The sequence below is a fragment of the Salvia miltiorrhiza genome, chromosome 3, assembly GCF_028751815.1.
Source record: "Salvia miltiorrhiza cultivar Shanhuang (shh) chromosome 3, IMPLAD_Smil_shh, whole genome shotgun sequence".
In the NCBI taxonomy this organism is placed as follows: Eukaryota; Viridiplantae; Streptophyta; class Magnoliopsida; order Lamiales; family Lamiaceae; genus Salvia; species Salvia miltiorrhiza.
In genome coordinates this window covers 3,895,355-3,966,516 of record NC_080389.1, presented here as the reverse complement: position 1 = coordinate 3,966,516, position 71,162 = coordinate 3,895,355, and the positions used below count along the sequence as shown (strand labels likewise).

The following is a 71,162-nucleotide window of genomic DNA, read 5'->3' as shown; positions in this document are numbered from 1 at the left end:
TTAAGATATTTTTTATTAAAAGGCAAGCATAATAATAATAATAACAAACAACATGTTCATAGATTATATATTTGCTATTGCATCAACAGACAACAATCTTAAATATCTATGCCGACTTGAGAAATTTAAATTGGAGATGCATGAAGATTTTTCATTTAGAAAACAGGATTGGGAGATGCATGAATGTTTTTCATTTATAGGTCTAAACTTACCTTCACAGTTGAGAAGGTTAACATTGAGTTGTTGGAGGCTTTCTTGGAGTGATATGACCATCATTGGCTCATTAACTAATCTTCAAGTGCTTAAACTAAGAAACTATGCTTGCAGCGGCAAGCACTGGGAAACAATTGAGGGAGAATTTCGGGAGCTGAGAGTCTTGCTAATTGACCGATCATATTTGTCTGATTGGACGACTAAAGCTAGCCACTTCCCGAGACTCGAGTGCCTAATGCTTCTTCGGTGTGATGGTCTAAATGAGATTCCAAGTAATATTGGAGACATTCCAACACTTAAACTGATTGAGATCGATGACGACGCCAGTGGTGGTCTTTTATTATCGGCAGATGTGATAGAAATGAAACAACGGAAACATAGAAATCATAGCTTTCAAGTTCGTGTGAAGCGTTCCTGATAAGATGCTCTTTTCAGGTTAGAGATTTGTAAAATTTATTTCCGACAGCTGAATGTGGTTGATTAATCAACATTACTTATTGTATGCATGAGTTGTTTCTTTACAAAGATTGAATACATTGTTTCTTTACATTATTAACATGTTGAATGCTTGTTGTTAGACTTAGAGCTGGATCAGAACTCTATCAATGAAGTAGAGACAAAAGGGAAGAGAGTTGATATCTTCTTCGTGAAATTGAGAAGAGAGCAACTGGTGATTCGCCTGGAACAACCCTACACTTTGATGAAGGTGAGGACGGCGGTGGCTGTGGCAATAATGTGCGACGACTAGTATTGCACATTATTGGGCTTTGTTTTTCATTTTTAGACTTGGGCCTTTTGTTTTATACTAGTAGTTGTTTTTATTGGGCTTTAGCCCAGTAAATTTAGTCATCATCGTTTGTGATTTGTGAAAACTATAAAGGGGGTGTTGCGTATAAAATGGCGGATTTTTACAACTGAAGTTTGTTAATAGTTTTAAAAATATTTATAATAAAAGTAGTAACCAACTATGATTCGATGTTATATTAAAACAAAAAATAGAAATAAAAAATATCATTATTAACAGTTAATTTTTGTTAAAAATAATGAAATAAGTAAATTCTACTCGTATTAATGATCAAATAATCGGTCGTTATTGTATTCGTAAGATAAAGTATTAAATCAATTATGTTAGCCAACTAAATTATTAGTTCATTAATTAGTCAATAAAATAGATAAAAATAGTATTTAAAGATCGATATTTCAATTGTTAAATATAGAAACACCGTTTGAAGCGTGGCATGGAAAAAAACATGTTTGGAAGAATATGAATCGGAGAGAGATGGAGGTTTTTCATTAAGAGGTCTACACTATCCTTTCCAGTTGAGAAATCGGCTTTATGGTGAAACCGCCTTCACAATGATACTACTTCAACAATCAGAAGCAGCAAAGATGACGAGGTGGTTGGTTTTCAAGAAGATCTGGTAGCTATCACGAATCAGCTTTGCAAGAAATCATCCAGACTAATGGTCTTTCCAATTGTTGGAACCGGAGGCATTGGTAAGACCACACTTGCTAAACTTGTTTATAATGATTCATTGATTATGAAAACTTTTAGTACTTGTGCTTGGGTTACAATATCACAAGATCATAGTGTAGAACGCATTGTTCTAAATCTTCTAGCTTCCATTAAAGAAATTTCAAATGCTGCGAGCGACATCCCTATGGAAACCTTAATTTGCGAGTACCTAAAAGGTCGAAGGTATCTTATTGTAATGGACGACATGTGGAGTACGAAAGCTTGGGATGATGTAAAGAGTTTGTTTCCTGATGTTGGTAATGGCAGTAGGATCATAGTAACCACAAGGCTGCATGATGTAGCTGCTTATGTCGACTCTTCTAGATCCATTCATACTATGAGTCTGTTGGATGCACATCATAGTTGGAATTTGCTAAAGCAAAAGGTGTTCGGAGATAAAGACATTCCTATTGAATTGGAAGATATTGGGAAGAAAATTGTTCAAAATTGCGGGGGACTCCCCCTTTCAATCGTGGTGGTGGCAGGACTCTTATCTAAGATTCAGATCCATACTCGATCCTCATGGAAACAAATTGCTGCAAACGGCGGGCAGCTTGAAACAATAATTGATTCGAGTTATACCCATTTACCTAATCACTTGAAGCTGTGTCTTTTATATATGGCTGGATTTTCAGAAGATCAGGAGATTCGTGTTACAGAACTTGTTAATCTTTGGATATCTGAAGGTTTTGTAACACTTTCAAATGGATCTAAAAGCTTGGAAGAAGAGGCAGAAGATTGCTTGGAAGATCTTGTCGAAAGAAGTTTAGTTTTGGTCACCAACAGGAAGTCTGATGGGAAAATAAAGAGTTGCAGCCTTCACGATATTGTGCGGGAATTCTGCGTAAGGAAGGCTGCGAAAGAGAAGGTAATTCTTTCTACTATGGATTACTTACCTACTCCTATCCTGCGAAGGCATTTTGTTCCACGTCTCATAAAAGATCATCACAGCATAAGTGCTAGTTCGTATGATCTACATCTCAAAGACTATGTGCATAGCTCACACATCCGTACCATAATATGTATTCCGAAGAAAGGGTATAGATCTGAGGGCGTTGTAGAGAAGTTTAGTTCGCTGAGGGTCCTTCATGTTTTACGTAGAAGCGACCATTGGGATTGGGAGCCAGGTCAAGTGTTCGATCTAATTCATTTAATGCATACACAGGCTTGGCTTATATCTCCTTGTACTAATTTCAAAGTTTCTAAATGTTGATGACGATGACTTGGCTGACATGGATGATGACTATATGCCCGATGCTGAAGACACACGACATAATGAGAACACCTGGTGGTCTTCTTGTGCAAGGTAATGTGCTTACTCAAAATAAATGAGTAAACAAGCACAAAAGCAACGGTTTCCAAGTATCCGCAATATGGATTTATTAAAGAGGCAGAGCGTGGAAGGAATGTTCCCTCTGTGGACAACCTCTTAATTGGAAAATCACGCAAGGAAGCATCGAGGATTGTTTTTTGAAACAATGGTATGGTCCTACTCTTTGAATTAAGCTATTATAATCTTTATATACTCAAAACTCTTTATGGTGCGTTTATTTTGATGGAAAATGAGAGAAAAGGTATATTTACACTCATTTTCCACCATTTTCATATGTTCATTATGATGGAAAATTTTCTCCGGGCAGGGTGGAAAATTTACTCGGAAAATTTTCTCCTGATTCTTGTAAAAGTTGAATGGTAAACAGAATAAAAGAAAACAAAGCATCTTGACTCAGTTTTCTATACATTGCTTCTTGTTTCCTAGAATTTTTCTCAGTTGTTTGACGCTGACTTTGCTGGAATAGGAAACTAGATAAGAAGTTCATTACAACCACACGTGGTTTGCACCACATTAAATAAAGTGTAAATTACACCTTATGATCTGATTTTTTTGCTATATGGCTTGATTTTTCAAAATTTGATTAAAGATTCATGATCTTCCGAAATAATTGCAAAATGGGCCCGAGTTGAAAATTAGGCTCTGGAAACATGACGAGAGTTGCCGGACTCCATGCTGTATTTCTGGATATTGGGCAAAGAAAAGGCCGAAGTTGCCAAAGGATGAGTGCCTCTTCTGTCATGAAAATGGGCACTGGAAGAGAGACTGCTCAAAATTTAAGGCACAAGGTGCATTGGATTTGAGCTCAGGTATGTTTGTCATTGAGATAAACATGTCTATTGATAATTCACAATCTTGGGTATTAGATACAGCTTGTGGCTCACACATTTGCAATAATGTACAGGGCCTAAGTGAAACCAAGAAAGTGATGCCCGGGGAAGTCGATCTACGCGTGGGAAATGTAGCAAGAGTTGCTGCTGAACGCGTGGGGACTTATAGATTAGATCTTCCTTCGGAAAATAGACTTGTTTTAAGTAATTGTTACTTTGTTCCTTCCATTTCTAAGAATATTATTTCCATTCCAATGTTAGACATTGAAGGCTTTTCCTTCCATTTTGGAAACAGTAGATGTTCATTTTCATTTAATGGATTGTTTTATGGAAGTGCCTCTCTTTTGAATGGTTTATATTATCTTGAATGTGAAAGGAGTATTCTCAATGTACAAAACAAACGACCTAAGCTGAGTAATGCGAATAATACTACCTATCTTTGGCATTGCAGACTTGGTCATATCAATGAGAACAGGATAGCAAGATTGAGAAAGTTAGACTATCTCAAATCATTTGACCTTGAGTCATATGGTACTTGTGAATCTTGTCTCAAAGGTATGATGACTAAGAAACCTTTTTCTGGGAATGGGTTATGAGCCAAAGACTTGCTAGAATTGATTCACACAGATGTGTGTGGACCGTTCCCAACAGAAGCAAGAGGTGGATATTCGTACTTCATAACTTTTACGGATGATTTTTCGAGGTATGGATATGTGTATCTCATGAAGCACAAATCTGAGGCCTTTGAGAAATTTAAGGAGTTTAAGTTAGAAGTCGAGAAACAACTTGGGAAAAGTATAAAGGCTCTTCGATCAGATCGAGGAGGAGAATACTTAAGCCATGAGTTTCTTGATTACTTAAAATCACATGGAATTCGGTCAGACTGGACTCCTCCAGGGACACCTCAAATGAATGGGGTATCCGAAAAGAGGAATAGAACTTTATTAGATATGGTTCGATCCATGATGAGTTTTGCAAGTCTCCCTTTATTCATTTGGGGTCATGCCTTACAGACCGCTGTTTATATTATGAATAGAGTTCCTTCTAAATCAGTTGAGAAAATACCATATGAGTTATGGTGTGACAAAAAGGCAAGTCTTAACCATATGCGGACCTGGGGATGTCCTGCTTTTGTTAAGAAAATGATGACTGATAAGTTGGAATCTAAAAGTGAGAAATGTTATTTTGTGGGATATCCTAAGGAAACAATTGGATATTATTTCTACGTTCCCGGTGATCACAAGGTGATTGTTTCCCGGAATGTGACGTTTCTTGAAGACACTTTTGTCTCTAAGGAACAAGGTCACAATACGATAGAACTTGAAGAAATTCAAGAACCGCAAAATAACATAGAGGATGAAAACTTGTCTAATGGCGTGGACAAGAATTCAGTGGGAGTATTTGATGATCTATTGGGAAGGGGAATGTCTCTTAGAGAGACACCTCAAGACAATGAGATGCATCAAAGACACGATGATACAATAGTTGTGTCACCACCACCTCAAGAAAATCTTGAGGATGTCCCTGAAAATTCTGAAACTGTTGAAACGTTCAACACAGAGGAACCTGCTCACATTTAGAATATACAACCCGAACAAACGCAAGAACAACTCCATAGGCCTCGTAGGAATCGTCGAGCACCTGAAAGACTTAATCTATTGGTTGAGAACCAAGATGATGGAGTTGATTCGGATGATAACGAACCTAAGACCTATACCGAAGCGGTGTTGGGCACTGACTCGGAGAAGTGGCTTGAAGCCTTAATTTCCGAAATGGACTCAATGTACTTCAATCTAGTCTGGGAACTAGTTGATTTGCCAGATGGGAAATATCCCATAGGCTGCAAATGGATCTTCAAAAAGAAGAGAGAAGCAGATGGCATAATACGAACCTAAAAGGCTAGGTTGGTGGCAAAGGGTTATTGTCAACGCGAGGGCATTGATTATGACGAAACCTTTTCACCAATTGCAAAGATCAAGTCCATTAGGATTTTACTTGCTATAGCTGCATACTATAACTTTGACATTTGGCAAATGGATGTCAAAACCGCGTTTCTCAATGGAGAACTTGAAGAGGAAGTCTATATGACTCAACCTGAAGGTTTTGTATCTAAAGAAAGACCGAATGCAGTATGTAGGCTAAAGAAGTCCATTTATGGACTTAAGCAAGCTTCTAGGAGTTGGAATATTTGCTTTGACAGAGCTATCAAATCGTTTGATTTTGTCAGAAGCAAAGATGATCCATGCGTTTATAGTAAACGCAAAGATGGGAATATTGTCTACCTTATCATATATGTTGATGACATTTTGATTATGGATAGTGATCGTTCCATGATGCAATCCGTGAAAGATTGGTTTGCTAGCTCCTTCATGATGAAGGACCTGGGTGATGCTTCCTATATCATTGGGATAAAGATCTATCGGGATAGACCTAATAGATTGTTGGGATTATCACAGTCCACCTACATAGACAAATTGCTAAAGCGCTTCTCAATGGAAAATTCTAAGAAATGATTTCTTCCTATGGGACATGGTATAATCTTGTCTAAGAAGGGTTGCCCTTCTAGTGACCAAGAGATTGAATACATGAAAAGGATCCCATATGCTTCTGCTATAGGATCGATAATGTATGCCATGACATCTACTAGACCAGATGTGGCATATGCGCTTAGCATGACAGGCAGATTTCAGCAAAATCCCGGTGAGGTTCATTGGAGAACTGTCAAGACTATTCTAAAGTACCTTAGAAGGACTAAAGAATACTTCTTAGTCTATGGTGGGCAGCCAGAGTTATCAGTTACTGGGTATACTGATGCTAGCTTCCAAACAGACCATGATGACTATAAATCACAGTCTGGCTATGTCTTCATCCTCAATGGTGAAGCAGTTAGTTGGAATAGTTCCAAACAAAGCACTACTGCTGACTCCACCACCGAAGCCGAGTATATTGCTGCATGTGAAGCTGCCAAAGAGGCTGTTGCTCTATTAGAATTCGTGAAAGAATTAGGTGTCGTTCCAAGTGCCAATAGTGCAATACCATTGTATTGTGACAATACTGGTGCAGTTGCACAAGCAAAGGAACCAAGACCACGAATAGAAACAAGCACATTCCCCGAAGATATCATTTGATTATAGAAATAATAGAAAGAGGCAATGTGAAATTAGAAAGAGTACCCACTGATGAAAACTTAGCTGATTCTTTCACCAAGCCATTGTGTATAGCAAAACACAACAAACATTTTGAGAGCTTGGGTGTTAGACATGTTGGAAGTTGGCTTTAATTTAGTGGGAGTTTTGGTTTGAATGTCTTAGAAACAATTTGTATTGAGACATCCTTACTTGATCACATTTATATATATGTTATTTGATTTCATGGGCTTGTGCATTTATTGGAATAATTTGTTTTATTGTTTGACTTTATTCTTTTATATGTTCCCTTGAATTATCAATGTTATTAATGATGTGAGACATTAATGATATAAGTGTAATTCTAAAAGTACCCTAACCAATGGTTATCAAGAATGGGATATTGATAACACGTAATAGGTTGGCATGTGGTTTGCATCATATTCTTAGAGAATGTAGTTGATCTCACAACTACGAGATAATTGATTCTCGTGATGGACACATGGATACTTTGGAGAGTATTGGTATACCCTGCTATTAAATCATTTGTTCTAGTGTCTATGATATAATAGTGTGTGGAGTATGTAATAGTCCTTTGACTTGAGGTCAATACTCATTTTGTTTGTTGAGTGGTGTGCTTTGACCAAGTACAATGCTTGCACTCCATCTAAGGGGTAGATACGACTTGTGTTGGGTACATCATGAGGCAAATGGAAATGGTAGTTGAGCCAAGAATATGATTCATTCCTCGATTTGAATTTCGAGAGAACACTTCAAATTCTCTATATTATTTGACCGTTAGTCATTGGCCAATGCAAAGATATATTCAATTAGAAGTAATTGAATATGATCGAATGAGTCATATAATAAAGATGAGATAAAGTGATTGAGCTATTTTGATAGACACATGGCAGATCATAGGCTTAATCGAGTGGTTCGTGAATGAAAGGATATTACATAAACTTCATATAAAGGTTTGTTTACAGAATCCACGTAAACGTTCTTCATATATCGAGTTCGCTACACAACGCAATCTAGGAGTGTTGTGTAGACTTTAATTTGATTATTGTCGATAATGGAGGCCTAAAGGGTCACACTTTATGTGTATTGTTGATTCGCACAAGAGTGCAAAATAGTGCTTGGTGTTTAATCTAATGCTAGTCCAAGTGGGAGATTGAAAGATATTATGGACTAAATTATGATATATTTGATAAGACAATTCAAGATTGAATTCCTTAGTCAAAATAGTTGACTAAGTAAGACAATTTAAGATTGAATTCCTTAGTCAAAAAAGGTTGACTAAGCAAGACAATTTAAGATTGAATTCAAAATTGAATTGTCTAGTTAGCCAATTCTTATGCTTATATAAGAAGGGTGAGCTAGTCTTACGAGGGGTGATAAGAGAAAACACCTAGAGAGCACTATAGTTTGTATCGGAGATTTCCCAGCTGTCGAAGATCGAATCGTGCACTTGGAATAGTTCATGCATCGAATCGACATACACGTGGATACCTTAGTAGTGGATTCAACCGAAGAAATCAACACACGTCTATCATACAACGGGTAAGTTATTCTTATCGTTGTGGGCTCATGTGTACACATGATGCAATTGTAAATCTAGATCTAATCCTTGATTGTATTTCCGCTGCGTATCATTAGATGATGTCAAGGATATCTAACAGCAACACCTTGTCACCGAGGCACAGGATTATGGTGCTGTGAGCTTTCTGATCAATTTCATCAAGGTTGATCTTAACTCCGCCTTCTTCCTTCGGCTTTTCTTTCATCTTTCCCTCATCAAGAACGATTGCGAGTCCTTGCTGTATTAGAATGGGTCGCATATTTATTTTCCATAGTGTGAAATCGTTCTTTCCATTGAATTTCTCTGCGTCGAATTTGGCTGTCGACATCTCCTCCAAAACACCGCTTCACGACTGAGATGAGCAGTTCTCCGGCGATCAGCAATCAAGAACAGCCGGTGTGGATCCAATCCCAATCTCTTGGTTCTCACAGATGGTGCCAAATGTTGGATTCCAAAATTGAATCCACAAGCTCGCTTGAGATCAGATCTAGGCAATGAAACAGTAGAGTATCGAGCAAGAAAACAAAATGAAAAACAAGAACAAGAAACTCTAGGATTTACGTGGTTCGGATTTGAATATCCTACATCCACGACAGAAGAGATGAAGATTTTATTGATCAAGAACAATCGCATACAACTCACAGATTCAAGATTGAGTGTTACAGCCACACCATGCTGTCAACAATCACTCTCTCGCTCTCTGTAACTAACTACAATCACAGCTCAACAAAGAAGAATCTCACGTGATAATGAACTGACTTCTAACAAATATACTTCACACACATGCACACACCGAGGGTGCAAACTAATACAATAACTAACTCCTCAAAGTTGTAGTTATTTGCTGTCAGACCCCTCTAGCATGAAAAGTTCATAAGTTGAAGCCACATACTTCACAAAGAGGATAGAGAGTTTTGAAGTAAAAAACTCATGTTTTATATTATATATAGATATATAGATTGGAATTTTGAGATATGCTAACGATTTTGATAATTTTTATCTAATTTTACTTTATTCATATACTATTAAAAATGTATGAAAGGTAGGCCGGATTCGAATGTTTTTAATAATAATAATAATAATTAATAATACATTTTATCAATTATGAAAAATAAACATCTTCTAGAATCCAAAATGCAACAAATCGATCCAAATTAAGTAAGTTAAAGAAAGATAATAACAAAGGGTTGGTTTGAAATTTATCGAGCATGTTAGTTGGAATAGATTTAATTATTCCCAATGATCTGAGCTACCAACGGTCTGAACTAGTGTTGTGATTGGATGAGGCAGTTTAGCTTTGAGAAAAGAAAATGAACCTTATCACAACTTAGAAGCAACAAACAGTAATTTTGAGAATTCTTTTTTGTGTAGAATCGAGATGTCTTATGAAGCTCTTGATAACCTGAAACAAACCTTAGATCTGATCCTAGAATACCGTGACGATCTCCTCACTCATTCTGTAAAGCAAGAAATTTTATCCATCCGCATCCAAGCTGCTGTCTTGCAGTTGAATCTCAAACTTTATCCTAACAAAGAAAAAATCAGAGAGGCAGCGAATACAGCATATGAGATTATCGAATATTTCTTTTTTGGAGAATATCTTTCAGATTGCGGATCGACAGAGCCGACGATCATACTTGCAAACAAGCTGCGGGAAGTAGCACAGAGACTGGAGTCAACCGTTGGAGATGTGGTGGATTACATCAAGGGTAAGGGCGTAACTGATTCTCCTGCTGTTAGTTCATCATCAAGATCAGCAATCACAAGCAGCAAAGATGACTTTGTTGTTGGTGTTGATAAAGATGTGAAAGTGATCAAGGATCGGCTTTTGGTGGAATCATCCAGAGATTCCAGACTACGGGTTCTCCCAATTGTTGGAAGGGGAGGCATTGGTAAGACCACACTTGCTAAAATTGTTTATAATGATGCATTGGTTAGGCAAGAATTTAGTATTTGTGGTTGGGTCACAATATCACAAGATTATAATATAGGAACTATTGCTTTACATCTCCTAGCTTCCATTAAAGGGATGTCAGCTGATAGGAATATTCCTATCGATTCCTTAATTCGCGAATACCTCCACAACAACAAATATCTGATTATAGTAGACGACATTTGCAGTAAGAAGGCTTGGGATGAGGTAAAGATGTTATTTCCTGAAAATGACAATGGAAGTCGGATCATAGTAACAACAAGGCTACAAGATGTGGCGGCTTATGTTCGCTATTCTACCTCCATTCACATGATGCGTTTGTTGGATGCGCATGATAGTTGGAGTCTGCTAAAGCAGAAGGTATTTGGAGATGAAGACTTCCCCATTGAATTGGAAGACATTGGGACCAAAATTGCTAAAGGTTGTGGAGGGCTACCCCTTGCAATTTTGCTGGTGGCAGGAATTCTATCTAAGATTCTTAAAACTCGAAACTTGTGGAAGAAAATTGCGGCAAATGACACGCAGCTTGAGACAATTATTTGTTTGAGTTATAACCACTTACCTAATCACTTGAAGCCGTGTTTTTTATATATTGCTGGCTTTCCAGAAGATCAGGAGATTCGTGTTACTGAACTTGTTAATCTTTGGATATCTGAAGGTTTTGTAACAAGTTCAAGTGGATCTAAAAGCTTGGAAGAGGAGGCAGAAGATTATTTGGAGGATCTTGTCGAGAGAAGTCTAGTTTTGATCACCAATAGGAAGTTTGATGGGAAAATAAAAAGTTGCAGCGTTCATGATATCGTCCGGGAATTTTGTGTAAGGCAGGCTGCAAAAGAGAAGGTAATTCTTTCTATTATTGATTACTTACCTACTCCTATCCTGAGAAAGCATTTTGTTCCACATCTCATAAAAGATCATCACAGCATAAGTGCTAGTTCGTATGATCTACATCTCAAGGACTATATGCATAGCTCACATGTCCGTACCATAATATGTATTCCGGAGAAAGGGTATAGATCTGAGGGTGTTGTAGAGAAATTTAGTGCACTGAGGGTCCTTCATGTTTTACGTAGAAACAATCATTGGGATTGGCAGCCAGGTCATGTCTTCGATTTGGTTCATTTAACTTACCTTGCTTCCAACATTCCCAATAGTATTGTTCCTTCAGCCATATCGAAGCTTCAGAATCTTCAGACTTTAATTATTTATAGATCTGAGGTTCGTTTGCCCATGGAGATTTGGAGGTTGCGACAATTAAGACATCTTATTGCCTTCTCATTTCAACCCTTACCCTACCCTGAAGGAGAAAACAATCCCCTTGATAATTTGCAGGAACTTTCACTGGCAACGGACTTGGTGTGCAGTAAAAGAATGGTGGAAATGATTCCTCACATTAAAAAGTTGGGAATATGTTACTCCAAGGAGAAGTTTGATTTGGATGCGCGCTATTGCCTCAACAATCTTAAATATCTGTGTTGGCTTGAGAAATTGAAATTGGAGATGCATGGAGATTTTTCATGTATAGAACCGGAATCGGATATGCGTGCAGATGGAGGTTTTTCATTTAGAGGTCTAAACTTTCCTTTACAGTTGAGAAGGTTAACCTTGAGTGGTTGGATGCTTTCTTGGAGTGATGTGACCATCATTGGTTCATTACCTAATCTTCAAGTGCTTAAACTAAGAAACTATGCTTGCAAAGGCCAACATTGGGAAACAATTGAGGGAGAATTTCGTGAACTGAGATATCTTCTAATCGACGGATCATATTTGGTTGAATGGACAACTGAAAGTAGCCACTTTCCAAAACTCGAGTGCCTAATGCTTCGTGAGTGCCGTGGTCTACATGAGATTCCAAGTAATATTGGAGACATTCCAACACTTAAACTCATTGAGGTTGACGATAAGTCGTCCGAAACTCTTTTGATATCAACAAAAAGCATAGCAGAGAAACGACGGAAGTCCGAAACTCTTTTGAGATTAAGAAAAAGGAGAATGATATTGGAACGACGGAATTATGAAAATGATAGTTTTCAAGTTCGTGTGAAACGTTCCAGATAAGGTGCTCTTTTGCAGGTTAGAGATAAGTTGCATCAGCAAAAAATGTACAACTACAACCCCTTGATGTTGAAGTTCCTTCCAGTGATCAGCAAAAATCATGTTTGTCAGGTCACTATAGAATCCACTGCATTAAACCTTGATGCTCATGACCAAGCGGCAGCTCCTGAAACTGTGCACTAAATTCATATCTAAGTTCAAATAAATCCTATGTCTAGAAAACTTGGTTTTAAGGTCAAGAATCACTATTAAACTTAATAGTTAGTGCTATTTTATTGCAGTTGATGACCTATATTGTAATACCATTTGCTTGGCCTTTTGTCTCCTCTTTTTATCCAACTTCTGTTTCTGTTTCAGGTCCTGAAAACAAGAGATTAGAGACTACATCCATGTGGAAGGGCAGATTCCGTTTGGCGATATCACCATAAGACCACGAACGAGGCTGATGAAATCCAACTTCTAAACCACATTTGTGCTGGAAAGTTTCAGAAACATACTCTCTCTCTCTCTCTCTCATTTATTTGTGGAAACTAGAGGCATTCTTTCCATATGATGCTTTCAGAGTTGGTTAGGTGGCTAATTAGGTTATTGCATGTAACTGTTCAAATCAGTAAATTGTTTTACCAATCATACTATATCTTGTACTCCCTCCGTCCCACGAATCTTGAGTCATTTCCTTTTTTGGCAAAAAAATTCTCCTTTATTCACCTTTTCACTTTTTCACCTACCACACTTAACACATTAAATACTATTTTCTTGATTCTCGTGTCGAAAAGAATTGACTCAAGATTCGCGGGATGGAGGGAATATCATTTATTTATATATCTTGGAGTAATAAATTTCAAAGTTTTTGCGGCAATTAAGGTTGCTTTTCGGTAGTTCTGCGTGTATGAGTTCCTGATTTTTGTTAAAGTTGAATGGAAAACAGAATAATAAAAGGAAAAAAAGCGTCTTGACTCAGTTTTCTATACCTTTCTTGTTTCCATTTTTACACATAATTCCATTTTTGGAGCGAAATTTCCTTGCAAGTATTTTTAGAGATTGCTTTTTTTTTTGGATATTTAAAAGTTCATAGTACTATTTTTACCATTGGGACTAAAGGACGGGCCATAAAATGTAATTATCCCTTAAACAAATTAAACCAGCTAAGACAATCATTTTTAATATTTTAGAATTAATCAGGCTGGTAAATCTGGTCAGAGAAATGAAAAAAATATTCAAACAAATAGTGATTGGATCACTTGATTTTGCATTGATAAATTAGAATTGAACAGGTCACACAACTCACAACTCAGAGGTTTGACAAATCTATACCTATTATAAAATAGCATTGTTTTACAAAATTTGATTTGTCTATTATGTCCCTACTTTTTAATTTATTTTAAGGGTAATAATGTAATATCATTTTATTATTATTACTATTATTATTATTATTATTATTATTATTATTATTATTATTATTATTATTATTATGAGAAGAATCCTACACTAATCATAATTCTTTGTATCTTAAGCGATATATATACACTAATCACAATTCTTTGTATCTTAAGCGATATATATTATTATTCTACATATCGTATACTAATTGAAGTCTAAATATGATTGAAATCACTCTTTTTTTTCTAATCCTATTTGTTTCTCTTCACACGCTCTAAATATGATTGGAATCACTCTTTTTTCCTAATCCTATTTGTTTCTCTTCGCACGCCTACACTCAAGAAAAATCCCACATTAATTGTTTCTCTCACCATCCAAGACTGATAAAAGAGCCTTGTTTTACAAAATTTGATTTGCCTATCATGTCCCTACTTTTTAATTTATTTTAAGGGTAATAATGTAATATCATTTTATATATTATTATTACTATTGTTATTTTATTATTATTATTATTAGAAGAAGAAGAAGAAGAAGAATCCTACACTAATCATAATTCTTTGTATCTTAAGCGATATATATACACTAATCACAATTCTTTGTATCTTAAGCGAATATATATTATTATTCTACATATTGTATACTAATTGAACTCTAAATATGATTGAAATCACTCTTTTTTTTCTAATCCTATTTGTTTCTCTTCACACGCTCTAACTATGATTGGAGTCACTCTTTTTTCCTAATCCTATTTGTTTCTCTTCGCACGCCTACACTCAAGAAAAATCCCACATTAATTGTTTCTCTCACCATCCAAGACTGCCGAAGAACGCATCTCTGCCATCCTCAGCCGCAAGCCCCTGCCGGAATCCTCCGACAACCGAGAGCCCCTCCAACAACAGTACGCATATTTTGCTCGTGTTATTGTTTATCTCTCTCTGATGTGTGTATTTTAGCTACTTAGTTTAGTGTGTGTTTCGCCATGATTTTATATGATTTTACATGAGTTTTAAAAGTGATTGCTTATGATTATCCAATATTAAAGTAATTCATCGTTAAAGAGGGTTCATTATTATTATTTAAATCTCTTTTATTTTTCATTTTCTTTTTCCCTTCCCCAGTCACACATTTTCCCCGACTTAACTGTTGTTAGTTTAGGTCGGGCTGTGACAAAGTGGTCTCAGAGCAGGTTGTTTGCTCTGAGCCTAAACATTCCCTTGAGTCTAGTCTAAATTTGAATCTTTAGACTAAAATGAGTAATATAGTAAAAGCTCTGCGCTCCATCTCATCCAGCATAGCCAGGTACTGATTTTCAGAGTTTTAAAGAATCAATTTACAGTTTGAAAGAGTTTGAGTCGTTAATATTGCAACTTTGCAAGAAAGTTATTAATATTGCAATTTTACAAGAATCTAGTATTTGAAGAAGTTTACATGTTTACAAGTGAGTGAATATGAATAACATGAGTTATTTATGAGTATCCTCTGCCTATACGAAGTTTTGAGATTTGAATGAATAAAAGTGTTATTCATATATTAATATTTATATTTTGATATGTGGATGGAGATATAGACAGATTGATGATACAATAATGATGTATATCAGTCGCGATGTAACCTAGTACTAGTAGTGATGTTATACAGTTAGGGCACCACAATTAGTATTAAGAGCTTTTTGCAACATATATTCCTATCTTTCGTATGAGAACTCATTGAGGCAAATTTTCCCATGATATAAAGTGATCAGAGTGGTCATTTACTAGGTTATTATTGAGCTTTACTTGCTTTTTATGGCTTGAATTTTGGTGTATGAGTTTTTAACTTAGTTTGTTTCTAGTAAAGTAGGAGTTTGACCTTATTGATGGGATGAAGGTTTAATTTTGGGGAATTTGTGTATTTACTCGACATGATGTCTCAAAGAAGCAGTGAAAATCTGTCATGCGCCATGTGAATAACTTAGAGAACTATTCGTCCCCATCAACTTGAAAGAAGAGTTTTGGAAGTTTTTCATCGTCAAGATCCCCCTATTCATAGTAGAGTTTCGTGAATTTCGCTTCCTTAGATGCAATGATCAGGAGCACCTTCTTGTATGTTATTTCAACTACAAGGATCGACTGATTATTAGTGGGAGACGAAGCAGAAGATATATACCCTCGAGCGATTAGAGACTCTTATTTGGGGCCAGTTCACAGATGTTTTTATGAAAAATATGTTTCCAGAAGCCGTCGTCAGCAAAAAGGAGTCGTAATTTACCAATTTAAAGCAATGGAAAAAGAAGATCGTGGCTGAACGTGATCGAGGGTTTTGTGATATAGCTTGATATACGTCTTATAAGGTTGACACATATACTAGTTGTAACTTCTGATAGAGTTTTGATGTAGTGCCTTTGCTTGTTGGCAAATCAAATATTCTTTCAGCTAATGTAGCTATATCTCATTTTCATTCCTTCCCACCAAAGTTTTGTTTGAGCTCTTGATATATTTTTGTGTTTTTGGGTATGCAGTATCTAGCATACACGAGCTTTACTCATTTCTCAGCCATTCACTGTTGAGTATATACATAACCTTTTCTTAAACAAGATAGTATTACCCTGAGTTCCTTAGTAATTATCGATCCCTTTTATCAGATTCCTTACCCGTAATTTTATATTTCCATGTCCCCTCTGTACTATGACAATTCTGGAAACCAGGAGTCACTGTTAACATTGCAATGACAGCTGATATTGTTTGTGGTGGTAGAACCACTTCTAAATTCAATCTTTTCAAATCCTCGATGAATTTTTCTTTATGGGTAAGGAGAAATCCTTAGTTAACTTGAATTTTTCTACTCAAAGCATCCACTACTAAATTCGCTTTGTGTGGGTGATAATTTATTCTACAATCATAGTCCCTTATTAATTCGAGCTATATTCTTTGCCTTATACTTAGATCTTTATGCTCGAATAAGTATTTTAAACTTTTATGAGGTGTATCAATTCCACATCTCGTTTCATAATACTATTGTTGCTAGCTCCAAGTTGTGTTGAGCAATTCAGTTCTTGCGGTCTAAGTTTTCATGACCCATTAACAATAACTCTTTAATTCATTTTGCAACAATGCACAACCATGTCCATCTTTGATACACAGGACCGATTTCATATGGTCTTTCAACTTTGGGAATTCGGCCAAATTTAAAATAGCCTTTCATCCAACAACGGATGAGCAATTTGAGAGAAATCTTTAAACCTTGGAAGATGTGATATAGACTATTGTACTAGAGCGAAGAAGCGGCGGCTTTAGCAGTAGTGACACTGGCAATCGTGAGTAATTCCGGATTCCAAAACTCTCTTTTCAAAAATGATTTTTTTAGAAGGAGCGAATTCCTCGCAAACAGGGCAGGAGACGACCATCTCATGGTGAATCACGCGTACTCAGAAGCCGCATTATGCACTAGATTGAAGGATGAATTGGGAAAACACTTTTGCTACTCATTGAATTTGCCTACAGTTTATATTATTAATATTATTTTCTATTTTGTATTATCTAAAAGAAGAAAGAGAAGTAGAATCACAGAGATGAGATGAGACATTTTTATATTACCCTGAGCTTTTAATTCAGTGATTGTATAATTTGAAAAGTTAAGTATTCTTGCATCCTTTATTATTTTCATACTTGGAAGCAAGTTTATAATTCCTAGTTAAAGGGATTATTTTATTATTTTCAGAGATGAGAATGGTGATAAATACGAAATATTATTAGTCGATTTATTGCTCGACTAATTGAAGTGACGGATGTTATTTAATTATTTATCTATGAGCTTTCTTATTTTAATAGTGATGATTTATTATTAAACCATGAATTTGAGATTTGGATTTGAATTCTTACTAGTTTGAGTAAATTTAGTATATATATATAGAATTGTATTATATTTCATGGAGTGTATAATAATTTATTAATTTAGATAGCTATCAAATACTACTTGAGCTTGGAGCACAAGTTTCGTGAGTCATATTAGTGTAGAGAATTGCTTTTCTAATTTATTCTTATTTTTATTTGATCAAATTTTGAGGGCCACAAAATAAGTTCTTGACCATAAACCAATATAAGCTCAAATAAATCATCAAACACACAAAATCCTCATAACTAAACATCAAATATGACACACCAAGAGGTAAAAATGCATGTTTATCAGTCAAGGGAAAATCAGTCTTAATTCAAAAATCCTACGTCAGAGTTTATTGGTTTTGAATCGGGTTTATCTAGATATTAATGTTGTCGGCTCATTAAATCTATAGAGTGTCTCTTACAGTTGTCAGTCGATTAGGGTAGCAATTAGTGAAGCGTCTTTTTGATTACCGAATAATTAAGGAGAAATAAGATCACGTCAGAAGCGTCTTTGGTGGTTATAACTGGTTTGCTTGCATGAATTAAAGTTATATTTGCATCAATGATCAGAATAATTAAGCTAGGGTGGACTTAATTGATTGTTGGAATTTTTTTTATTAATTGTTAGAATTTCTATTTACTTTTTAGCGCCGTTGCCAAATTTTGTAAAACAACGCACCAAATTTGTAAAACGACGCACCAAATTTTGGCGCTGTTGCCGGGGATCGGTTTTTAAGTAGTAATTTTTCTATTATTTCGATTTGCTTTTTTATTTTATTTATTTTTTGTTTGATGTTGGTCTTGAGTTGAAGTTGAAATGTCTGAAGATGGAGACGATGACCGTGATGATAATTTACGACATTTTTCATAGATCTTTTTGCATTTTTATTTAGACGTATATTATGAATATTACTTTTTTACATTTAAATTTATTCATTAATAGTTTTATTGATTAATTTTTAAAATTTTAATTATAGTCAAATGAATAAGACAATTTCATAAATACAATTAATTTAAAAATATTCAAAACTATATAATAATATTTATGTATTTATTTTCATAATATAAAATCGTATGTGTTAAACATGCATCGCACGTTCTCACCGCTAGTAAAAGGAAAAAAAAAGCGTCTTCACTCAGTTTTCTCAGTTTTCTATACGTTGCTCGTTTCCATTTTTACACATAATTCCATTTTCGGAGCCGAAACTTCCTTGCAAGTATTTTTAGAGATTTCTTTTTTTTTTTTGGATATTTGAAAGGTCATACAATTTTTACCATTGGGACTAAAGGTCGGGCCATAAAATGTAATTATCCCTTAAACAAATTAAACCAGCTAAGACAATCATTTTTAATATTTTAGAACTAATCAAGCTGGTGAACTTGGTCAGAGAAATGAAAAAAATATTCAAACAAATAGTGATCGAATCACTCGGTTTTGCATTGATAAATTAAAATTTAACAGATCACACAACTCACAACTCAGAGGTTTGACAAATTATTTAAAAAAACAGAAAAAATAATAATTATCGATTAAATTGAATAATCATTTCTCAGTCCAAAATTGGATTAATCATGCTCCAATGTAATTGTATTGAATTCTACACTAAACAAGTATCGTGAATAATTTATAGATTTCGGTAGAATTAATTTATAATTTCAGTACAATTGATTTATAGAATCAATGGAATAATTCTAACAACTTTCACATTATTGCCAACTGCTATGATAAGATTTGTCGGTTGGCCCTACAGTTTTCTAGTCGTTGACATCGCCTACTTATTCTTTTTAATACTACCCACAGTTTTGGACCGAGTCAAAAACCAGCAAGTTTGGCACCAAAAAATGACCAATTAAGATTGAGTTGCTAGCCATTATGTTAGTATAAATAAGAAGTTAAATTAAGATTCTATCAAATTCTTGTCAAAAATTCTCATAATTATACTCTGTTTCTCTTCTACTGATATCGATCATGGCGGCCTACGCAGCCTTGGTTTCTCTAATGCATATCATAGACGACCTCGAGAGCCATCATTCCCCTCCGATTTCTCTCAACAAACAACAAGTTCAATCCCTCACTGAAAATGTCATGTTCTTGCAGGAGTTTCTCGAAGCTTATATCTCCCCTGTTTCCGACGAAGCAGATCCATTGGAGATGCGTATTGCAGATGTAGCTTATGCAGCCGAAGACGCCATCGAATCTCATATCGTGGCCAAGATTCAGCTGAGCAGATCCAGAGAAACCATTCGCAGCCGTTTCCTCAGCTGCTTTCGAGCTCCAGAGGATCCGAAGACTGTCTCATCAAATCATGATGATGATGAAGAGATGAACTTGTTTCAAGATGTGCAAAATATGATACAAGAAATGGATCAGATCAAGAGTTTGGCGATGCAGAGGAATACAGACAAGGTGGTGCTCCATGTTACACGGCGTAGCCTCGTCTCTGCTTCTTCTTCCACTGGGAAGAACAGTAGTGGCATGGTGGTGTGGTCTGAGGGTGTCGTGAATGGAATCTTGGAAAGGCTCGTTTCAGACCAATGCGAGCGCCAAGTCATCCCGATCACAGGAATGGGCGGGATAGGTAAGACCACTCTTGCCAAAACTGTTTATTCGAAGAAAATTATTGAGCAGCGTTTCGACGTTTGTGCTTGGGCTACTGTTTCTCAACAATACAACGCAAGGGAAATTCTTTGTGAACTTGTTTCTCAAGCCACTAATAAAAGCAAGGAACAACTGAGTGAAAAGAGTGAAGATAAACTAGAATTAGAGCTCTACCAGTATTTGTCAGGTAGAAGGTTTCTAATTGTGATGGATGATATGTGGAGTATCGATGCATGGGATAGGATACAACGTTTCTTTCCTGAAAATAAGAATTGTAGTCGTATATTAGTGACGACTAGGCTTTCACACTTGAGCTCCCAATTGAACAACAATTATAGCCTTCAAATGAAATTTTTAGATGAGGTTAGAAGCTGGGAACTGTTCTCAAAAACTGTGTTTGGGGTTGGAAGTTGCCCTCATGAGTTAGAGAAAATTGGAAAGAAAATAGTCGAGAATTGCAGAGGACTTCCTTTATCAATTGTTGTAGTGGGGGGTATTTTGAGAAATAGGGAACACACTCTAATAGTTTGGGAATCAATTAGTCAGAACTTAGCTTCAGAAGTGAATTTGGATAATGATAAGTTTTGCATGGAACTGTTGAAAATGAGCTATAATCATTTGCCAGTTTATTTAAAGCCATGTTTTTTGTATATGGGAGTGTTTGAGGAGGATGATTCGGTTAGAGTCTCAACACTCGTGAAGCTATGGGTTTCTGAAGGATTTTTAAAACCCATGAATGGCAAAAGTTTGGAAACTATTGCCATAGAGTTCTTAAAGGACTTGATTGATAGAAATCTCATTCTAGTTGGTGAAGTGGGGAAGACAGGAAACATAAAATTTGTCAAAATTCATGATTTGTTGAGGGATTTATGCTTGAACCAGAGCAAGAAAGATGGGTTCTATCATGTGATAGGGCAATCTAGTCCTCGAGGCTTGAGTGGGCAATCTAGTCCTCGAGGCATGAGTAGCCAACGCCGCGTTGTTATACCCAGGAACATGCCTAAGAAGAAAGTCCTTGGCGACTTGCAGTCTATGCCACGTGCTCGTTCCATTATTAGTGAATATGGGAGAGTACCGCGTATTAAGAATTCCAGGTTGCTTAGAACATTACATGCAAACAAGTTTCCTTATTTTAAAGATGCTCAGTATGTTAACTTGCGCCACCTTGCTGTTGAAGTTGGTAGCTTGTCCTCGATCTTTACCTCGTTTACTCGCTTCTGGAATCTGCACATATTGATTGTTTCTTGTAATTGGAAGGAGTTCACTGCACCTGCTGAGATTTGGAGAATGCCACAACTTAGGGATATTGAAATGACTAGAGGAATTTTTTATCTTCCAGAACCTTCGAGTGATGATGTCGTTGTCATGGAGAATCTACTGGTGCTTGAGAGAATAGCAAATTTCAAGTGCAGTGAAGAGGTGGTTAAGAGAATTCCAAATATCAAAAAATTGGGGATAAAGTATTTTGGGAGAGGGGGAATCGAGCAAGATGATTATTACTGTCTGAACAATATCAAACGTCTGTGTAAATTGGAATTCCTCCAAGTAGATTGTTGGGATGATTTTAGAGCTGCTCCGTATGCGCTCACATTCCCCCAAAGCCTCAAGAAGTTGTCTCTTTACATGAATGGTGGCTTTGAATGGGAAAAAATATTGGAAAAGATAGGTTCAATGCCCCTTCTCGAGAAGTTGAAGTTGTGGTTCGGGCGCTTTGGAACAGGCAAGTGGGAAATGGTTGAAGGCCAATTCCCTTCCCTCAAATACTTGGAATTGGGTTGGTGTCTTAGTTTGGAGCATTGGACTGCGGAATCGAACTCCATCTTTCCATGCCTTGAGAAGCTTCATCTTTATTTAATGGAGGAGTTGAAGGAGATCCCGACTCAAATTGGAGACATACCGACGCTGCAAAAGATATTGATGAGCAATTGTGGCGAATCTGCTGTGATGTGCGCAAAGGAGATCGTAGAGGAACAAGTGGAATTACAAGGGGAAGATCTGCCATTTCATGTTCAAGTTTGGGTTCGGCGTAAGAACGAAGCACTAGTGCAGATAGTGCAGAGCTTGGCAGGTCCCAACTTCGAAGCATATGTATTACCGTATTAGCTAGCTAGGTTTTACCACCATTATCTCTCTTGTTTTTGTGTATTTGCTTATTTTTCTTTAATCCTCTTCCCTCTCACCTCTTTATCATCTGTCAACAAAGAGAGAGAGAGAGAGAGAGAGGGAGAGAGATGGTTCTCAATATGTCATCCAATTCGTCGTTCATCTCGAATATCAACTTCTTAAGAGAGTGTGGGAAGGTAATCTTAGGCAGAGAAGCAGAATAAAATAAAACAATGCTAACAAACACTACAAGAATACTTCACATTACTATAATGTGCAGCGACTAACTAGTGTCGCCCGAGAAGGAGGCTGTGTCTCCAAAATTAAGAAGAGAGATTGAGAGAGAAATGATAGGGTTGGGCTCACTTTTCTCATTCTTAGACTTGGGCCTTTTCTTTTATGGTTTTTATTGGGCTTTAGCCCACTAAGGCAAGGCTGCTATTTTACTCCTCATCCCTTGTGATTGTGAAAAATTGTAAAGAGGTGTTTGATTTGGATGATATATATAATTGATAAAATAATTCAATTTAATTGAATAATTGGCTGTATGTTTCGACCGATGATGAATAGCTTTTGCTATAAAGTAATAAGTTAGTTCTATACGATGAGTGAATTTTTGGTAGAAAGTATTCAATATCACTTAAGATCCACTGTATCAAATTTTATGTCCCATGACTCTCAATCTTTTTTATTATTTATTTATTTTCTTTCATCATTTTCTTTCTACAATTATTATTAATTAGTGTTTATTCCACTTGATTAAGGTAGATAATTATTTTTTATTAGTTAAAACATTGGATCTCATCCATTCAACGTAAAAGCATGCTTCACTTGAAAAAAAATCAAGATGCATAAAAACTAACCATTCACATTAGATGTCAAAAACAATAAGGGAAGAATTAGTTTTGATTATTAGAAAATATGTCCATAAATTTTCATTTTCGAATAAATTTCTACTTCGATGAATCAATACATGCATTCGTGCAAGAACCATTTTTTTATTCTTCAATGTAATTTGAAGCGTTTTTACATGACAAAATAAAAATGTTTATATTACTCAACTCTGATAAACCTGGATTTGTAGTAGCTAGATCTGCCAAGTGTGACTTTAAACTTGCGATAATATTAAAATAATATGAATATATTAATTTATTTATAATTGTGTCTATGTATGGTTTATATATTTGGGCCTTAAATGGGCTGAAAACATCTTATTTGGGCTTTCCTTATCAAAAAGGGAATCCCTAGCTAATTTCATCATTGTTAGTATCAATTCAATCCTCATAACAATATAGAGAAATTTTGAAGTAAAAAATTATTGATGTCGTTTGAAGACCATGATATAGGTTATCCTATTTACAATTATTATTTTGAACGTATGTTTCTCTGTTCCGAAAAAATTATTATTCAGTTATTTTGTTACCGAGTGTCCTAAAGCTAAAATTGAAATTGTGATCACACAAATCCAGAACATGAGCTTCAAGAGCCTTTGATAAATTTTGAATTTAAAAAATCCTCTATATTAATTTGAGAATAAAATAGATAAATTCTAAAAGTTCGAATAGACATAAACGAAAGGTTGAGATAGAATGCGATATTAACCCAAGCAATAATATAAAAATATCTTATTGTGAGAACTGTAATTAAGAAATTATTATTGATTTTCTTTGAAAAAAACAAAAAACAAATAACTTATAAATTAATTGCATTGAACCTATAAAATATCTATACTAAATAAGTAGGGTTAATTTCATGATATAATTCTCAGTGTTTAGCAATAAGAATATATACTCCACTAAAAATGCTATCTTTCGTAAGAATGAGAATTAATGGATATGAATAAATCAATGAAATCTACTAATAAGACTTTTATAATGCAAAAATAATCATTTAAACTTGGGTTCGAGTCTTAGAGAGGTTGAAAATTTCATCAATTAATTGATGCTGCATCGAGTTGGACTTGATCGTCAACGCGACATGCTATGGTGAGAATCCTTTCGTGGAGTGCAAGCGGGAGGGGTCGCGGTATGTGAACTGGGATTGAATTCATTACACAGAGATTCATCTACTCTTGTCTTGTCGTCTCCACTACATTTGTAATAATCTTCGGCCTTTGCTTATTGTATTAATCTGATATCTATTCTGTCATGGTTAGTTTTTATGCATCTTGATTTTTTCTTTTCCCTAGTGAAGCATGTTTATGTGTTGAATGAGATAAGATTTTTGAATTTGAGACTTCCATTTTCTTCCTCGAGGCAGTGTATTTTAATTTAAATACAAGAATGTGTAGACCCATGTTGAAACAAACGAATAAATAAAGGACTTTGAGGGCTGCGTGAGACTAGTTTTCAGCCAAGAGAAAGAGAGATTAGAGAGATGGGGATGGGCTGTATTTATTAGGCCCCTATTTTTAAGTTGGGCTCAGCTTATATTTAAATGTAAACTTATACATGGGCTGATTTATAAATTGATTCATATCTATATTTTTGAAAATCGACCGTACAATCCATAACCTTTCATTTTCATCTCAAATTTATACGTTGATCGGTTTTTATCCATGTGGACTTGGAAATTCACACGGAGGTAGCCGAAAATGACAGGGTGGCCACCGAAAATGACACGTGTCAATTTTCGACGTCCACGTAGATAAAAACCGAACACTGGACAAATTTGAGATGAAAATGAAAGGTTATGGCCGATTTTCGAAAATAGGTGCAATTCCAAATTCCGGAATACATTATGGATTTAAGGCTATTTACCCCAAAATTAATCATATATTAAAAAATGCAAAAAATTAGTAACACTTCATCTCCATATAGATTTCAGTTTTTATTCATATTGTTGAAAAACATTTTAAGATGATTTTGTCCTTTTTTTATCCACAAACACAATTTCCATAACATTGGGGCGCACATGTTATCAATCCCTCGCATCCTTCGTCACTAGTTTCTGATCCTGATTGGAAGTGGCATTCGCATGTCAAAATATCTGTTAACACCTCTTTAGCGATACATTTTTGTGAGGCACACTCTGCTTCACTCCGACACGGAGGTCCTTCAACAATAGTTCATAATTAATAAAAGATGGTATATAAATATTCGAATACAACATCAAAAAAATTTATTAAAATTACCATATTCACTGAACATATATCTTAGCTCGTCAAGACAAATGCAAACGCCATCCAAGCATGATGGAGGACCTTTATTGCATCTAATTTTACAGTCCTCACGTGACACGCATTTTGCTAATGACATTTTAGCTGCATTTATCCGAAGAAGAAAAACATCAATTATACAAAACTTAAAACAACAAGTTGAAGAATACATCTTCAAGATTGAAGTCTATTTCATATATATAGGGTTAGGATCAATGGGGAATTCTATATTATTTGTTCTGGATAAGTCAATAACTCTATAACCAACAAACACATAAGAGTAATTGGTAAATTAGCCAATACTTTTAGTTGAAATAAATACATATTACTTCATGCTTTCAAGTCGTTTAGAATTATAAAATAGAAAACAAATGACACAAAATTTATCTTTAAAGCCTTATATGTTATATGAGTCATCTATAAAAACTATTATATTTATAACTCTAATAAAAACTTTAGTTGAATAAAAAAGCAAGCTCAGAACACACTAGAGGAAGAGATGCTGACCATCAACTATCATTAACAAAAAGATGATCGTAAAAATCGACTTTTGAGAAACCATGTTAAATAATTTGATGATGAATGCTTACACTGAAATTGTATATTGAATAGTCTTTTCTACATATTTATATAGTGTTTCAAATACGAACTCTAAATATTTCATTAATTATTATAGTTAACTGTACATTCTATAATTTTCACATTGGCATATAATATTATTTAATCAAGTATGGTGAATAAAGATCTTGTACAAAACAATACTAATTTCCAAGATACATATTGATTCATTCTATTTATAAACAATTTCTTTGTTTATGTTGTACAGAAACGCTTTAAATTATATTGAAGAAGAAAAAAATAGTTCTTGCACGAATTTAATTATTCGGAAATGAAAATTTAAGGACATATCTTCCAAATAATCAATACTACATTTCCCTTTTGCTTATTTTATTGAGTGAATTTTGAAAATACCTACTTTTCTTTAGTAAAATAAAAAATTAGCCATTAAGATAAACTTAAAAAAATATCCACTTTTATAAAAAATAATCACACTTACCATTTTAACCCTTTAGCCACTACCCTTTAAAAAAAATGCATTTTACAACCAAATGAAATTCACAACCAGTAAAATTCACAGCGAGAATTTATTTTGGTTGTGAATTCAAGTAGTTCTGAATTTGAGTTTTAATGTTTGAATTCACAACAAAAAACATTAGTTGTGAATTTACAACTAGCAATAGAATTGGTTGTGAATTTGAGATTTAAAACTTGAATTCACAACCAAAACAACTAGTTGTGAATTCGAGCTTTAAAATGAATTCATAACCATGATTTATTTTGATTGTGAATTTTTTATTGTAAATTCAAGTAATCGTAAATTTGAATTTTAAAGTTTGAATTCACAACCAAAACAATTAGTTGTGAATTCGAGCTTTTGATTGTAATTCAAGTAATCGTGAATTTGAATTTTAAAGTTTGAATTCAAGTAGTCGTGAATTTGAATTTTAAAATTTGAATTCACAACCAAGTCTATTGTGAATTTTTATTTGTGAATTCAAGAATATTTAGTTGTGAATTCATATATGTGATTGTAAATTCATAATTCTAGTTGTGAATTTAAAAATATCAAATTGTGAATTCATAGATTTGATCGTAAATTCAAGAGCATTAACCAAATATTCTAATTAATTAATTATACATTATGTGTGGAGAGGGAGAGCGTTCCAAAAAACCACATTTCTCTCACGAAGTTCATCGAAAACCTTACGCGCAACCACCGTACCAAAATGACTTTGGATGCCTTGATTTCTCTCAAGCTCACAACTGCTGTTATACTAGTTGAACTCAAGATACAAAATGATCATTACAACATATAAGGCTTCTTAACACCGGCCCACCGTCGTTCAAGTTGATTCCTCTTTGTTGAACTAATAAACACCAAAACAGATCCAAAGGAATTCCATTCCATTTATGATGGCGAGCAAAACAGAACGACAAAATTGAATGCTTTTTCCAGCCTAAATCCAAAAAAATCCTAAACAAAATTAGATCACTTCCGCAACAGACGACGAAAACAGAGGATGCTACAGTCATCAATAATCAAAATGCTAAATCGAAGAGCTAAGCAAATTCACGAACCGGCATCGAACAATGACCTCCCATTGAAACTCCCCTCACCGGATCGCAGATCTCTCCCCGCCTTATCACTCGAACGCAGCTTCTGCGACGGGGAAATTAGCACCATTCCTCCTCCTCCTCTGCCGCCGAAATGGATATTGGGCCCATTCCTCTCTTAAAAGGCCTTATAAGAGAGAGGTTGCCTCACCATATAAAGTGGCTCATGCCACCATCTCCAATTCAATGTGGGACACTTCAATACACCCCCCGCACACGCGCAGCGTGGCATGCCACCATCTCCAATCCAATGTGGGACACTTCAATACACCCCTCGCACGCGCAGCGTAGACTATCCCAAACGCCATCTGTTGGCAATGATATTGGGGGGCTCATCATTGGATTCGATTGGCTCTGATACCATATTAGAAATGGATATTGGGCCCATTCCTCCCTTAAAATGCCTTATAAGGGAGAGAGTTGCCTCACCATATAAAGTGGCTCATGCCACCATCTCCAATCCAATGTGGGACACTTCAATAAAGAGAGAGGAGAGTACCAAAAAAATAAAAAAGAGAAGAGAGAGGGGCTCTAGTACTGAAAAGAAAAGACAGAGAAGATTGAGAAAGAGATTTTTTTTTGGAAAATTGTAAATATTTAAAAAGGGGTATTTTAGAGAGAGGAGAGAGAGGTGCTCTAGTACCGAAAAGAAAAGACAGAGAAGATTGAGAGAGAGAATTTTTTTTGGAAAATTGCAAATATTTAAAAAGGGGTATTTTAGTCTTATTAGGTAACTAGGTGGGTAAAATTTTATATAAAGTGGGTAAAATTTTATGTTTTTATCTTATAGGCTCAAATTTATTTTTGCTATATGAAAGTGAGTATTTTTGTATATTAACTCTATTTTATTTAACATCTAACTTGAATGGTTAGTTTTTATGCATCGTGATTTTTTTTTCCCATTGAAACATATACTCCCTCCGTCCCGTTAATGAAGTCCCCTTTCTTTTGGGCACGGATATTTAGGAGAGTTAAAGTGGGAAAGGGCTGAAATAAGAGCATTTCTTAAGATATAAAATAAGAATCATTTTCAGCCCTTAAATCATCAAGATCTACGGTTGATTCATAATCCTGTTGGATAGATTTATGATCCTGAGTTCGAATCCCAAAGGTAGCAAAAATTTATTTTTCACAATTCATACTTTTATACAGCGAATTCATACGTGTTCTACATAAAATTCATACATTAAAAATTGCTCTTATTTCTTATTTTAAGATGTGCTCTCATGGTAGCCCACCCCGTGATGTGTGTGATTTAGTTGTCTAGATTCATGTTTATTATCGTGTGTTTTTATTTGATTTTGCTCAAGTTCGTTGGCATTTTGCGTAGGAATTGCGTGGATGGAGAATGAAGATGGCAGATGTCGGGAGATGATGAAAGTCGAGAATTTTGGATCAAGTTGAATGCTTTTGGAAGAGAATTAGAGATTGGGCTTCAAGTTATTTATTTTAGATTTAATTTAGCCCAAAACTATTATTTTAATTAATTTTGAAGTTTTATTTTGCTAAAGGGCCGAGAAGCCCAAAGTTGGATTAGGGAGCGGCACTTAAGGGTTTTAAATCCTTTATTTTGTTAGTGATAGCCGCCAGTTAAGTAGATAGAAGTTAGGATTGGTTTTAATTCTTAAAAAAAAGCACACACGTCAATTAGTATATATTCAAGTTTGACTTTTGCTTTTGTAGTAGCCCCACCGTATTTATACTATTGTTGATTATATAATTAAATTCACATATTAGATTCTAATATAGATAGTCGTCAAATAGAGGACCGTAGTAATCCAATTTCTATTTGGGATTAGCTGATTAAATAAGAAATATAGATTCAATTATTCATATTATTATTTGGGCAGCCCACCAATCCATACATGTAAGTTTAGTTTCAGCCCAATAGTGTTATTATTTGGGCTTAGGACTTTATTTGGTAACTACAGTCCAATTATTATTTATAAATTCAGTTTTAGATTAGCCCAATAACTGTATTGGCCCAAAATGTAATAAGAAGCCCAGTTTCATTAACCCAACTGTTACTCTATTCTTGAATGGATTGATCAGATCGAATTGGCTGCATTTATCTTGTAAAGAAACAAGATTTTTTGTGAAAGAACACGTAGAGCATGATACTACACGTATCATGTGATTTAACACGTATCTCTCACCTTTCCACCCAGCTACTTCGTTTAACCGACTCAAACCATTATAAATATGGTGAGTTACAGTAGTCTCATCTTTTTCCCATTCTGCTAATTCCAAACAACAAAGCAAATCATCTATAATCGTCTACAGCAGCTTGTGCAGTTTGTATAAAGAAGGTAGTCTTTCTTTTCTCTTTATGTACATAATAACAGTTAAAAATAGTGAAAACAGTAGTAATAGTAATAAGCTACAGACATCCCTATTCAGATTCAGCAACACAATCCCAGTTTCTCGATAATCAATAAATAAACAGATTTACATCATATAAAAATTGAATCTTGAGCAGTAGACAACTGTCACTCTGAGTAATCCCTTGAAACCTCGGTTCCTGAAATAGAACAAGTGAAGATTCATTATTTTGTGATGTTAAAGCTGAAATAGAAATTAGATTGGAGATTTTGCTGGAATTAGATTTTGAACTGGTGATTGAAATAGAGAAAGGGAAAGGAGAGGTTAGCAGCGGCAGGCCGCGAACCACCGCGACGGAGGAGCGGCTGGTGGCGGCGACCATCGGCGCTGCCTGAGCCACGGCAGCCGCGGTGGCTGCTGCAGTAGAAGAGAGAGGGAGATTGAGCAAGAGATAGTAAGATAGAGTGTGAGATAGAGACAGACAACAGGAAGAGAGTGAGAAAGGCAGAACGAGGTAGAGGGAGAGAGGAGCGGGGCAGGCGGCGGCGAGCGCCGGCGCTGCAAGCGCCGTCGTAGCTTGCGGCGGCCGCCGCACCCTGGACAGAGAGAGAGAGAGAGAGCGAGAGATCGAGAAAGGGCAGAGAGAGAGGGAGTTCGAGGGAGAGAGCAGAGATAGAAGTAGAGAGAGAGACAGGGACTTACCTGAGTCAGAAGAGGCGGCGGCGTGACAGAGACGACGGAGGGGCGGCAGGCTTCGCCGGAGAGACGAATTCCAGAGGGGATGAAGAGAGGTCCTAGGATTTTGATTTTATAATTTGGGGATTGAAACATAGGGAAAGGAAAAATGGAGAGAAAGGAAGGGGGGAGAGGAGAGGCCGACCACGCCGCGCCGGAGGCGGCGAAGGCCGGCGACGCTCACCGGAGACAGGGAGAGAGAAAGAGGACGACAGAGTTGAGAGAGAGAGAGAAGGAACGCAGAGAGAGAATGTAGATGTATGTGAGCGTGAGGAGATAAGAAAGAGAAGTTAATTTGATTCCTTTTATTAAAGGGAAGAATATAGGATTCTTAATTTATTTAGTCTAAAAATAGTTAATTGGGCTACTAATTATTGGATCAATTAAATTTTGTTGGGCTTTGGATTAATTCTGTAAATGGCCCAGATTTATTTTAATTGGACCTTTGATTTATTCAAACAAACTGCATTATTATTATTTGAGCCTAATAATTTATGTAAATAAGATTAACTATTTATTTATACTTAGAAGTAGTTAATTAAAGCATTAAATATAGAATTATTTTAGTTAGTAGTTAAACCTATATTAGATCATCTTAGAATCAAGCTCTTTAAAAATAAAGAGGGAATTTATAATAATTCTACGTTAGTATTTATTTTTAATTAGTGTGAATAGAATTGATTAATGCCAGAGTTATAATTATTGCAGTTTCAGTCTAAGTTGGTTTGTTGATAAGTTTGTCAAACAACTAGTCTACATCCCAAGATTTCCAATAGAAATATCACCTTAAAACCAACATAAGTGTTCTTTAAGTTAAATTCATATTATTTTCTCGTTATCTACTTAGTTAGTTAATCTATATTGAAGGTCATATACAAGAGAAGGTGAATCCATAGTTCAGAATCACCTGAATCATCAGACCACGATCAGGTGGGCTTTCTTATATAAAAATCAAAGTTTAGATTATGCTGCAGTTGAATAAAATCTTGCAAACTATTATCATTGCCTATCAATTTTAAGATTTATGTATGATACCTATCTGACACCAGCAGTTAATCGAATTCGGGTCCTGTTCTATCCAGATGTTAGACAGGATTAGTGTACACAAGGGACCGTGAGCCAGTTAGCGTATCGGCCGGTCTAGGACCGTGAGCCGGTTTAGCGTATCGGCCGGTCTAGGACCGTGAGCCGGTTTAGCATATCGGCCGGTCAGTGACCGTAGAAGGTGGCCACCTTCTCGGCACACAGTTATCATTGCAGATATGGTAGAGTACAAAAGAACATAGTCTGATCAGACGAACTTTAGTACAAGTAAATGACTAGTGGGTACAGACTTTTTACTAAAACCTCTGTACGCCATGAGAAAAGGCATGATAATTTACAGCTTTAGTATGTATGTACGTATCTTTGGCATGTGTCCACTGAGTATTTTATACTCAGCCCTGTATGTATTTATAAACGTGCAGGTTGAGCAGAGACGATGATGAAATGGTGTCGAGCGGTCTTTTGTTTTGGTTGAATGTATATTTCGAGACGCATGTCTTTAACATGCCTCTCCAGTCAGTCTTCCGCTTCGAACACTTATTTTGTGTAAAGATCACAATAGGTCTTCTCTATTGTGATTCTCGTATGTAAACAACATCTTTGGCTTGTAAAATCCTTTCAAGTTTATAAAGAGTGACTTCTTTATACATTAGAATTTTCTTCTGGTTCAGTGTAAACTTTCGATCCGCTTCTACAAATTAATCCCTTTCTTATTCCCGCTTCTTAATTCCCTCCATTGGTCATGATTCCCCGGATTAACTATCCTTAGTTAAGCCCGGTCGTGACAGAGTGGTATCAGAGCAGTTTTTGCACTGACCCTCAAATTCTTTCAAGTCAAGTCTAGTTTGATTCACTAGACTAGTTTTAATTAATTAGCAAACTCTCGACACCTTCTCGCATCTTGCTCAAAGAATATAGAAAGGTAAGAAACTAGTTGATTGAGATAGTACATGATGTATTGATTTCACAAAAACTAGAAGTGAATAGAGACAGAGTTGAGTTCGGTGATTATATTCGGGGCTAGCTACTAAGAAGAATAGACACCAGAGGAATGAAGATCTAGTAGCGTGTAACCTCGATACGTTCGTAATGACGAGTTATTGATGGTAGTGAAAGGCGAATGTCACTCCTGAGTGAGAGACATAGGCATGGTCTTTCTTTTCAGGGTCTTATGCGACGAATCCCTGAAATGACTATCGCCATTTTAGTACGATAATACGATTAACTAAAATTCGGAAGTGATATCACGTGTAACTGCCTTGCAATAGTAAGTCTAAGAATAATTAGACTAATTGTGACCATAAGGTTTTAGTTGTGATAGTATAAACGCTCCGAAGCCCTTTTTGACCATAGAGGCATTCATTTTATTAGAATGTCCTGTGATGTAGTACATAGCGTGATAGTATGTTTGACTGTTAGAAAGTCATACTATGTACTAGTAATGTACAGAAAGACCTTTCGAGGCAATTTTGGTAATGAGAAGCATAATTATATGTATATGTTAACTAGATGGGTATTAATTATGAGCCAGTTATGATAATGCCAAACCTGATGTACAATAACAAGACAATATTTACTAGATTTGTTTTGTAATTATCAGAATGCCACGAGGTAGACCTAGACGGGTGATGGAAGAACCAGCAGGACAGGATATACCACCACCACCACCACCATTGCCACAACATAGGACTGAAGAATTGTTTTTACGCCAAAATCCACCAACGTTTAACGGATCAGGAGATCCGACTGAAGCTGAAACTTGGATAAGAGCAATGGAACGTATTTTCAATTTTCTTCACTGCACCGAGCAAGAACGTTTGTCTTGCATATCTTTTCAGCTGGTTGGATCAGCTGATTTCTGGTGGGAAACTAAACGGAGAGCTCTTACTCTAGTTCAAATGGAAAACTTTACTTGGGAACAATTCAAGGTGGGATTGTATGATAAGTATATTCCGAAAAGCTATCGAAAAAAGAAGGATGCCGAATTTTACAATCTCCGGCAGGGTAAGATGACAGTCACCGAGCATGACAGAATATTTTGTGACTTATCTCGTTATGCACCGACCCAAGTAGATACTGATCAGAAAATGTCAGAGAAATTTTGCAGTGGGTTACGACCTGAGATTAGGATGACCTTAGCTGGTCATGAAGGATTGACTTATGCAGATGCGCTCAGTAGAGCTTTGGATATAGAAGCCGCTATGCCAACAGAAAGGGTAATACCTATACCAATGTTTGTACCAGCACCCCCACCGATGCAGTCTCAGAATTTCAAAGGAAAAAGAAAGTGGAATGACACGGGGAATAACCAACCCAATAAAAAGATATGGCAGGGACAGGGACAACCTCAACAACAAGGGTTGGAAAAACCATTTGATTTTGGACCCAGGGGAAATATTCAAGGACAACAAAAGATTCCCACTTATCCAAAATGTAATCGAGTACACCCAGGTGTGTGTAAGGCTGGTAGTGATGCTTGTTATACCTGTGGCCAGAAGGGTCACTTTTCAAAATTTTGCCCAACCAAACAACAAGGATCAGGATTCAGACAGAACCAGCCAACTCGAGTCCAACCTCTAAGAGCGGTTCAAGGACACCCCCAACTACAACAGCAACATCAACGACAACCGCCGAATCCTCAACATCAGCAGTTGATTCCGCAAATTAGAGCTTATCATCTGAAACAGAAGCAACTTGAGAAGACTCAGGGAAACCTGGCAGGTATGGGTAAACTTTTGGATATACCTGTCATAGTTCTGTTTGATACTGGTGCATCGCACTCTTTCATAGCAAATGCATGTGCGGATACTTTGGAATTAAAAACAGAACAAGCTAAGCATAGGATGAAAATACATTCACCTATAGGGGGGACTACGATCACGTCACATTGTTGCTCTAACCTAGAAATAGAGTTAGGGACTTTTAAAGTGGTCGCAAATAACTTGAATCTTATGCCTATGTGGGACACAGATATAATTTTAGGCATGGATTGGTTAACTGAGAATTATGCCACGATCCGTTGTAATGAGAGGCAGATTTCTTTCCAACTCCCAGGAAAAGAACCAACGAGTTTTCATGGAATTAGTATGGGTAAGAGGATACCCGTAATTTCAGCGCTGCAAGCATGGAAGATGATGAAAAAGAAAGATTCTCAAACCTATCTTGTTTATTTAAACGGAGAAGTTAAGGATACAAAAACAATAGATGAAGTAGCAGTTGTACGTGAATTCCAAGATATTTTTCCAGAAAAGTTGCCTGGATTACCACCAAATCGACAAATAGAGCTTGCGATTGACTTGGAACCTGGATCTGCCCCAATATCAAAGGCACCTTATAGAATGGCTCCAAAGGAACTGGAAGAATTAAAAATCCAACTTCAAGAACTATTGGACCTAGGTTTTATCAGACCTAGTGTGTCACCATGGGGAGCACCGGTACTTTTTGTGAAAAAGAAGGACGGTACAATGAGAATGTGCATTGATTACCGTGAGATCAACAAAATCACGCTCAAGAATAAATATCCATTGCCGAGGATTGAAGATTTGTTTGATCAACTGAAGGGTGCAAGTGTATTCTCAAAAATCGATTTAAGATCTGGATACCATCAGTTGAGAATCAAACAGGAAGACATCCCTAAAACCGCATTTAGAACGAGATATGGACACTACGAATTTGTAGTTGTACCATTCGGATTGACGAATGCCCCAGCGGTATTTATGGACCTCATGAATCGAGTCTTCCACCCATACCTAGATAAATTTGTTCTAGTGTTCATTGATGATATCTTGGTTTATTCTCAAAACCAAGCAGAACATGAAAAACATTTAAGAATAGTTCTGGAAACACTGAGAACGGAACAACTTTATGGAAAGTTTAGCAAAAGTGAATTCTGGCTCAATGAAGTAACATTTCTTGGACATGTTGTGTCATCCGACGGAATCAAGGTGGACCCTGCAAAAGTACAGACGATACAAGAGTGGAAAGCGCCAACTAACCCTAATGAAATAAGGAGTTTCTTAGGCTTAGCAGGATATTACAGGAGATTTATTGAAGGATTTTCAAAAATAGCAAGACCCATGTCACAATTACTCAGAAAGGGAGTTAAGTTTACATGGACAAGTGAATGTGAGGAAAGCTTCCAAGAACTAAAAAGGAAATTGACTACAGCACCAGTTTTAGCCGTACCAGAAGCTAATAAAGGTTATGACATCTACACTGACGCATCAAAGAATGGACTAGGTTGTGTGTTAATGCAAGAAGGAAGGGTGATAGCCTATGCATCTCGACAGCTTAGGCCTCACGAATTGAACTATCCTACACATGACTTAGAATTAGCAGCAGTAGTACATGCGCTAAAGATTTGGAGACATCACCTTTATGGGGTACGATGTGAAATCTTCACAGACCACAAGAGTCTAAAATACTTCTTCGAGCAAAAAGATTTGAACATGAGACAAAGAAGGTGGCTCGAATTAGTAAAGGATTACGATTGTGGAATAAACTACCACCCTGGCAAAGCTAATGTGGTTGCTGATGCTTTAAGTCGTAAAACTCAACCACAGTTGGGATTTTTCCTTACTCAGGAGAAAGAACTGGTAGAAAACTTTAGTAGAATGAGTTTAGAAGTGGTACAACCCCCACATACGACGCAATCTATCATTGCAACAGTTTTGGCAGAACCAAATCTTCGAGAAAGAATTGTCAATGCGCAAAGGAAAGATGAAATATTAGAGAAATTGCGCTTGAAAATCAGAACGGACAAACCTACAGGTTACGAGGAAGCTGCTGATAATGCTATTATGTTTGAAGGAAGATTGTGCATTCCATGTGATGAGGAGCTCAGAAATACAATCATGAGTGAAGCTCATGACACACCTTACACCGCTCACCCTGGAAGTACGAAAATGTATCAGGACATGAAGAAGAAGTTTTGGTGGGACGGAATGAAGAGAGACATAGCTTCTTACGTTGAAAGGTGTTTGACATGTCAGCAGGTGAAGGCGTTGCATCAACGACCTTATGGAAAGCTACAACCGTTACCGATTCCAGAATGGAAATGGGACCATATTACAATGGACTTCGTTACCAGTTTACCCAAATCAAGAGGAAACCACACTGCTATTTGGGTAGTCGTAGATCGACTAACGAAGTGTGACCACTTTATCCCAATTTCCATTACTTATGGATCAGACAAACTAGCTCAAATGTATGTCCGAGAGATTGTACGCCTCCATGGAATACCTATGTCAATCACTTCGGACAGGGATTCAAGATTCACCTCTCGATTTTGGACTAGTCTGCAGAAAGAGCTAGGCACTCAGCTGAATTTTAGTACTGCCTTCCATCCACAAACAGACGGACAGACGGAAAGAACAATTCAAACACTGGAGGATATGCTAAGAACAATAGTGTTGGATAGAGGCGGTGCTTGGGAATCAGTGTTGCCACTGGTTGAATTTGCGTATAATAATAACTATCAAGCAACCATTAATATGGCACCATACGAGGCATTGTATGGAAAGAAATGCAGGTCGCCACTTTATTGGGATGAAGTAGGCGAGAGAAAGAATCTAGGGCCGGACGCAGTTAATGAAATGATTGAAATTATCCGACAGGTTCGGACAAGAATGAAAGAGGCCCAAAATAGACAAAAGTCCTATGCAGATACGCGCCGAACTGAACTACAGTTTGAAGTAGGAGATAAAGTTTTTCTGAAGGTATCTCCATCAAAGGGAATAGTTAGATTTGGCGTGAAGGGAAAACTCAAACCTCGTTTTGTGGGACCCTATGAAATCTTGGAAAGAATAGGCCAGGTTGCTTATAAATTGGCTTTACCACCAAGTTTCGGGAATGTTCATAATGTGTTTCATGTATCGCAATTAAGGAAATACGTGTTCGACCCCAAACACGTAATTCGTCAGGATGAGATAACTTTGAGTTCAGACTTAATTTATGAAGAAAGACCAGAAGCTATCCTGGATCGAAAGACACAAGATTTAAGAAATAAATCAATCGTACTGGTAAAAGTTTTGTGGAGACACCACGACCAGGAAGAAGCAACATGGGAACTTGAAGACAAAATGCGAGACAAATACCCAGAATTGTTTAACTAGGTACGCAAATTTCGGGACGAAATTTTTATTTAGAGGGGTAGGATGTAGTAGCCCCACCGTATTTATACTATTGTTGATTATATAATTAAATTCACATATTAGATTCTAATATAGATAGTCGTCAAATAGAGGACCGTAGTAATCCAATTTCTATTTGGGATTAGCTGATTAAATAAGAAATATAGATTCAATTATTCATATTATTATTTGGGCAGCCCACCAATCCATACATGTAAGTTTAGTTTCAGCCCAATAGTGTTATTATTTGGGCTTAAGACTTTATTTGGTAACTATAGTCCAATTATTATTTATAAATTCAGTTTTAGATTAGCCCAATAACTGTATTGGCCCAAAATGTAATAAGAAGCCCAGTTTCATTAACCCAACTGTTACTCTATTCTTGAATGGATTGATCAGATTGAATTGGCTGCATTTATCTTGTAAAGAAACAAGATTTTTGTGAAAGAACACGTAGAGCATGATACTACACGTATCATGTGATTTAACACGTATCTCTCACCTTTCCACCCAGCTACTTCGTTTAACCGACTCAAACCATTATAAATATGGTGAGTTACAGTAGTCTCATCTTTTTCCCATTCTGCTAATTCCAAACAACAAAGCAAATCATCTATAATCGTCTACAGCAGCTTGTGCAGTTTGTATAAAGAAGGTAGTATTTCTTTTCTCTTTATGTACATAATAACAGTTAAAAATAGTGAAAACAGTAGTAATAGTAATAAGCTACAGACATCCCTATTCAGATTCAGCAACACAATCCCAGTTTCTCGATAATCAATAAATAAACAGATTTACATCATATAAAAATTGAATCTTGAGCAGTAGACAACTGTCACTCTGAGTAATCCCTTGAAACCTCGGTTCCTGAAATAGAACAAGTGAAGATTCATTATTTTGTGATGTTAAAGCTGAAATAGAAATTAGATTGGAGATTTTGCTGGAATTAGATTTTGAACTGGTGATTGAAATAGAGAAAGGGAAAGGAGAGGTTAGCAGCGGCAGGCCGCGAACCACCGCGACGGAGGAGCGGCTGGTGGCGGCGACCATCGGCGCTGCCTGAGCCACGGCAGCCGCGGTGGCTGCTGCAGTAGAAGAGAGAGGGAGATTGAGCAAGAGATAGTAAGATAGAGTGTGAGATAGAGACAGACAACAGGAAGAGAGTGAGAAAGGCAGAACGAGGTAGAGGGAGAGAGGAGCGGGGCAGGCGGCGGCGAGCGCCGGCGCTGCAAGCGCCGTCGTAGCTTGCGGCGGCCGCCGCACCCTGGACAGAGAGAGAGAGAGAGCGAGAGATCGAGAAAGGGCAGAGAGAGAGGGAGTCCGAGGGAGAGAGCAGAGATAGAAGTAGAGAGAGAGATAGGGACTTACCTGAGTCAGAAGAGGCGGCGGCGTGACAGAGACGACGGAGGGGCGGCAGGCTTCGCCGGAGAGACGAATTCCAGAGGGGATGAAGAGAGGTCCTAGGATTTTGATTTTATAATTTGGGGATTGAAACATAGGGAAAGGAAAAATGGAGAGAAAGGAAGGGGGGAGAGGAGAGGCCGACCTCGCCGCGCCGGAGGCGGCGAAGGCCGGCGACGCTCACCGGAGACAGGGAGAGAGAAAGAGGACGACAGAGTTGAGAGAGAGAGAGAAGGAACGCAGAGAGAGAATGTAGATGTATGTGAGCGTGAGGAGATAAGAAAGAGAAGTTAATTTGATTCCTTTTATTAAAGGGAAGAATATAGGATTCTTAATTTATTTAGTCTAAAAATAGTTAATTGGGCTACTAATTATTGGATCAATTAAATTTTGTTGGGCTTTGGATTAATTCTGTAAATGGCCCAGATTTATTTTAATTGGACCTTTGATTTATTCAAACAAACTGCATTATTATTATTTGAGCCCAATAATTTATGTAAATAAGATTAACTATTTATTTATACTTAGAAGTAGTTAATTAAAGCATTAAATATAGAATTATTTTAGTTAGTAGTTAAACCTATATTAGATCATCTTAGAATCAAGCTCTTTAAAAATAAAGAGGGAATTTATAATAATTCTACGTTAGTATTTATTTTTAATTAGTGTGAATAGAATTGATTAATGCCAGAGTTATAATTATTGCAGTTTCAGTCTAAGTTGGTTTGTTGATAAGTTTGTCAAACAACTAGTCTACATCCCAAGATTTCCAATAGAAATATCACCTTAAAACCAACATAAGTGTTCTTTAAGTTAAATTCATATTATTTTCTCGTTATCTACTTAGTTAGTTAATCTATATTGAAGGTCATATACAAGAGAAGGTGAATCCATAGTTCAGAATCACCTGAATCATCAGACCACGATCAGGTGGGCTTTCTTATATAAAAATCAAAGTTTAGATTATGCTGCAGTTGAATAAAATCTTGCAAACTATTATCATTGCCTATCAATTTTAAGATTTATGTATGATACCTATCTGACACCAGCAGTTAATCGAATTCGGGTCCTGTTCTATCCAGATGTTAGACAGGATTAGTGTACACAAGGGACCGTGAGCCAGTTAGCGTATCGGCCGGTCTAGGACCGTGAGCCGGTTTAGCGTATCGGCCGGTCTAGGACCGTGAGCCGGTTTAGCATATCGGCCGGTCAGTGACCGTAGAAGGTGGCCACCTTCTCGGCACACAGTTATCATTGCAGATATGGTAGAGTACAAAAGAACATAGTCTGATCAGACGAACTTTAGTACAAGTAAATGACTAGTGGGTACAGACTTTTTACTAAAACCTCTGTACGCCATGAGAAAAGGCATGATAATTTGCTTTAGTATGCATGTACGTATCTTTGGCATGTGTCCACTGAGTATTTTATACTCAGCCCTGTATGTATTTATAAACGTGCAGGTTGAGCAGAGACGATGATGAAATGGTGTCGAGCGGTCTTTTGTTTTGGTTGAATGTATATTTCGAGACGCATGTCTTTAACATGCCTCTCCAGTCAGTCTTCCGCTTCGAACACTTATTTTGTGTAAAGATCACAATAGGTCTTCTCTATTGTTTCTCGTATGTAAACAACATCTTTGGCTTGTAAAATCCTTTCAAGTTTATAAAGAGTGACTTCTTTATACATTAGAATTTTCTTCTGGTTCAGTGTAAACTTTCGATCCGCTTCTACAAATTAATCCCTTTCTTATTCCCGCTTCTTAATTCCCTCCATTGGTCATGATTCCCCGGATTAACTATCCTTAGTTAAGCCCGGTCGTGACAGCTTTAGATTATTGTTTTTAAAATTTTGGCATTGGAATTGGCGGCTACTTTGTTGGAGATTAAGGAGCAGATGAATTTCCTTTGATTTTCAAGTGGTGGTCACTTATTTATTTCAATTGCATTTTATTTTATTTTTATTGTTTTATGTTTGATTTTATTTATTTGATTGTTCTAGTTTTAATTATGAGTAGCTAATTTTTAATTCGGCGAGAATAATGAAGTATTGATTTAATAATTTGTGAGACCTAATTGTTCATATAATTGATTCCTGTTGATTTCGATTTGTTCCTTGTCTTTAAAGATAGTTCTGATTTAATTTAAGCCTGATCAACTTAGGTTAAATTGGATTACAGTCAATTGGTTCCCCCAATCCGTAATTGTTGGAATAGGGCTGATTAGTGATAAAGCTACCATGTTCGTAGTAGGAATAAATTAGTGGATGAATTATTACTAACGTATCTAGGATAATTTATCTAAACTGGGTTCCTTCATCTTAATGCTATTAGAATATTAAATCTAGGTCTGGCGTCTCCAGCTAGGTTATATTTTAATAAGGGAAATAAGCAGGTCTGGCGTCTCCAGCTGTTTATCGATACAGTAAGTAGGAATTGGGGTACGTTCGTTGCGTTTCACGGTATCCTATAACTGGTTGGTTGATAGGGATTAATTAATCATTGCGTCGATGATCAGAGTCATTAAATTAATATGGATTTATTCGAGGCGAGTTACTTTTCTTTGACTATTTTCTAGTGTTATTTTATTTGATTTAATTTGTTTTCTTAGTAAATTAATTTTTCTATCACTTTAAGGCGTGGTGGCTACACCAATTTTTAGATCTTTAGGAAATTGATTGCAATTACCCGTTCCCTGTGGTTCGACCCTGCTTACTACTAATTATATTAATTCTTAGCTATTGCAGGAATTATTTGGTGGGATACGACGTCCACCACCCCGTTAAAGTGAATGTAAAAGTAGTAGGGACCACATAATTAGTACTTTATTTAATGTTATTTTATTTACTAATTCAATTGACTAAAACAACAAGAAATATAACAAAATTAAAAAACTGGAAATTAATCAAAATCATTTCCGGTGGTCTCTCTCCGGCCACCTTTTGGAAATTTTATCTCTCATAGACCACCTTCTCTCTCCGGTGGTTCTCTCCGGCGATCTCCGGCGGTCTCTCTCCCAGATCTAGCAAAATTGAGTCCGGCGCATGGGCAGAGAACCACCATGGCCAGAGATCTGTCCGCCACCACCACCAGCGCCCTCTTCCTTCCTTGTTCTCTCCCTGTCTCCGACGACAACCGCACCACCATCTGTAAATATGCAATCCCACCCCAACAACCAAAACCAGACAATTTTCCCTAAATACCTGCAAATCCCTAAATCATGGCCACAGATCTGCCCACGGTGGAAGGCGGCGCAGGAGGAGGCGCGAAGCGGCGGTGGCGTTGGAGTCGGTGAAGACGGAAGCGCGAGGCGGCGCGAGTTGCGTTGGCGGCGGAGACGCGAGGCGGAGCAGGAGGTGTTGGAAGCGGTGGAAGGTGGAAGGGTGAGAGGAACGGTGGCGCGGAGGTGTTGGAGTCCGGCGCAGTGGTGGTAGAGGCGGTGAAGGTGGAGAGGTGGGAAGCGGTGGAAGAGGATGGCGGTGGAGGCGATTGAGAGAGAAAATAGAGAGAGGCAGGTGGGGTTGAGACGAGAGAGAGAGAGAGAGAGCGAGAGAGAGAAAAGCAAGTGGGTAGAGAGACTTAATTAAATGCTTAATTGAGTCCTAATTAATGCCAAAAAAGGAAAGGGAACTTGTTACATGGGACGGCTAAAAAAGGAATACGTGACTTGAATATTGGGACGGAGGGAGTATATGTTTCCATGTTGAATCGATTGAGATCCACTGTTCCAACAATGGGTGTGAGTATCCTACTAAATTTTTATAAAACATAAATTAATTATAATGTTTTTAGTCATACTAAATTTTTATTAATAAATTGAGAGTAGGTCTTGCATGCGGGTGTGTGCATACGATGCGGACCCGCTGACGTGACTCAATATATTGTAAATTTTACTAACTAAAACCAAATATGTGATATGGTGCAATGGTAATTTTTGTGGTTTATTAATTTACCCAAAAGAGGTAGTGTTTCAATACCCATTTCCTTCGTTTTTTTCTATTCCATTTTTTGTTTCTTTTCCTTTTTTCCTCTTTTTTTTTCCTTGCGTTTTCTTTTCCATTTTATCTTTCTTTTCCTTTTTTTCTTGTGTTTTCTTTTTCCTTTTTTTTTTCTCATCCCCCCCCCCCCCTTTTCCTATTTATCTTTTATATATTTATTTATTTCTTAGTTATTTCAAAGTAAATATTGTTATGATTAAAAGTTATTATCTTTATGAAAAAATGTATTATTTTTAAAACATTACCTTTATTTATATCAACAATTTTCGTGTAAAAGATAATAATTTTAAAATATTACATTTCTTATATGAATAATTATTTTTTATTAAGACAATTATTACTTTTAATAAGTACAAAATATATAGTTAGCCTAAGAGTATACTTTTATTAATATAAGTATTTATCTTCATTCAATGTAAAGTATTATATTTTCTAAACACTAAACCCTAAACCCTGACTACTAATAGGAATATTTACTTTTAATAAACATAAGATATACATTTTTTTGAACGTAAACATACTTTTCTTCACATCAATGACTACTTTTACTTACAAAAATATTTATTTAAGCAAATAACTATAACTATAAATTATCATAAAAAAGTAACAATTATCGTGAACAAATATAATACTTTAGAAATATTACATTACATCATATCAATAGTTACTTTTTATAACGACAATGATTACTTGATCAAATATACAAAATTATAAGTTCTAATAACGAGTAAAAATAACATTACTTTTATACATATCAATGATTATTTTTTCGTACAATAATAATTATTTGATTAAATAACTAAAGTATAATTTTTTAAGAATAAAAGTAAAAATTATTGTGAACAAATGTAATAATATGGAAACGTTACATTTCATTGTATTAATAATCACTTTTTATTATGACTATAATTACTTGGCCAAATAGTTAAAAATAAAAGTACAACTGTATAAGCGAGTGAAAATAACATTACTTTTTTCACATCAATAATTACTTTTATTTACAATGATTATTACTTGAGCAAATAACTAAAAGTACAAGTTCGTATGAATTAAAATAAACATTGTTTTGAAGAAATGTAATGCTTCAAAAATATTATATTTCTTCATAATAATTACGTATTACTTTTTATCACAACAATAATTATTTTTTATTAGATAATAATTATTTGACCAAGTAATTAAAAGTATAAGTTCTCATAAATAAAAGCAACAATTATCATAAATAATATTTTAATTCTAAAGATAGTTTCAAGACTATAATAAAATCACAACAGTCATGTATTCAATATTACTTTTTATTATGTCAATAATTACTTTTTGTCATAATAATTATTATTTTGCAATAACGTAAATATAAATAAAATAAAATAAATATGTTAAAAAACATAAACAAAGAAGAAAAAAATTGAAACAGTAAAAAAAACTGAAATAGAAACATAAATAAAACATAAAAAGAAATTAACCAAAAAGCATTAAAAATAAAGAGAGAAAAAAATGAATATATATTAATAAAACTGAAAAAGAAAGCAAAAAAAAGTAAAAAAACACAAAAAAAAACGAGAAAAAATAAATGCCAATTGGGTTTTGAACCAATGACATTTAAGATAAAATACACATGAGGCGCAGACCTCTGCACCAAGGATTTCATATTGATTGTAATTGTGAAACAAGTAATATATCATTTAGATTCGGGTCGGGTCAAGGCAGACTCGACCCGCCCACATACTATGCGGGAGTCCGCATACAAGTTTTTTTGATGTATAAATCTTATAACCTTAATTGATCGTTCTAAACATCCAAATTCTGAATTAGTTAGTCTATGGTACGATAAAAATTATTTTAGGCAAAATTAATTTTTTTTTCACCATAAACAAAATCACATTTGGTCATTCTCATTATCAATCTCATGCTCCCCCGATCTAGAATTTAGAACTGACACTCTGACTGTCTCTCTCTCGCGATCACTGATACACCTAGCCCATCCCCTAGCTTAGCCCTATTATGCTCTAGCCCATTAACCCATTAGGTTTTTATTATTAGGTATAAATAATGTAATCTCTAAGTTTATTGAGTATGAAATGAATATTTTGGTTGATAGTTATCAAATCTCTCTCTTCTCTCTCGATTTCTGGAGTTTGAGCTACTCGAATTGCTCCACCGTTGATACGGATCGTATCAATTGGTGCTTTCATTGAGAGTATTTCTCTTTGAATATCCAAAAAAAAAAACAAAAAAAAAAATGTCAAAATCAAAAATTCTCGCCGCCATTGAAGAGCTTCGAACCTCCATCTACAGCCTGCAAGCCTCTATCGACACTCCGACCACAAACACGTTTCCTCCGGCTACTGCTCCAAATCTCTACGGGTGTCCATCCCCTTCCCCACCACCTATTACTCCAGCCCATTACCCACCCAGATCGTTTCCCCCATTCCTACGCACAACTCACTCCACATCACTTCTCCCCATTCGCCGTCTTAGCCCATCTGAAATTGAAGAGAAAAATGACCGCGGGCTTTGCTACAATTGTGACCAAACTTGGTCCGATACCCACCGATGCCGCAGCAAATATTTGATTCTGTTCGGCGCCGACGATGAGGATGACTTTGGCGATCCTAAATCTCTTGATTCCATGGCTGGAGTTGAAGTTATAGTGAAGGGTACCTCAAGCCTTTGCGCCTCTGCACAACCATTCTCGTCGCCTCATCCTTCTACAGGAATCAATTCTCTGTCTCCGCTGTCACCAATAGTTCTCCAGCCTCCACCGCCGCCGCCGCCGTCAACACCTCCACTACCACGACCACCTCCTCCCACCGAGCCACCCCCAAACGTACCACCTTCACCTGCAATACCACCACCACCAATAACTCCTCCGGTGAGTCCTCCGCCAATTCCGAGCCCATCCAGTCAGTCACCACCGTCTACGACCCATCGTTGCCGCAACAAAAAATTACTCCTTCTAGGTTACGGAGAAGATGACCTTGATCCACCGGGCAAGCCTATTCCGGCAGTTGACAGTGAGATTATTGAGGGTGTACCCCCGCCGTCGACGTTGCCGATACGGTCGATTAATGTACAGCGAGCGAGGGTTTCTCATGATTCGTTGAATCGGCTGTTTCAGATTCCTCTTTGGCCCAAGTCTAAAAATGAAAAGCCCAACCCAATCATCATATTTAGGCCCAATATGAGTGGCCCTAAAGTTTTGATTGTGGTTGCCCACAGCCCAAGTGCACAGGCCCGTCTCCTCCTTCCTCTGCCTCAAGACGTGTCTCCGCTTTCAACCATGCCACATGACGCCGTCGAAATCAAGGAGAAGGATCGTGGAATCGGTACTCGTTTTTGGTTGCTCGCCGGCTCTAAGGACGAGATTGTGGCCGTTGCTTTTGGATCCTTATCTGCTGTTATTACGGATTCTTTAACCGTGGGCGTCGTCTCTAACTTCTACTCTTCCATGCTTGCTTTTGTCGGTCAAGAAGTCCAGCTATGCGGCGAACCGCCACCGGACCTCTTGGGCACTCCTAGTCGATGTGTATCAGTTCTTAAGTTTGTTTGGATTAATTTTGTGCAGTTTTTAGCTGGGACGTTTGTCGAGCACATGGTGGGCATAGCTTTATCAAGCTTTTAGCTGATTTTCTCCCATGGCCATTTTTTTTTTTTTTTTTTACAGCTTCACCTTGAGGACAAGGTGATTGTGAAGGGGTGGGGAATGATACACCCAGCCTATCCCCTAGCTTGGCCCTATTATGCTCTAGCCCATTAGCCCATTAGGTTTTTATTATTAGGTATAAATAATGTAATCTCTAAGTTTATTGAGTATGAAATGAATATTTTGGTTGATAGTTATCAAATCTCTCTCTTCTCTCTCGATTTCTGGAGTTTGAGCTACTCGAATTGCTCCACCGTTGATACGGATCGTATCAATCACCGCATACAAATTTTCTTGTTTGCACCAAGTCTTCTTAATTCTTAGAAAGATGTTTCAGACGGAGGGAATAATATATCTGGTAATATTAATGAGACTACAAATAAGTAAATAACTAATTCCAAATTTGATCGATTACATAAAAACGGCGGAATAAACACAGAAGTTTAATATTCTAGTTTAGACATCTGCGACTAGTTTCAACTTTGACAATATAATTTTAGTAACTAACATGCATTTCTCGGTTAACCAAATCAATACTGTCGCATAAATCCACGTATTCAATCACACAAAGTTCCAGCTTTTCGATTTGCCTGTGTATGAGTTCCCGATTCTTGTAAAAGTTGAATGGCACTCATTTTTCTATACCTTGCTTCTTGTTTCCTAGAAATTTTCTCAATTGTTTGACGCTGACTTTGCTGGAAAAGGAAACTAGATAAAAAGTTCATTAAAACCACAAACGCCGGTTTGCACACCAATTTAAATCAAGGGTTAATTACTCTTAATTTATGATCTGATTTTTGCGTGGAGTTGCTAAATGCCTTGATGTTGAATTATATACTACAATTGTTTTTATTGTTATTGTTGACTATTTTTGAAGGCTTGTGTGTAAATGCAACGCATAATTAAAAAAATTCTTGATTTCCATAAGAAGCATGAGAATGCTAGCATAAAAGACAAGTGAGAAACAATGCTCAATCCAATGCAAGCCGGAGGATTATTACAAATTTAGTGGAGACTAACCAGAGTAGATTAATTGCAAAAAAAATGAAATGGAAGTGGAGGAGTAGAGAAATTGGTGGAGAGTATTTTAGACGCAACCAACATATTAGCCGCCTCTGTGTAATGAACTCCATCCCAGCTCACATAGCGCGATCCCTCCGGGCACACACGCCCCTTAGGCTTGCACTCCACGAAGGGATTCTCGAACCCTGCATGGATCACAATTTATTAATAATCGTTATATATGAATTTATTACAAAATGATATTATATACTATAAAAACGTTCTAATTAACCATAGGATGTCGCGTTGACGATCAAGTCCAGCTTGATGGAGTAGACGTCGACGTAGACGATGGTGGCGTCGCTCATCTCCGACTGCAGCTCCCGACAAAGACGCTCAAGCTGGGAGTTGTATTGTTAGTTGGCCCAAATTTGGCCCAACAAGCCCATGCCCTATCCTCCTTATTTTGGCAGCCCTCCCATTTCCCCCCTTCCAGTCGAAAATTAGTGCCCTTTTGGGGCTGTGACCCCTGCGCTTCTTCTCCCCCATGAACCTCTTCACCTTCCTTCTCTAGATCCTTCTATGGTAGGCTATTTAAAGAGCCCTTGGTCTGTGGCTGTAGTGCAGACGAAAATTGCTTAGTGTTCTTCCTTTGTGTGGAGGTGCTACCGGTGAAGGTGTAAGGCTTGTTGGCCGATTGTGGTGCCGGCGAGAGCAACGTCCCCTTTGTGATTCTTCGTGGCTTAGTGTGTGCGTGATCGAGAGGAAGAGAGCTGTACCTGAGCCGAGAAGATCGACGCCCCTTGTTCCTCTCTTTGTGTGTTTTTCTTTGCAGGTTGTCGAGACTGCTGCTACCTCGTTGCTGCGCCGCTGTTGCTGCTGCGTTGTTGCCGGAGGACAGCCACCGCCGCTGCTGCCCCTGCCGCCGCCTTCCCTGCTGCTGTTCCGCCGCTGTGTTGCCGCTGCTTTGCTGCCCCGGAGAAGGAAGCCATCAACAACGACGACGAGGGTCGATACTCAACAAGTTGAAGGCGGCAGCTGCTTTGTTCCTGTCGGAAACGCAGCCGTACTCGTCGACCGCCGTGGATGCATTTATGCGGGCTACGTTGGAAGGCAAACAGCCCAACGGCCCCGTGTTGTGCACCCAGAAATTTCTCCCACCCAGCTGGTATAGCTTCTGCTTGAAGAAAAGAAACAAATGTTATAGTTAAAGTTATATTATATAATGAATTAACAAGAGAGATAATTAATTAATGAATTAACCTGCATAGTATCCCTAATGTTGGAGGCGACTATGGGGACTCTCTCGAGCACTTCTTGGGGAGTTAGGTTATCGCTGTCGAATTGGAGATCGTTTTGGCCGATATCCAACATGAAGAGAGCAGATTTCACCTGCCCTGCATCTGTCCACAACAATTTCAGACCAAGTTATTAGATTAATCCACGAGTTCGACTTATCAATTAATTAAGCATGAACGTGCTTGATTACCAAGAGAGCCACGGCGAATGGAGACGTTTTGGAAGCGACTGAGTTCGGCAAATTGGTTGCCCAGCGTGAACGCATTTGGAGGGATGCTTATTCCCACGCGGGAGTCGGCGCCGGCCAAGGCGAAGTTGACGCCGTTTGAGAAATCCGGAGTGAAGAGCTCCAGATATGGGGTCAAGAACTTCGTCTCCAGACTCTCGCCTACACACGCACCATCGTCACAATTAGTTATAAATATAACATATAATGAGTTGAGGAGGGAAACTCACATAAAAAGTCGAGGATGAGGCGACCATTGCTTACACGGCCGGTTGGCTCGTGAAAGAATGTTCGCCCCTCCGGGAACTCGAGCGGCTTCCCTCCAAGAACAGAAGCGCCGCCTGTGTCGCTGTTGGAATCTCCGAAGTTGAATATTAGTGGTTCGTTGCTGCAAGCGGCCGCCGTCGCCGTATTGAGATACTCTAGGCTGAGTCTTCGCAGACAGAGAGAAATTGATTTCATTAATTTGGAAAAAGTGAGTACAATTATGAAAGAAAAACACTATATATACACAGCTGAAAGTAAAGAGATAAGTGGCTAAACTAGCTAAACTTAGCATTAACAAGCTAAACTAAGTTTAACAGATTAACGCCCTCACTAACTAACTCTAACAACTTTGACTGTTGACTGCTGACGTAGCATGCATAAATATCTCCAATACTCCCCCGTGAAACCGAACCAGGAGTAGCAGAGGTAAGGTTGAGCCGATCACGAAGTAAAAGAAAGCGAGAATCGGAGAGAGCTTTGGTGAAGATATCTGCAAGTTGCTCGGATTATGGCACATGACCAACATCGATAACTTTTGCAAGCACCTTCTCGCGAATATAATGAATGTCAATTTCAATATGTTTGGTCCTCGCGTGAAAGACTGGATTACTGGCTAAGGCAATAGCGCTCACATTATCAGACCACAGTTTATGAGGCGGAGAGACAGGAACGCCAAGTTCATCACATATCGCAGCAAGCCAAACGAGTTCGGTGGAAGCATTCGCCATGCTTCTATACTCAGATTCCGCACTACTTCGAGACACTATATCTTGCTTCTTAGCGGACCAGGATACCAAGTTGGAGCCGAGAAAAATGCAGTGACCGCCGGTGGACCTGCGATCAACGGGGCAACCAGCCCAATCCGCGTCGGAGAAAGCAATGAGTTGCGAGGAAGAAGAGGGCTTGAACTGTAAAGTAAGCTGTGCTGTGCCTTTTAGGTAGCGAAGTAGACGTTTGCAAGCTCCCCAATGCAAGGTGGTCGGCTGGGCAAGGAATTGGCTTAATTTATTAACTGTGAAGGCAATGTCCGGCCGTGTCAAAGTAAGGTATTGAAGCGCCCCAACGGTGCTTCTATACAGTGTGGGATCTTCAAAAGGAATTCCTTTGTCACGAGAGAGCTTAGTTGCAGGCGTCATAGGTGTGGGACACGGTTTGCAGTCTGCCATTCTTGTCTTGGTGAGGAGCTCATGTATATACTTATGTTGGCCCAATGTAAAGACACCATCTGAATGTTGAACCTCAATTCCTAAGAAATAGTTGACATGACCAAGAGCTTTGACAGAGAATTTTTTGTTGAGAGTATCAATCACAGTATCCACAACTTGTGCATTATCTCCAGTCACAAGGATATCATCAACATAAACTAGAATGAGAGTAAGAGCAGAATCATTCTTTTGATAGAAAAGAGAGAAATCGGATTCTGACCTTGTAAATCCAAGACCACAGATTTCAGCTTTTAATGTATCATACCATGCCCTCGGGGCTTGTTTCAAGCCATAAAGAGCTTTTTGGAGCTTGCAAATATATTCAGGATGATCAGGATCTTCAAATCCAGCCGGTTGCGCCATATAGATAGTATCAGTGAGATCACCATTTAAGAATGCATTATTAACATCTATTTGCTTGATAGCCCACCCTTTAGTAGCTGCTAAGGAGAACATTAACCTGATGGTAGAGGGCTTCACAACCGGACTGAAAGTTTCAATGAAATCCACACCTGCAAATTGTTCAAATCCTCGGGCAACAAGCCGAGCCTTGAGTTTATCCAATGAATAATCAGGATTAAGCTTTACACGAAAAATCCATTTATTGCTAATAACTTTGAGTGATGGATCAGGAGGGATTAGAACCCATGTTCCTTTGCCAAGAATGGCATTGAACTCAGCTTCCATAGCTTTATACCACCCATCATGAGCTAAGGCTTCCTCTAGAGATAATGGCAAGGCTGGAAGTAAAGTGGAAACAGGAGGACCAGTAAGTGTGGCTGTATATAGTTTGGGCTTGTGAATACCATTTTTGGCCCTAGTAGTCATGTTGTGAGTGTTCGTGACTTGAGGTGGAGTAACTGGAGGAGAAGAGAGAGATGAGGAAGCATCTGAAGGAGAAGAGGAAGATGAGGAGTGATGAGAGGAGGAGGATGAGTTGACAGGTAGAGGAGAGTGATGGACTGGAGCAGGAGGTGGTGAGGGTGGTTCTAGGACAGGTGGTTGTGGAAATAGAACAGGTGGTTGTGGAACAGGTGGTTGTGGAAGAGATGGTTGTAGAACATAGTTATCTGCTGCTGTAGAAGAATGGTCAGGAAACAAGCTAGAATAAGGGAATTCACAATCATTAAAATGTACAGTATCAGCTATAAAAACTCTTCCCTCAGCACTTAAGCATTTGTAACCTTTGTGATTGTTGCTGTAGCCTAGAAAAACACATTTTTGAGATCTAAATTGAAGCTTATGGGACTGATAAGGTTTGAGATATGGAAAGCATGAACATCCAAAAACATGAATAGAGGAGTAGTCAGGGAGTTTATGAAAAAGTGATTGATATGGAGATTTCATTTGTAATGTGGCAGTGGGGAGACGATTTATGAGATAGGTGGCGGCTTCAAAAGCATGCCACCAGTAAGTAAGTGGTAGGGAGGCTTGACTTAGAAGAGTTAAACCTAAGTCCACTATATGTTGGTGCTTTCTCTCAGCCCTCCCATTTTGAGTATGTATATGTGGGCAAGGATGTTGAAATTTAACTCCTAGTTCATTAAAGAAAGGTACTAAGGCTCGGTATTCCCCTCCCCAGTCAGATCTAAAGACTTTAATAGATGTATTGAATTGACATTTAATGAATTGGAAAAACTTTTTGACAGTGGAACAGGCTTCAGACTTTAATGTGAGAGGGTAGATCCAGGTGAACCTAGTAAAATCATCCACAAAGTGGATGTAGTATCTATATCCTTGAGGTGAAGCTTGATGGGAAGGACCCCAGAGATCAGAGTGTATGAGCTGAAAGGGCTATGTGGTTTTAAGTGAGTGTGAGACATGTGGTTTTTGATGTATTTTACCAATACTACATGCATCACAAAAATTGAGAGAAGATTTTTTAACTGGTATCTGTAACATATTAAGAATATGTGAAAGCACCTTAAAATTTGGATGACCAAGCTTGTTATGCCAAACATTTATTTCATTATTTGAAGAAGAACAAGTACATGTAGAAGAAGCAGTACATGTGGTTTGGAGAGCAGTACAAGAAAAAGGAAGAACACCTTGAGGCTTGACAGTATGAAAACATGCAAACGATGGAAAGGATTGTGTGACAGCAGCAGATGGAATTGAAGCAGTAGACTGAGGAGAGAGCTTGGATAAGTCAATCTGATACAGTCCTTGATGGAGCTTCCCCTTCAGTAGTATTTTGCGATTGAGTTTGTCCTTCACAAGGCAGCAAGAATCATGAAACTCAAAGATAACATTGTTATCTTTTGTGAATTGTGATATACTAATGAGATTTTTTGTAATTTGAGGAACGTAGAGTATATTGTTAAGTAGTAGGGAAGAGGAATTTGAATGTGAAGGAATATAACTTTTACCAATAGAGGAAATGGGAATAACCTTACCATTACCAACAGTAAGAGCCTCAGAGCCATTATAGGGGGTATTCAGCTGCATGTTAGCTAAGGTGTTGGTGACATGATTGGTGGCTCCGCTATCCACATACCATACACCTTCTTCTTCATCATAGTCAAGCTCAGAGTAGGATTGGTTATCAGCAAGATATGCCTGCGGTGTAGTGTTAGTATTTGCAGAGTCTGTACCAAGAAAATTTACATCAAAGCGTTTGTAACATTTGACTGCAACATGCCCTGTTTTTCCACACAATTGACACACAATAGGAGTTTTGCCAGAGAATTTGAAACTTCCCTTGCTAGTCATGCCTCCTCTTTGAATATAGTGTGCGATTGGATCGACGATAGAGTAGTGAGATTGTTGCAGCCTTATCTCGTGTGATTGAAGAGCATATTGTATCTCCTGCAAGGAAGGTGCATCAGCTCTGTGCATTAGAGTGACAACGACTGATTCATACTCTGGTCCAAAACCGTTGAGAATAAGATCTCCTAAATCATCATCAGAAATCAGATGACCGGTAGCATTTAGCTGATCAGCAAAACTTCGCATCTTCAAGAAGTATTCATCGACTGAGAGACTTCCTTTCTTCTGAGAGTGAAGCATTTTCTTCAATTGTAGAACTCGCGATCTAGACTGCGACTGAAATAATTGCTCCAGAACAGACCAGATCTGTTGTGACGAGGAGCATCGAACAACATGCCCTAGCATGGATTCGCTGATTGAAGACAACATCCAGCTCATGAGAAAGTGATCCTTACGGATCCAAATTGTATATTCAGGATTTGGATGGGGATTTTCATTTGTAGATGGTAAAAAAGGAGAAGGAGCAGTTACGGTTGATGATATGAAATCATCAAAACCATGAGCTCTGATGGTGGAGAGAATTTGAATTTTCCAAAAAGGATAGTTGTTTCGATCAAGCCGAAGGATCATTGGATGTAGATTCGGCAGAGATGAATTTGTGGAAGCAGTGGCCATGATTTCCAGCGAAAAAAGCAGAAAAAAGGATCGAGAAAAAGATGAAATCTCCCAAAGTTTTTCAGGCTCTGATACCATATTGAGATACTCTAGGCTGAGTCTTTGCAGAGAGAGAGAAATTGATTTCATTAATTTGGAAAAAGTGAGTACAATTATGAAAGAAAAACACTATATATACACAGCTGAAAGTAAAGAGATAAGTGGCTAAACTAGCTAAACTTAGCATTAACAAGCTAAACTAAGTTTAACAGATTAACGCCCTCACTAACTAACTCTAACAACTTTGACTGTTGACTGCTGACGTAGCATGCATAAATATCTCCAATACGCCGTGGTAGTGCCGAAGCCAAGGAAGAAGAAGCACACGAGAGCGAGGGAGATTTTGCTAGAATAATACATTTTCTTGTTTTTTTTTAGCTGGAAAGGATAGGAAGATGCAGAAGGACAGAATGCGATGGCTTGAAAACATTACTCACATCTTGTTTAAATAGAGTTATTATCCAAGTAGAAGAAGAAGAGCTGATGCATGCAAATCAACTTTATTTGGTTAATTCATTTACTATCATTAAATCCGGTCACCAAACTCTTATTGCAACTTTGGATTAAGAAAGTTTGGTGAAGACAGAGAGATGGGAAAGAAGGTTGTATGGGGGGGGGAGAGAGACAAAGAGGATCTGATTGTCTCCATCAAGATTGAATGCATGGAGAGTTTCATATCAATATTACCCATTAGAATCACAAAATGGAAAATGGGAAAACTGAAAAGAAATAAAGTGACTACTATATATGTGATTTGTTAGTTCTAATAAATTTAAAATAGCTAAATAGGTAATCAAGATGGCAACGTTGCTTTTCAGCCATCCATCACAGAGAGAGGGGAAACAAGAAACTTAGTATGGGGTGAGAGAGAAAGAGATATCAGATTTGAAATCTAGAGAGAGAGAGAGTGGGATGTAGCATTAGATTGATGATGGGAGCCGAGAGGGTGATGAAATGGGTACCAATATTTTTCGTGATTTTGTTTATGGTCAATTTCATCTTGGTAAAAAAATGTGGAGTAGAAGAAAAATGCAATCGGGCCTAAAATAAGTTTTATTCGAACTAAAATTAATAACTTCTTAATGAAATCGTAATAAATTATTCATTTATTAAAAATTAATATAAAATAAAAGGAATCAAAATACTCGATTTAAATTTTGGCCATTGTGCAGCTTTACAGGTCACATGGTTTTGAAATTAATCAATGAACTTTGTCAAAATTTTGCAATTTTCGTTTATGGTAAATATTTGTGAATTGTGAGGCTGTGATTGTGAATGCATGACCACCGAATTTGAATATTAGTAAACTGTGTTTAAATCGATTCTTAATAAAAATCTTTAAATCAATTTCGTTATGTCTAAGTCAAGTAAGGTATATATAGTTAGTTGTGGAAGAACTCATAAATATTTGTTAGTGTTATTAGTCTCTAAATACACGAACTTTTTATATTTTCTGAAATTTAACATGACTTTTATTTTTAGCCCACAAATATACGAACTTAGCGTTTTTTTTTTTTTTTTTCTGATTTTTGACATCGACATGAAAAAACTCTATTTATTGTTGAGGTGGAGGCCGGAATACATGACGTGGATTACGAAATATGCACTTGATGAATAGAGTAATTTGATTCATTATTTTGATTAGAGAGTGAATGACATGGTATATCGGCCTTCACGTTAATAATAAATTAGAATTTTTTCTTGTCGATGTCAAAAATCAGAAAAAAAAATGTTAAGTTCATGTATTTGTGGATTAAAAGTAAAAGTCATGTTAAATTTGAGAAAATATAAAAAGTTTGTGTATTTACGTGCTAATAACCCTATTTGTTATTACATGTTATTAGAGATTCTCATGAGTTCTATCAAAATTCTTGCAATCTGATTACACAAATAGGAAACCAACAAATGGTTTAAATCGCATTCAATGATTATTTCGATTTTTTGGTTAAGTTTTATTTTTATTTTATTTTAGTTCGACAGACCCAAATTATTTTAATCTCTTGACAAAGAATCTACAATTTGAAGAAAACTTGTATATCAGGAAAATTGGTCACTAAAACATAATTTTTATATAAAAAAAATGTATTTAGAAATCCACAAAGCCGAACAGTTAATATAATATGGTAGTATATATTTCTGAAATAAACATTTTACTTCTACGTACACTGGCTCTTAGCATAAAGAGCAATTTGAGCCTTTGGCGTGTAATAACTACTTTTCTTTTTCATACTTATATTTGAAGGAAATTAATGAGATGACTAGGGATGGCAATCCGGTACGACGGGCATGGATAATGAGTATTCATACTCGTATTCGCGAATTAAATGGATAGTGAATTTTAATCACGAAACTATTCATGGATATCAAATGCTATCCAAACCCGCCTTCCACGGATACCCGCTACTCGTCAGGTATCCGTCAACCCGCTATCCATCGGTATCCGCCACCCGCTATCCGTCGGATACCCGCCACCCGCTATCCATCGGATATCCGCGAAACAAAATTTCAATATAAATTTATAACAAATTCAATACAAAAAAAAAAAATCCAACACAAATAACATAGTTCAAATTCACATCTTTCATCTATGTTGAAATCCACACATAACAAAGTTTAAATTCAAATTCATCAAATTTAGTGTTTGGGCCTTGTTTTATAAATAATATGGTGGCCCATATCTAATATGTATATCTAAAGCCCATATTTTAAAGATATTTTATGGGTATTTCATGGGTAATTGACAGGTATTTTCGCGAAAATTTTTTGCGGGTAAACGGGTTTCGCGTGTATCATGAATAGTAAGTATCCAAATTCATATCCACGAACTAAATGAATAATGAATTGCAACCACAAAATTATCCGTGTATATCAAATGCATCTCAAATCCACACTACTAGGATCGAATTTTTGCGGATATTCGTTACCCGCGGGTAAATTGCCATCTCTAGAGATGAGCAAGCTAGGAATCAATTTAGTTAACAACAGTTCATTAATCATTTGCATAATATAGTAACAAGATTAAATCCATAAAAAATAAACGTATAAATGTAGAGTTGGCCATAGTAAATGCTACATGTATACGTTTATGGTGACAAGGACATTAATGCTATTTATGCTATATCGAGATCTATAAATTTTCAATTTAATGTTCTTGAACTCACTATCAGATTTATGGATTCACAGCTTAATATTATTGAATTCACAATCAGATCTATGAATTCACAACTAAAATTGAAATTCACAATTGAATCGTTAGTGTTGGTTGTGAATTCGAGTTTTAAAGCTCAAATTCATAACTAGTTGTTGTGATTATAAATTCAAGTTTTAAAATTAGAATTCACAACCAATTTGATGAATTCACACTGAATTACTAGTGTTAATTGTGAATTTGAGTTTTAAATCTCGAATTCACAACCAACTCTATTGCTAGTTGTGAATTCATAGATCTGATTGTGAATTCACAACCAACTCTATTGTTATTGTTGACTATTTTTGAAGGCTTGTGTGTAAATTCATAAGTGTTGCATCCGCAGGACATTTTTCGGCCAATTATTGGCCGAGAAATGTCCTATTTTTACGACACTTATTAATTAGTGTCCTATTTTTACTCAAAAAAAAATTAGTGTCCTATTTTTACAAATCCAAAAGTTTTTGTCCTAATTTCCAAATCAACATAAGTTATTGTCCTAAAAAATCCCCTGACTCATTATTGATTTTCCATATGAAGCATGACTCAATCCAATGCAAGCCGGAGGATTATTACAAATTTAGTGGAGACTAACCAGAGTAGATTAATTGCAAAAAAAATGAAATGGAAGTGGAGGAGTAGAGAAATTGGTGGAGAGTATTTTAGACGCAACCAACATATTAGCCGCGTCTGTGTAATGAAATCCATCCCAGTTCACATAGCGCGATCCCTCCGGGCACACACTCTGCCCCTTACGCTTGCACTCCACGAAGGGATTCTCGAACCCTGCATCGATCACAATTAATTAATAATCGTTATATATGAATTAATTACAAAATGATATTATATACTATAAAAACGTTCTAATTAACCATAGGATGTCGCGTTGACGATCAAGTCCAGCTTGATGGAGTAGACGTCGACGTAGACGATGGTGGCGTCGCTCATCTCCGACTGCAGCTCCCGACAGAGACGCGCAAGCTGGGAGTTGAAGGCGGCAGCTGCTTTGTTCCTGTCGGAAACGCAGCCGTAGTCGTCCACCACCGTGGATGCATTTATGCGGGCTACGATGGCAGGCAAACAGCCCAACGGCCCCGTGTTGTGCACCCAGAAATTTCTCCCACCCAGCTGGTATAGCTTCTGCATGAAGAAAAGAGAAAAATATTAGGTTATAGTTAAAGTTATATTAATTAGCAAGAGAGATTATTTAATGAGTTAACCTGCATAGCCTCCCCAATGTTGGAGACGATTCTGGGGACTCTTTCGAGCACTTGTTGGGGAGTTAGGGCATTGCTGTCGTAATAGATATCGTTTTGGCCGATATCCAACATGAAGAGAGCAGATTTCACCTGCCCTGCATCTGTTGTTAGGAATTAGACTCAACTAATTCCGCCCTGGATCTAGTGTGACGCAAAATTTTGGATATCGACCGATATGAAACGAGAAAAAAAATGACACCGATATTTTTAACATGGTTCGGCCAAACTGCCTACGTCCACGGACCCACACCAATATATTAGAGAATCTCAAAAGGAGGAGTACAACAAAAAATACCACACTGTATTTTGTATATGCCTACGCAGAGGCTATCTCTCAACTCACTTTTATCACTCGTGTATAACTTCCACACTGAAGTTTTCTCTCACAAGAATTTTCTCTCTCTATTTCTCTCTCTATCTTTCTTAGCTGAAAGCTTTGTTTGATAGTTGTATTTGGTGTGTTGTGATGCTGCTGCGAGGAAGGATTTTATAGGGGATGAGAGGTGGTAGGTGGCAGATGGTGGTAGGTGGCAAATGGTGGAGGTGGTTGGTGAAGAAGGTTGGTGGCAGCCTACTTCCATTTTTTTACTAACAATCTCCCACTTGAAGACTGATTTCAATCTGTCTTCACACCTCGATCAACGCAACAGCCTTTCTGTCTTTGTCATTCTAGCAAACCAATTGAAGCTGAGCACAACTTCAATTTATCAATGGTTACTGCCTTTGTAAGCATGTCGGCTGGATTTTGAGCTCCTTGGATCTTTTCAAGTATTAACACCTCATCCTCCAACAGAGATCTGATGAAATGATAACGAAGTCCAATATGCTTTGTTCTAGAATGAAATGCTGAATTCTTTGCCAGATGTATCGCACTCTGACTATCGCTGTGCAAGACATTCTTCGTCTGATCAAAACCCAATTCTGCCAACAACCCTTGTAACCAGATCATTTCTTTGCTAGCCTCGGTGATTGCCACGTAATCTGCTTCTGTAGTGGATAAAGCAACAATCTTTTGTATCTGCGAGATCCAACTAACAGCAGTCGTGCTAACAGTAAAGACATAACCGGTAGTGCTTCTCCTGCGATCTACCTCACCGGCAAAATCTGCATCTACAAAACCTTGTAGTGCTACATCACCTCATCGAAAGCATAAGCATCTATCAGTAGATCCACGTAGATATCTCAATATCCACTTTACTGCTTCCCAATGCTGCTTTCCTGGATTTGCCATAAATCTGCTCACAACTCCCACTGCATGAGCGATATCTGGTCTAGTACAGACCATGGCATACATCAGACTTCCAATGGCTGAGGCGTAAGGAATTTTAGCCATGAAGTCTCTTTCCTCCTTAGTCTTTGGAGAGTGCTCTTTGGATAGGCGGAAATGGTTAGCTAATGCTGAGCTAACCGGCTTAGCACTGCTCATGTTGAATCTTTGCAAGATTCGATTGACGTAGTTGGCCTGAGACAACTGCAAAACACCTTTTTGCTTGTCTCTGTAAATTCTCATCCCGAGAATTTGCTTTGCTTCTCCTAAGTCCTTCATCTCGAACTCCGCTGAAAGCTGCCTTTTCAACTTCTTGATTTCGTTCAAGTCTGAGCCGGCTACTAACATGTCATCAACATATAGTAGCAAGATGATATAGCTGGACTTGAACCTCTTGAAGTAACAACAATGGTCAGCATTGCACTTCATGTAGCCATTTTTCTGCATGAATCCATCAAACTTCTTGTACCATTGCTTCGGAGCTTGCTTCAAGCCATACAGGCTCTTTTTCAACTTGCACACCAGCTTCTCCTTTCCTTTGACAGAGAATCCATCTGGTTGTTGCATGTATATTTCCTCCTCTAAGTCACCATTGAGGAAAGCAGTTTTCACATCTAACTGCTCTAGATGCAAGTCCTCCGTTGCGACAATACTCAGGACCGACCGGATTGTTGTCAACTTTACAACCGGAGCAAAGATATCTGTGTAGTCAATTCCTTCTTCCTGTTGGAAACCTTTGACTACCAATCTTGCCTTATATCGCTTTGAACCATCATGCTCTTCTTTGATTCTGTACACCCATTTGTTGTGTAGAGCTTTCTTTCCTTTGGGCAACTCAACTAGTTCCCACGTCATATTAGTGATAAGAGATTTTATCTCTTCTTTCATTGCAAGCTCCCACTTGACAGAATCTCCGACTTGACATGCTTCTTCATAGAATTCAGGTTCACCAGCATCGGTCAGTAACATTTGATTCATGTACTTCCTGTTTGGAACATGAGGTCGAGATGACCTCCTGGGTATAGGAGTTGGAGCTGGAACTGGAGACTGTGGTGGATCAGCCTCAGAGTTGGGCTCCTCCGTCTGCAAACCTTCATCTGTTTGCTTTGATGTACTGCACTCTTCAGTATCATCTGGATCAACGTATGTTGGATCGTCACTTGTTGTGTCGGTGGACTGCACTGCATTCCTGTCCTTGTACATCACATTTTCATTGAATATGACATTCCTGCTTCGAATGACCTTCCTGTTTTTGTCATCCCAAAAACGGTACCCGAACTCATCTCCACCATATCCAATGAAAGTACATTTTAGTGATTTGGAGTCGAGCTTACTCCTGGCATTATCACTAATGTGTACATACGCGACACAACCAAATACTTTCAAGTGAGAAAGTTTAATTTCTTTGCCGCTCCAAACTTCCTCAGGTATTCTGTACTCCAATGGTACAGATGGCCCATGGTTAACGAGATATGCCGCTGTGTTGACAGCTTCTGCCCAAAATTGTGTTGGCAGTCCTGCATGTATCCTCATGCTCCTAGCTCTTTCTGTCAACGTCCGGTTCATGCGTTCTGCAACTCCATTTTATTGTGGTGTCCCTGGCAACGTCCTTTCTAACTTGATGCCATCCTGGTAACAAAATTTCTTGAACGCCATATCTTCGTATTCTCCACCATTATCGGATCTCAACTTCTTTATCCGTAAGCCAGTTTCATTTTCCACCATGGCCTTCCACTTCTTGAACGCCTCAAACACCTCTGACTTGTGTCTCAAGAAGTAAACCCACACTTTTCTCGAGTGGTCATCGATGAAAGTCACAAAGTAAGACTTTCCGCCATTGGATGAAACTGCTGCTGGGCCCCAAACATCTGTGTGGACTAACTCAAGCTTTACTTGCTTCGGAGTTCTACCACTGGTTTTGAAACTCACCTTCTTCTGCTTCCCGTAGATACAACTTTCGCAAAAGTCTATATCAACAGACTGAAGCTCTAGTAGTTTCCCTTTCGAATGCATATACTTGAGCCCTTTCTGGCTCATGTGCCCAAGTCTTTGGTGCCACAGATTTGCATTCTTCTTGCTATCAGCAACCGCAATTATCACACACGCATTCATCGTTGTGTATAGGCTTCCAGTATCCTTGCCACGTGCAAGAATCATTGCGCCCTTAGTGATTTTCCAATAATCACCAGAGAAGTGTGTATCACATCCTTCTCTTGACAATTGCTTGACGGAGATCAAGTTCTTCCTCAACTCTGGAATGTGTCTCACGTCCTTCAATTTCCATACAGATCCATTGAGTTTGATCTGTACTTCTCCTATGCCCACCACGCTGCATGGATGATCATCTCCAAGATATACTTCTCCGAAATTTCCCGACATGTAATTTATGAAGGAATTTCGATTCGAGGTGGCATGGAAAGATGCTCCAGAGTCTATGACCCAATACTCGGCCCTTTTCTCCATGGAACATATCAAGGCATCGCCTTCTTCTTCAGCCACAACATTGGCTTCGGTCTTTGTCTCGTTTCCCTTTGAAGGTACTTTACACTGCGTTCTGTAGTGTCCGACCTGACCACAGTTCCAACATTCAACAGACTTTGATTTGTTGGAATTCTTGTGGATCCTGGAGCTCTGCCTGCCATTCCTTGACTTGCTCCGTCCACGCCCTTGACTTCTGTTTGAGTTTCTGCCTCTGCTTTCTGCATTTAAAGCGGCACCTGAAGTGGAGACTACATCTGACTGCCTCCGGATCTCCTCGGTTAAGATCATGCTCACGACATCATCGAACTTCATTTTGGACTTACCGGCAGAGCTGCTAATGGCCGTAACTGTGCCATTCCAGCTCTCAGGTAACTGCCCAAGAATTAACAAAGCTCGGACCTCATCATCGAATTTGATGTCCACCGTGGTAAGTTGGTCCGTCACTTCGTTGAACTCGTTCAAATGTTCTCCAAATCTTCCGCTCTCCGTCATTTTCATATTGAACAATTTCTTGATCAAATGAACTTTATTTGCTGCAGACGGCTGCTCGTACATGCTGGATAAAGCTTTCATGAGAGACGCTGTTGTCTTCTCATGCTTTATGTTGAAGGCGACTGACTTTGATAAGGTCAGTCTGATTGCGCCGAGTGCTTTTCGATCAAGCACCTCCCACTCGTCGTCCTTCATATCCACTGGCTTTTCCTTCAAGGGCTTATACAGGTCCTTCTGGTACAAGTAATCCTCCATTTGCATTTTCCAAAATCCAAAATTCACACCATTGAATTTCTCCATTTTGGAAATTTTATCGTCTGTCGACATTGCTCCCACTCGATCAAAAAACACGATAATTTTCTCAAAAAATTCGTTTCTGATGTGGAGGTTCAGTTTACACTGCAACCACAGAGCATACTAAGAATTTTAAAAGAATAATTACCGTTGCGCACGAAACACTGTTCGCAAAATTTACTATTCACGAATTCACTATTCACGTGAATAGTACCAGCGCAAGAAAAAAAAATTTCGCCACCAACGTGGCTCTGATACCAGTTGTTAGGAAATAGACTCAACTAATTCCGCCCTGGATCTAGTGTGACGCAAAATTTTGGATATCGACCGATATGAAACGAGAAAAAAAATGACACCGATATTTTTAACGTGGTTCGGCCAAACTGCCTACGTCCACGGACCCACACCAATATATTAGAGAATCTCAAAAGGAGGAGTACAACAAAAAATACCACACTGTATTTTGTATATGCCTACGCAGAGGCTATCTCTCAACTCACTTTTATCACTCGTGTATAACTTCGACACTGAAGTTTTCTCTCACAAGAATTTTCTCTCTCTATTTCTCTCTCTATCTTTCTTAGCTGAAAGCTTTGTTTGATAGTTGTATTTGGTGTGTTGTGATGCTGCTGCGAGGAAGGATTTTATAGGGGATGAGAGGTGGTAGGTGGCAGATGGTGGTAGGTGGCAAATGGTGGAGGTGGTTGGTGAAGAAGGTTGGTGGCAGCCTACTTCCATTTTTTTACTAACATCTGTCCACAACAATTTCAAACCCAAGTAGTTATTACATTAATCCATGAGTTCACCTTAATTATCAATTAATTAAGCATGAACGGCCTGCTTGATTACCAAGAGAGCCGCGGCGAATGGAGACGTTTCGAAACCGACTGAATTCGGCGATTTCGTTCCCCAGCGTGTACGCAACTGGATTGTGGCTGAGGCTGGCACTTTCTAGGCGAGAGTCGGCACTGCCCAAGGCGAAGTTGACGCCGTTTGAGAAGTCCGGAGTGAAGAGCTCCAGATACGGGGTCAAGAACTTCGTCTCCAGACTCTCGCCTACACACGCACCATCGTCACAATTAGTTATAAATATAACATGTACTGAGTTGAGGAGGGAAACTCACATAAAAAGTCGAGGATGAGGCGACCATCGCTTGCACGGCTGGTTGGCTCGTGAAAGAATGTTCGCCCCTCCGGGAACTCGAGCTCCACCCCTGCAAGAACGGAAGTGCCACCGGTGTCGCTGTTGGAGTCTCCGAAGTTGAATATTAGTGGTTTGTTGCTGCAAGCGGCCGCCGTCGCCGTGGTAGTGCCGAAGCCAAGGAAAAAGAAGCACACGAGAGGAAGGGAGAATTTGCTAGAATGATACATTTTCTTGTTTTTTTCAGCTGAAAAGGATAGATGCTAAAGGAGAGAATGCGATGGCTTAAAAACATTACTCACATCTTGTTTAAAAAGCACTACAAGCCAAAAAATTTTACTTTATTATTTTATTTTATGGCACTTATGGCACTAATAGTGCCATAAGTGCCAACGAAAATCCAAAATAAAATAAAGTAAAATGGTCTTTTTAGCACTTATGGCACTATTAGTGCTATAAGTGCCAAACATGCAGAACAAATATAGAAACAACAGCATCATCTAAACCCTAAATGGAACATTTAAACCCTAAATGGATAATCTAAACCCTAAATGGATAATCTAAACCCTAGGGGAAGTGTTTAAAAAGTTCTTTTTGACTTGAGGGTGGGTGGGGGGGGGGTGGGGGGTAGGGTCGGGGGTCAGGGGGTAGGCAGGGCAGTGGGAGTAAAAAAAAAAAATTATTGGCTTGGGGTGGGTGGTGGGGGGGGTGGGTGGGGTCGGGGGTCTGGGGGTAGACAAGGCAGGGGAAGTAAAAAAAAAATTGGCTTGGGGGTGGGTGGTTGGGGGGGGTGGGTGGGGTCGGGGGTCTGGGGGGTAGACAAGCAGGGGAAGTAAAAAAAAAAAAAATTTTGGCTTGGGGGGGTGGGTGGGGTCGGGGGTCTGGGGGGTAGACAAGCAGGGGAAGTAAAAAAAAAAAAAAATTTGGCTTGGGGGGGGTGGTCGGGGGGTGGGCGTGGGTGGGTGGGGGGGTGGGTGGAGTTGGGGGTCTAGAGGGTAGACAAGGCATGGGTTAATCCCTAAATCTGGATCCGGGTCAAAGGAAGTTGTTGGATCTATTGGGTTAAAGGGTAGATTAGGTAGAACACATAAAAAATGGCCAAATATTGATATTTTAAATTTTGTGGACAAAATTTAAGTTTCAATCACCAATAGGGCCATCCGGCCCTATTGTTTCTTTAAAATATGTAGCAGAAAATTTATTTGTAACATTTATTATATGGTGGTAATTCTTTTTTAAGTTTTATTTTATTTAATGAAGTTTATTTTTATATTTGGTGTGCACCTCTATTAATTTTTTAAACCACACATAATATATGTGTGGATAATAATTTTTATATTTATATTTTGATAAATTAAAGTAAATTTAATTTTATTTTTATATATTAGTGCCAACTAATCAATTGATTTCTCTACAATTATACAATAAAATAAAAATTAAATAGTCTTTAACATTAAAATAGGCATAAAAAAACAAGAATGAATATGTTAAAAAAAAAAACGCAAGAATTAAAATAGGCATAAAAATTAAATATATATACTAGTCTTTAACATTAAAATCGAACTCAATAAAGAATAGGATCGTTTAAACTCTCAACAACTAAAAGATAAGAAAATATTAACAAACTAATCAATGTCATTAGAACTACATCTATTGTAATTTTTAGCCCATTCAAAACAACTTTATCAGCTTTCTTAGTATCCGTGCCGGCACCCAAATGAGGAACTTTTTCGTGGACGGAGGGAGTATTTTTTTTAGGATAAATATCAGTTTTTGGCCCATCGTTTGGACGTTTTCTCAAAAATATCCTATCCTAGGCATATTTACAAAACTATACCTATCGTTTCATTTTTTGCTTATTTATGGCCCACAAAAATAATCCGGTGACCGGATTTTGACGTGTCTGGCCAAACGCCATGTTAACATACACGTGTAATTAAAAAAAAGAAAAAAAAACTAATTCCAATCACTACACCTGCCCTTGCCGGATCCCCACCGCTACCGCTGCCGGATATCCCCCTTGCCAGATGTACCCCTGCCAGATATCCCCCACCGCTGCCCCTGCCACCATCGGATCCCCTCATCTGCCCCCTTCAAATCTACTTCAACACCCCCAAAAACTTCCAAGAAAACTCTAAAGATGATGAAGACGATGACTTCCATGGGGATGAGGGGAATTGGGCAGAAAACACTCAAACTCGATGTGTACTAATTAAACGACGACGTACACATCCACGGCGCCTCATCCACCATTTTCATACCACCTTCAAACCACCACCCGACCTCCATCACAGTAAAGCCCCACCCCCGAAAATACGACATCGCCGCCATGACCACCGTCTCTGCTTTCCAAATCAAGGCAGCTGACAAACTCCCTCGTCGCACCCAAACCCTCGTCGCCCCGGGCATCCTCTTCTCCATCGGCGCACACGCCGAAAACCACTTCCACAGCATCACCGACGTGCTCGTCCCGCTCTTCGCTGGGAATGATCGTTGGCCTCCCCGTTCTCCACCTTCTCCGCTTGAAACTTCAAGAAGCTTCTACGCAGCGCCTACTCCTTGGAGAGGAGTCCGCGTCGGCGCGCGGCCACCACCGGCCTCGGACGCTCCTTATTTCCAAATCTAGATCGCCGCGGTTGACCAACGAGGTCGAGGTGGTTGGCCTCGCTCGAAGCGTAGGATTCGAGTGTGTGGCACAAGATTTGAGAGGGGAAGGGGAAGAGGAGAGGGGAAGAGGCGGCGGAGGAGATGGGAGAGGGAAAGGGGTGACAGAGGAGATGAAGAAAACGTTTTCTTTTCTTCAACACTGGAGATGTGATTTTGACTTAGTGGATTTTCATTAGTTTTTTTTTTATTTAATTACACGTGTATGCCAACATGGCGTTTGGTTGGACACGTCAAAATCCGGTCGCTGGATTATTTTTGTGGGCCACAAATAAAAAAAAAATGAAACGATGAGTATTGTTTTGTAAATATGCTTAGGATGAGATATTTTTGAGAAAACGCTCAAACGATGAGCCAAAAACTGATATTTACCCTTTTTTATTGTATCTTTCAATTTTATTAATCCAATTATTAATATTAAGTTAATTCAGCTCAGATTCTGAATTAGATGTTTTCGCGTGAGACGGCCGCGATTCATTTACTGGACAATCGATGATTGATTTTCCAGATTAATAACTGACTTAACAAAGTCAAATTATTATTTTTATATTAAACGGTTACACATATATATATTTCCATTATTTTCTTGAAGCCGTTATTTATTTCCGACTTATAGAACGAATTAAATTAGATGTTGCAGAGATTTTTATAATGAGGCATCGCTATATAGCAGACCCGAAGATAGAATTTACACATACAGATTTACCAAGTCAGAAGGATTTTATTTATCAAATCACACTTTACAACTTTCTACTTCTACAACCTACCTATTACACTAGGGGTGAGCATTCGGATTTCGGATCGGATTTTTGCCTGATCCGATCCGAAAATTCGAAATTTTCCTAAAATTCAATCTGATTCAAACCGTATTATCCGAAAATCCGAAAAATTTAGGATAAAATCCAATCCAAACCGAAAAATCCGAAATGTGAAACAAAAAATTCAAAATGTTATCAAAAATCCGAAAACCGAAAAAATCCGATAAATCCGAAATAAATGTCAACCTAACCTATTAGATAATTACAATCAAATTAATGTCATAATTAACAAGCCATAAATTATAATCAACCAAAATGAGAGTATAGGGTTAGAATTTAGAAATATTTAACTATTTAAAAACTAATAATTATATATATTTATTTATAATATTATAATATTAATTATATTATAACTATAATTCAGATTTCAGATTTTTTCGAATTTTTAAAGTGCCAATCCGATCCGATCCGAAAATCCGAAATTTGCTTAAAAGTCAATCCGATCCGATCCGAAAATCCAGAAAATCCGAACCAAATTTTAAATTTCGATTTGGTTCGGATCGGATATTCGGATTTCAGATATTTTGCTCACCCCTATATTTCACCATCAGCTAGGCATTGCTATATAGCAGACCCGAAGTCAGAATTTACATATACAGATTTACCAAGTCAGAAGGATTTTATTTATCACATCAGACTTTACAACTTTCTACTTCTACAACCTAACTATTACATCATCAGCTAGCAATAAGGAAGAAAAAGAAAGCAATGGAAGAAAAGAAACGATGTGCCTATGCACTAGGGCACTCCATACGGTACCAGCCATGCCAATGGTACACCTAGGAGGTCTTTCAGCCACCCTATGGCAGCCCTATCTCTTTAGCCAACCACCACCTCCGATATCCTTTACCATTTCAGCCAACAAACTCCCTTCACTCATTTCCTTGGACACTAGAAACCAGAAATGAGAGAGAGAAAGAGAGTTGATTTGCTGTTGCTTGCACTTCTTCAAGAGGTAAGCCTTGTCTTAATTCCTCCACTACCATTCTTGTTCACCTGTATTTATTAAGGGATTGTTTTCAGTAAATATCCACTGGATTAAATCCAACAACAACAACGAGCAACACTAAACCCTCACAAGGTATATACTAAGCTCTCTTATTTCGAATCCAGTTTGCATATCATCCAGCAAGTATGTTATTTTCTAAAGAATTCAGAATAAGCATAAATGACATAGTCATTTTCCCCATATAGAAACAACAGACTTCACTAACACAAGATCATAGAAAAACAAGAGCTCACTAGACTCATGAACAATAGCTTTAGAAATCTCTTTCCCTTCCACGAGAATCATGAAATCCATAAGGTGTGAAGATGATTCATATTGCATAATAATCATAGCGTTTGAATTGACTTAGCATTTTTGGGGAAAGGGGAGAGGTACTTTGCTGTACCTGTTTCTGTAAACCGGGAGAGGGGTGACTTCCTGTTCCGTCAAACCGAGGGGAAGCAACGATGGTGAAGCTTTTACTGTCTCGCCCGAAGTCGAGTAAGGCAGCGGCCTTTCGCGATAACAGGTCGACTCTCCATAGCTCGGAAGAGCAACAGCGGCGGTTCGCGGTGCCTTCACCCAGCACCGACAGCGACGGAAGGAGCCGACCTCGTCGGACCTCAGAACGGCGACAGAAGCGGCCCCGCTCGCCGGTTGCTCGGTGACGGCGATTTTTGATTTGGGAAATTAGGGCTCACCTTCTTTCTGCCTCGCATCTGTGAAGTGAGAGGAGAGACGCCAGTTTTCAGGAGACGACACAAGCCGAAGAACGGCGTCGAGAAGAGGACAGACGATGGGTCGGACTTCAGAAGGCGGCGATGCCACCGGATTTTCAGAGCCGAGGTGACGGCGGCGACTCCAGAAAAGAGCTAGGGCTCAATTTGTAAAATGTGGAAGGGAAATCGCAGAGGAGAAACAGAGAGAGAGGGGTGGAGTCAGGGGCGAAAGCAGAGCCGACGAAGGCAGGCGACGACTCGCCGGAGAAGGTCACCCGCGGCGGTAGTTTTCAGGTGAGAGGAGAAGGCTGCGTGTGCAGCCGTGAATGTGAGAAAGAGAGATGGGAGATGGGTTGTTAGATTGGACCTAAGAGTTATTTGAGGAGTGGGCCGAAATTATGGTAATTTGGGCTTCTTTTTTGGGCTAAGGAGTTCTTATATGGATTAGCAATGGGCTAGCATTATTTAATTATTTGGGCCCAGACTGATGGGCTGAAAATGCTAGACTTCTTTTAATAATTTGGACTGCTTTTACTACTCCTATTATTTATTGAGCCCAAGTAGAGATTAATTCTAGATTTGTTAATCGATGAACTAGACTCAGTTATTTTTAATTACTGATAAATTGAGACGATGTTGTTAATTAGTAAGCGGGCTAGAATATCCTAAGAAGGGTGGATTAATTAAGATTAATAATCTGATATCATAAGACGAGCTTTAATCCAATAGTTAGATTAATAATTAAAGGAATATGAGTCATGCATATTTATTTTACGCATTCTCATTTATTTGAGAATTTTCATCGAGCTAAGGTTTGACCTTATGTTCTCGCATTAAAGGTTAAGCGCAAAAGTAAGAGCTAGTCAAGGGGTTACTGAACTGTAGCAAAGTTTTGCTATCAGGTAGGTTTACTTTCATATATATCAAATGATTTAAAAGTTACATTTAAGCAAGTTATTTCGTTCCATATTATATGAACTGAAAATTATTTCAACTATTGTCTTGCCATAAATGTTTCAATTATAGTATGATATCTATCTGCTTTAGCTTTGCCAATGATGCAATCGAATTCGGGTCCTGAGCAGTTGATAGATATCCTGTCAGGGCTAGTGCACACCAGTGACCGTGAGTCATCGAGCGGATTGGTCGGTCAAGTGTCCGTTGAGAGGTGGCCACCCCTTTCAGATATGATAGATTACAAAAGAACTTAGACTGCAGTAGAACTTTAAGAATATTCACAAATGAATTTAGTAAGCTTGGGCCTTTTAGCTAAAACTCTCTTGCTGAACTGTTTATGATA

General features: G+C 37.9%; 6 protein-coding genes and 3 long non-coding RNA genes across 9 annotated transcripts; 3 read left to right on the top strand and 6 right to left on the bottom strand.

Moving 5' to 3' along the window:
* The first annotated feature begins 9,977 nt into the window (after positions 1–9,977).
* Positions 9,978–13,015, top strand: LOC131018125 (putative late blight resistance protein homolog R1B-16). The gene is made up of 3 exons (XM_057946847.1): positions 9,978–12,425; positions 12,606–12,761; positions 12,869–13,015. The coding sequence occupies exons 1-3, from the start codon at positions 9,978–9,980 to the stop codon at positions 13,013–13,015; spliced, it is 2,751 nt and encodes a 916-aa protein (XP_057802830.1).
* Positions 13,016–19,793: 6,778 nt separating this feature from the next.
* LOC131018124 (putative late blight resistance protein homolog R1A-10) lies at positions 19,794–22,526 on the top strand. Its single transcript, XM_057946846.1, has one exon. It carries the CDS (start codon positions 19,794–19,796, stop codon positions 22,524–22,526), a length of 2,733 nt encoding a protein of 910 aa, XP_057802829.1.
* A 7,627-nt stretch (positions 22,527–30,153) lies between these two features.
* LOC131017030 (uncharacterized) lies at positions 30,154–31,210 on the bottom strand. Its single transcript, XR_009099346.1, has 2 exons — positions 30,883–31,210; positions 30,154–30,379 (listed from the first exon to the last, which is right to left on the bottom strand). It is a non-coding gene; the product is annotated as an uncharacterized LOC131017030 (long non-coding RNA).
* Positions 31,211–38,781: 7,571 nt separating this feature from the next.
* Positions 38,782–39,788, bottom strand: LOC131017048 (uncharacterized). The gene is made up of 2 exons (XR_009099364.1): positions 39,459–39,788; positions 38,782–38,957 (listed from the first exon to the last, which is right to left on the bottom strand). It is a non-coding gene; the product is annotated as an uncharacterized LOC131017048 (long non-coding RNA).
* A 5,938-nt stretch (positions 39,789–45,726) lies between these two features.
* Positions 45,727–47,109, top strand: LOC131018123 (uncharacterized). The gene has a single exon (XM_057946845.1). The coding sequence runs from the start codon at positions 45,727–45,729 to the stop codon at positions 47,107–47,109; it is 1,383 nt and encodes a 460-aa protein (XP_057802828.1).
* Positions 47,110–49,123: 2,014 nt separating this feature from the next.
* On the bottom strand, positions 49,124–50,119 carry LOC131018122 (GDSL esterase/lipase At3g62280-like). Its single transcript, XM_057946844.1, has 4 exons — positions 49,888–50,119; positions 49,622–49,819; positions 49,396–49,535; positions 49,124–49,309 (listed from the first exon to the last, which is right to left on the bottom strand). Exons 1-4 carry the CDS (start codon positions 50,117–50,119, stop codon positions 49,124–49,126), a joined length of 756 nt encoding a protein of 251 aa, XP_057802827.1.
* Positions 50,120–58,290: 8,171 nt separating this feature from the next.
* Positions 58,291–60,108, bottom strand: LOC131018121 (GDSL esterase/lipase LIP-4-like). Its single transcript, XM_057946843.1, has 5 exons — positions 60,094–60,108; positions 59,872–60,016; positions 58,960–59,099; positions 58,612–58,879; positions 58,291–58,525 (listed from the first exon to the last, which is right to left on the bottom strand). The coding sequence occupies exons 1-5, from the start codon at positions 60,106–60,108 to the stop codon at positions 58,344–58,346; spliced, it is 750 nt and encodes a 249-aa protein (XP_057802826.1). The 3' UTR covers positions 58,291–58,343.
* Positions 60,109–64,290: 4,182 nt separating this feature from the next.
* LOC131016967 (GDSL esterase/lipase LIP-4-like) lies at positions 64,291–64,921 on the bottom strand. The gene is made up of 2 exons (XM_057945819.1): positions 64,657–64,921; positions 64,291–64,588 (listed from the first exon to the last, which is right to left on the bottom strand). Exons 1-2 carry the CDS (start codon positions 64,901–64,903, stop codon positions 64,347–64,349), a joined length of 489 nt encoding a protein of 162 aa, XP_057801802.1. The 5' UTR covers positions 64,904–64,921; the 3' UTR covers positions 64,291–64,346.
* A 3,834-nt stretch (positions 64,922–68,755) lies between these two features.
* LOC131017090 (uncharacterized) lies at positions 68,756–69,678 on the bottom strand. Its single transcript, XR_009099408.1, has 2 exons — positions 69,550–69,678; positions 68,756–69,151 (listed from the first exon to the last, which is right to left on the bottom strand). It is a non-coding gene; the product is annotated as an uncharacterized LOC131017090 (long non-coding RNA).
* Between the last annotated feature and the right edge of the window lie 1,484 nt (positions 69,679–71,162).

What these genes read in the sequence shown, in the direction of transcription:
- LOC131018125 (XM_057946847.1), top strand. Translation starts at nt 9,978, where the DNA reads ATGTCTTATGAAGCTCTTGATAACCTGAAACAAACCTTAGATCTGATC. An exon ending in CAACACTTAAACTCATTGAG is followed by an intron (nt 12,426 to 12,605) that starts GTTGACGATAAG and finishes GCTCTTTTGCAG; the next exon opens with GTTAGAGATAAGTTGCATCA. An exon ending in AAGCGGCAGCTCCTGAAACT is followed by an intron (nt 12,762 to 12,868) that starts GTGCACTAAATT and finishes ATTTTATTGCAG; the next exon opens with TTGATGACCTATATTGTAAT.
- LOC131018122 (XM_057946844.1), bottom strand. Translation starts at nt 50,119, where the DNA reads ATGAAATCAATTTCTCTCTGTCTGCGAAGACTCAGCCTAGAGTATCTC. An exon ending in CATTCGCCGTGGCTCTCTTG is followed by an intron (nt 49,536 to 49,621) that starts GTAATCAAGCAC and finishes TGTTGTGGACAG; the next exon opens with ATGCAGGGCAGGTGAAATCT. An exon ending in ACATTAGGGATACTATGCAG is followed by an intron (nt 49,310 to 49,395) that starts GTTAATTCATTA and finishes TTCTTCAAGCAG; the next exon opens with AAGCTATACCAGCTGGGTGG.
- LOC131016967 (XM_057945819.1), bottom strand. Translation starts at nt 64,903, where the DNA reads ATGTATCATTCTAGCAAATTCTCCCTTCCTCTCGTGTGCTTCTTTTTC. An exon ending in CCTCATCCTCGACTTTTTAT is followed by an intron (nt 64,589 to 64,656) that starts GTGAGTTTCCCT and finishes GTGCGTGTGTAG; the next exon opens with GCGAGAGTCTGGAGACGAAG.
- LOC131018121 (XM_057946843.1), bottom strand. An exon ending in CTTGCACAGCGATAGTCAGA is followed by an intron (nt 59,100 to 59,871) that starts GTGCGATACATC and finishes TCCTAACAACAG; the next exon opens with ATGCAGGGCAGGTGAAATCT. An exon ending in CGTCAACGCGACATCCTATG is followed by an intron (nt 58,526 to 58,611) that starts GTTAATTAGAAC and finishes TGATCGATGCAG; the next exon opens with GGTTCGAGAATCCCTTCGTG.
- LOC131018123 (XM_057946845.1), top strand. Translation starts at nt 45,727, where the DNA reads ATGTCAAAATCAAAAATTCTCGCCGCCATTGAAGAGCTTCGAACCTCC.
- LOC131018124 (XM_057946846.1), top strand. Translation starts at nt 19,794, where the DNA reads ATGGCGGCCTACGCAGCCTTGGTTTCTCTAATGCATATCATAGACGAC.